General features: G+C 36.7%; 4 protein-coding genes across 4 annotated transcripts in view; 2 read left to right on the top strand and 2 right to left on the bottom strand.

Annotated features, from left to right (window-relative positions):
• LOC124370337 (uncharacterized protein DKFZp434B061-like) overlaps window positions 1-10,299 on the top strand; it is a gene marked incomplete at its 5' end in the record, with an annotated part of 25,839 nt that extends 15,540 nt beyond the window's left edge. The window contains 3 exons of the mRNA XM_046828627.1: window positions 5,080-5,238; window positions 6,213-6,385; window positions 9,891-10,299. Coding sequence (XP_046684583.1) covers window positions 5,080-5,238; window positions 6,213-6,385; window positions 9,891-10,299 — 741 coding nt within the window. The remainder of the gene's footprint in view (window positions 1-5,079; window positions 5,239-6,212; window positions 6,386-9,890) is intronic.
• Window positions 10,300-10,411: 112 nt separating this feature from the next.
• On the bottom strand, window positions 10,412-13,508 carry LOC124370339. The gene is made up of 2 exons (XM_046828630.1): window positions 12,618-13,508; window positions 10,412-11,646 (listed from the first exon to the last, which is right to left on the bottom strand). The coding sequence occupies exons 1-2, from the start codon at window positions 13,041-13,043 to the stop codon at window positions 11,518-11,520; spliced, it is 555 nt and encodes a 184-aa protein (XP_046684586.1). The 5' UTR covers window positions 13,044-13,508; the 3' UTR covers window positions 10,412-11,517.
• A 17,674-nt stretch (window positions 13,509-31,182) lies between these two features.
• LOC124370338 lies at window positions 31,183-33,296 on the bottom strand. The gene is made up of 2 exons (XM_046828628.1): window positions 32,392-33,296; window positions 31,183-32,113 (listed from the first exon to the last, which is right to left on the bottom strand). The coding sequence occupies exons 1-2, from the start codon at window positions 32,424-32,426 to the stop codon at window positions 31,519-31,521; spliced, it is 630 nt and encodes a 209-aa protein (XP_046684584.1). The 5' UTR covers window positions 32,427-33,296; the 3' UTR covers window positions 31,183-31,518.
• A 12,597-nt stretch (window positions 33,297-45,893) lies between these two features.
• Window positions 45,894-67,772, top strand: LOC124370336. The gene is made up of 7 exons (XM_046828626.1): window positions 45,894-46,172; window positions 46,422-46,639; window positions 46,814-46,987; window positions 51,559-51,702; window positions 60,795-60,908; window positions 65,713-65,842; window positions 66,764-67,772. The coding sequence occupies exons 1-7, from the start codon at window positions 46,130-46,132 to the stop codon at window positions 67,081-67,083; spliced, it is 1,143 nt and encodes a 380-aa protein (XP_046684582.1). The 5' UTR covers window positions 45,894-46,129; the 3' UTR covers window positions 67,084-67,772.
• The last annotated feature ends 4,317 nt before the right edge of the window (window positions 67,773-72,089 follow it).

Here is a 72,089-nt window from a genome sequence, read left to right as displayed (position 1 = left end):
TTGCAACATTTTCTTTTAAGAACCATGGATAGAATATGTTTGTTATGTACTCACAGAACAGCTCCCCTGTCATCCACACCCGCTGTCTGATTTTCCCTACTGCCCAGTCTGAAGGCACACTTTCTGCGATGTCTGTAGGGATTTATTTCATAACTAAATACAATCATGGGGGGGGGGGGTGCAATAGCTCCACTGGCACTGCAATTTATTAATACAGTAAGACACCCCTTCTCATCGGTATTAACTACTTGATAAACGTTCTTTGATCCCAGAGGCACCAAAACTTTATTGCTTTTGGGGGTTAAGAAAAATGCTGCTTCATCAGCGTTAAAGATTCTAGAAGGGTCTTCCAAAAATGTTGTCATTGCCTTCTTCTTTGAGACGATTATGATATAATATAATGATGTTTTTACTTTTAAAACCCGGTTACAATAGTTCATGTAAATTTTTCAGTGAAAAACTTTTATCAAATACTCTGCCCTCATAATTTAAAACACCTTAACTCCATTTTTCTGAAATTGAGTTTTTTTACATTTTTAAATCAAGAAACTTATATTACACAATATTTAAACCACATATTTGCAAAAAAATATATTTTTATTTATGCAAATTTAAAAAAATAACTAATACAAATTGCCTTAACTCCACTAAAAGTTATACAAACCTTAAAGCGAAAAAACCTTAACTACCAATAATAATACAAAAAACCTCAACTACAGTGGAGTTAAGGCTTTCTATTTTAGTATTTGGAGATAAGGCATTTGCTTTTATTACTCTATGGAACAGCTTGAGTTGAGGTATTTGTTGCTGAAGTTGAGGTATTTTGTTTTAGTACAGTGGATAACCTGTAATCTGATGTTAGAAATAAGGAAAACAGTTTTTAGGTTACTGTAATGGTTGTTTTACTTCTGCTACCAGTAAATAGGAAAGATGTTCTGAATATTTATTGTTGAACAGTGAAAAGAATTATTTAACATACAATTTTCTTATATTGTGTAATGTAGTGTATAACTGTGGTTACTAACATGTCAATTTTAAATAATAAACACAAGAGCAGGAAAAACTACTTCAGTTGGGCCTGGACCAAATTGCAACTTCCTCAGGACAATGTGAGCATAGTATAATAACTGTATTAATGTAAACAAATGAAAATTAATTTATTTAAGGAAATTTCATCTGAAACAAATTCTGAGCCAGTGGTAATTGGTGTTCCATCAAGTGAATCTTTAAACAGATCTGACTTAAAAGTTCTATCTCAGAATTGTAACAAGACTATATTTACTCCAACTTGTCTCTTCGATGCAGATTCTGTGCACTTGGATTTAGATTTGTCTCCTGAAGATATAGATTTTGTACACGAAATTTTAAATGAGGGTACGGATAGTGTAGGCCTCGACACTGAAAGTCAAGTTGAACCACTAGTTATGAGTTCTTACAAGCAGGATTGTCTTGACAGTAGCAGTTCTACTAATATTCAACAAGAAATGAATTTTCATAATACTGAAGATTTTGGTACTTGTGGTGAAATCAATAAGTTCATTACTCAAAAATAATCAAGACACAAATAGACATAACAGCCTGCACTCACTTTCAACAAAATTTCTGATGAAGAATTTATTTATGAAGATGACATTACTGAAAACACCGATCCCAATAATCAAGATGTAACTAATTGTCAACTCACAGAAAATTCAGGCCTTACAAAACAGGGATTTCCTCGCAAAAGAAAGCCTAAATTCTTCACACCAGAAAAAAGGAAAACAATTAAAAATTGAAATAACAAAAAAATAAGCATAACCTTAAGTCACCTTGTTCCTAACTTGTAGAAAAAAAGTGTACAGCTAAAATAAATGAAAATCAAAGGCAAAACATTAATGAGCAGCTTTGGTCTCTTGACTCAAATCAACGTAGATTGTTTATTTTGTCGTGTACAAATAAAGAAGTGGTGAAAGCGCCACAGGGGATTTGATGATGACAAAAGAAAAAATGACATTTTATTACACTTTACCCGATGAAAACGGTAAGAAGCATGCAGTGTGTAAAACATTTTTGCTTACAACTCTAGGTTTCACAAAACACAATGATACTGTTTTGCACAATATTATAAAGAACACGGATTTAAAAAGTATTTCTCTCCCCAAGATAAGCGAGGTTTGAAATCATCTGTCCGGATTGATAAAAAATCTATAATCGATCATATTGAATCTTTTAATCCATGTGTGGCGCATTATCGACGAGAACACGCCCCCTTGAGACGATATTTGTCAGGAGACATAACAATGCAATTAATGCATAAAGACTTTTTAGAAAAACATCCTGGTGTTATATGCTCTTACGATACGTACAGAAATGTTCTCCATTTTATGAAAATAACTATAACTACACTAGGCCACGAGGAGTGTGAAGATTGTGTCATCTACAAGGAAGAAGACCCAGCACATTACAGTAATTCTGAAAGGGACATAGACTGTGAAAAGTGTGTCAAGTACGTTAACCACATTAATAGGGCAAAAGATGCCCGAGACGAATATAAACTGGATGCTAATTCACAATCAAATGATAATACTATGTATGTGTTATGCTGATCTGCAAAAGGTAATTATGTTACCAAGAATGGATACTATGGAAAACAGCAATGTTCACCAGAAGAAATAATTTGCATTTAAAGAAAGCTTTGTTCCACTAGGAAAAAACAAAACCTTCAGAAAACGCCATAGCTGTTGTTTGGCGATGAAGGTGTCGCTGGGCGTAAAAAAGAGCAACTAGTCAGTGCTTTTGATTCATTTTTACATTTGCAGAGAGGACAAAGATAAGATTGTTTATATGGCTGGACAATTGTTCAGGCCAAAATCAAAATTGGACCCTCTTTAGTTTTTTAGTTTACATAGTAAATACTGACCAGATAGCTTCTAGTGAAAAAGTATCTAGAGCCTGGGCATACATTTTATGTCTGCTGATTCGTTTCATCATCAAGTGGAACTGGCAATGAAACGAACAAAGCATATTTATGACTTTGGAGATTTTGAGGAAAACCGTTGCCTCAGCGAATTCTAAACATGTTACACTAAAATCTATGCTGGTATCAGATTTTACCGTGTGGCAGGATTTATCATCTGCTTACAAATTAAATAAACAAAATCCTCGCCCTTATTTAAGTAATATGGTGTACGTGAAAGCTAAAAGAGGTGAGTATAATCTGACATATAAAGTGTCTTTTTCAAAAGAAGAAAATGAAAAAGTTTTGGATTTTCTCAAAAAACCAGATAAAAAAAATGGGTTTTCCTGATTTTCAAAAAACAATCTGTTGCAAGGAGGTATAAATAAAGAAAAAGAAAACTGACATTATTTCAAAACTGGTGCCACTTATGCCAAACAATAGGCGTGACTTTTGGAATGAAACTGCAAGCGAATCTCAAGAATCAGATCTAACTATTGTAGATAAGATTTTTAGGAATAACAAAGATTGTGCTCAAAAAATCTTCTGATTCAATACATGTGTATCCTTCATGTGATTTTAAAACTGTATTCAGTAATAGCTTTAAGTAATAATTGTTTTGCAGCTCGAAAATTTTTTTAAATAAAATAGTCATGCTTTATTGTACTGGTTAGTTAATTCACTACCTTATGTTTAAAAGTAAAATAAGTCCAAGGCCTAGACATGTGAAATTTTCTGTTTTGGAGCCCTATTTTATATAAAACAAGTTTGCCATTTAAAAAAAAACAAGTTTAAAGTTAAGGAAGCATATCTGACTCGTAACAATTTATTTTTAAAACAAATGATTTTGAGTTGTGGGTATCTTGGTTAGTTAAAATCATTTACAGGTAGGCTTATAACTTAATATTGTTAAATAGGTTGTTTTAAGCTAATAAACTAACTTTGTAAAAACAATAAAATTGTTGTCTGATTTAAAACTACCTTTGTCAATAACTGAAATAAGAAATACTAGGCCCTAACCCAAATACGGAATAACCCAAATATGAAATACGATAACCCAACTTGTGTTCAAAATTCATTACAATATGTAATTATTTATGCAGTTATGAGCGTTTTATCACAAAATAAACATAACAGGTTTTAAACTAGGCCTTGTAACTTACACTTTCTTTATGTGTCTCATGGGAATTTGTTATGAAACATTTAAAAAATTATGCTTACAAAACACATGAAATAGAGTTATACATTTACGAGTACCATATGTGTAAAACTATATAATATACTGTAATGTATGTATGTAATAAACATACAATTATTATGCTACATGTGAGATTTAACAGGTTACTCCTTTGAAATGTAAATAATTAAAGTGTCAAATTTTAACATGTGTTATTTGGAGTTGAGGTATTTTGCTATGTTCTTGAGATATTGCTTACTGTGTAATAATAAGCTAAAAAAAAGCCTCAACTCCGTATTTTTCAACAAAACACATGTTAAAGAGGTATGTTCTTTGTTTTTGTATCCTCAAAAGATTTCTGTAATGCATACTGATCATATAAAAACCTTTTCTACCAGTAAAACAATTGTTTTGATGTTAATATAACAGTCAAAACAAAAATATCATTTTGTGTAAAATTGCCTTCTGAGGAGTTAAGGTCTTTCAAATTATGATGGCAGTACTGGTGTATAAAAAATAAGTACCTATTAAAAATAATCATTTCAGTTGTCGACCTAATATCATGGTTGATTATAGTATTATTAGCAATATTTTTTATTTATTTCACTAATACTTGTTTCTTTTTTTTTAGGCATTTATAAGAGAAAAACGGAAAGAAAACCATGCACTCCAGAAATGCTAGAATCAGCCAAACAAATGCTCGAGGCTGGACAGTCAAAACGTACTATAGCTCGTGATTTGGGAATAACGGAAGGAGCATGAGAAAGAGACTAAAAAAATGGTTAAAGCCATATCACGTTTTAGTCTATGTTAACTGCTAATTAAGTATTTTAACGCTTAAAAAAGGAATCACTTAACTAGCTACTATTAGGGCAATAAAGGTCCTGAATTTTGCTGTTAACTTGATTTTGTTTTCAATTATTTTTTTTGTACTGAACAAATTTTAAGGTCTCGTGTGATGTTTCAGGGAGCTGGAGTTACCAAGCTCGGGCGGTTTGTCTCAGTATTCAGAAGTGAAGAAGAAACACAACTGAAAGAACACGTCATCGATTTGGACTCCCATTTTTATGGTTTGACATTCAAGGATTTTCGAAAATTAGCTTTTGAATTTGCAGAAACTAATCAAGTTAGTAATCCCTTCGATAAAGACACTAAAATGGCTGGAAAAGAGTGGGCCTTAAGTTTTTTTTAAAAAAAAAAACACAAGTTATCTCTTCGTGAACCTACAAAAACAAGTCTTGCACGAATCATGGGCTTCAACAAACCTCAAGTTGACTTATTCTTTCAAAATCTAGAAGAATTGATGACAAAACATAAGTTCCCCCCTTCAAGAATGTTTCAACATAAACGAGTCGCGAATTTCTACTGTGCCAAACAGAGCCCCAAGGGTGGTATCAGTTCAAGGTAAAAAAGCTGTCGGAAAAGTTTCATCGGCAGAAAGGGGTCAGTTGACAACAGTAATTTGTGCAATGAGTATGAGTGGTAATTTCATTCCACCTGCTATCGTTTTTGCCAGGAAAAGACTGAAACAAGAGCAGTCATGTTTTGTTCAGATTCAGGCTATGGCAACTCAGAAATATTCCTAGAATGGCTGCACTTTCAAACACACATTCATTCTTCTAAGGACAACCCGGTGCTCTTGGTAATGGATAACCATAGATCTCACATCAGCATTAACGCTGTAAACTTTTGCAGGGACCATGAAATTTACTTATTAACAATTCCCCCACATAATAGCCACAAGCTACAACCTCTGGACAATTGTTTTATCAAACCTTTAAAGGACTTCTTTGCTCGAATGTGCGACCAATCGGATGGTGGTTGTTGACCAATTGGTGGTGTTGTGTGACCAATCGATTGTTCACCTGGATGGTGAACAATCCAGGTCGTGTTATAACTCAATTTCAAATGTCAGAACTGTTGGGTGAAGCATACCCAAAAGCTGCTACAATGGGTAGAGGAATCAATGGCTTTAAAGAATGCGGGATTTATCCGATCAATAAATACATATTCAGTGAAGAGGACTTCCTTCCAAGCTCAGTAACCGATCTAGGTTTTCCAGTTGAACCAATTATAGAAGACAATATGCAAACTCTTCAGACACCAGCACAAAACGGAGGTGATACACCCACAAAATCAATGCCGAACACACCGTCTTCGTCAGCTCAATCAACAGGAAAAATTATTCAGACACCAGCACAAGACGGAGGTGAGGCACCCACAAAACCAATGCCGAACACACCATCTTCGTCAGCTCAATCAACAGGAAAAACGTGGGTTTCTCCAGCAGACATTAAGCCGCTCCCTGAGAGAGCCTATAAGCAAAAGAGACAAAACAAAAGTCCGAGATATTAACGAGCTCACCATTTAACTTGAAGCTTGAAGAAAAGGAAAATGAAAAGAAGAAGAAAAGGAAAATGAAAAGAAAGAAGCTGAAGAGAAACTCTTGAAAAAAAATAGATAATAAGAATAATCCAGCAAAAAAGCTGTTCCCTTTTGTCTCCGCTACCAAATCAAAAGTAAATAGGCCTACTGGATCATCACAGAATAAGGACCAAGCAGGCTCATCAAAAGAGAAAATGATTTGTCCAGCCTGTGAGGAAGAATATACTGACCCACCAGAAGAAGACTGGCTCCAGTGTTCTTTGTGTAAAGAATGGTGGCATGAAGATTGCTCAAACTATGGAGGTGTAGGAGGTTTTGTGTGCGATTATTGTTGACTTCCATTGTGAAACTTTACCATTCTAAGTATCATTTTGTCAAATGGTTTGTTTGTAGATTGATAAAAAATAAAAATTTTCATCCAAAAAAGTGCGAACTTCTACCCCTGTGAACCTGTGAACTTTTGCCCCACCTATGGGGCAAAAGTTCGTTTTTGGGATGATTTGTAATTTGATGCTTATTGCAAAAAATATATTTTAAAAGTAAATTTTATTTATGTTGATCAAAAACTATGTAAAAGTAGCTATTATTTTCATTTTTTATTTTTTTTTAAGAATGCCTTTTAAAGCTAAGCTTTGCTTGAAGCTTAGGTGCGCACTCTTGCCCCACGCTACTCTATAAAATATCGTAATAACACACACGAGCACACACGTCAACGAAACACAAACACACGCAAACACGTCAACGGAAAGAAGCTGTATACAGTAGTACTGTAGCCAGAGCGCAAGTAGGCAAGCAACTGACGAGTGACTAGTGGCGGCGCGGCGGGCCGGTGAGTCATCCGTGCTTGCAGTGACATGAACCGAAGGGCATTGACCCGACCCGTCATTGCTCGCACAGTGTCGGATTACTGGACGTGCCGTATTAGCGCACGGCCGGATTATAGAGACTGCACTGTATACGGTAGTTTAGGTATTTCTAACAAAAAATTTGATACTCTAAGATTCGATTGTGGTGTTGCCCGCTTGAAAGTTCACACGGTGTACTATAACCAATAATCTGGTTTAGTGATACTGTAAACTAGTAATATCAAGGAAGCTTACATCTGCAGTATAATAAGCGGCCCCCACACCAATTTTAGATATTTCTGGTACAGTATTTCTAAGCAATAATTTTATATCCTGAATTCTATTGCGGTGTCGGCCACCTACCACACTGCAGATCAACTTACTCATAAATTAACCAGCACTTACAGCAACTAACAATGTCAATAAAATGATCTACTTCTGCATTCAATAGCAACCAATACAAACCCCATTATCACAATCACTGAATAACAAACTATAATTATAACTATAACAGGCCACCATAATTAGTTGTTTCAGTATAAAGGTGTGTAATAATCACACGCTGACAAACTTCTAATCCATATCTAGAAGGCTAGCTCATAAATAAATAATAGGCCTATATAGCTTTAAATAGATACATTGACAGAACTAGTAATTTCAAACATGTGTCAATCAATTTAATAGCTGAAAGAGCCAATATTAAACAAAAATACATTAAGGATAACTAAATAGAAATAGTCAACACTGCCCACACTACATCATAACGTGGCAGGGTGGACACCTTCAACCAGCAATAGCAATGCAGCTAACGCGTGCAGTGAAGTAAGCGGTCACCACCACATTATTCGATAGTCTAGATGTTTCTAGCCGACAATTTGATACCCTAAGAATTGATTTTGGTGCTGCCGATTTTAGTTCACACAGGTACACTAACCATTGATCTGGCTGAGTGAGCACCCGTAAATAGCAATATCAATAAAGCTTACATCTGCAGTATAATAAGCGGCCACCTCTACAGTACTCGATATATCAGGTACAGTATTTCTAACCAATAATTAATACTTTGAGTTCAATGATGTCGGCCCCACCACAACACAGACCAACGTACACATAAATTAACTAAAATGGAATTTGGTTTCGCAATGAGCATGCGATGGGAAGCAAACCATACCCCATCCTAACAGCTATAGGATAATGGTTTGAGACTTTCATTATCCCAACTACGATGATTCTTTCGCATGTACTGAGAAATCATAATTTTTAATACACGATTGGTTCGCTCGGTTGGGTTACTCTGCGGACTATAGGGTGCGGTTGTTTTGTGAATTATTCCCCAATCACTGGTAAGTTTTTGGAATATTTTGGAGAGGTACTGCGTTCCGTTATCTGTCAGTACTGCTTTTGGAGCACCATATCGCATTAATATAAGGTCTTCGAACTTTTCTGCCACCTTCTTAGCAGTTGCTGATGGTATTGCTACAATTTATACCCATTTGATAGATCACCATTAAAACGAATTTAGATTTGCTTTTAATACATTTTGTAGCGAATCAACAAAATTTACTCCGGCCATGCTCAATTTCGGCAGAGAACTTAAAAATCCAAACTGTATTTATGGTCAGGTATTAGAGAATACCACTCAAGGTGCTGTTACACCTAGCGAAACCGATATACATGAATTTCGCACGAACTTCATGTTAAAATTAAAGGAAAAATGTAAGGTAAATATGGAAAGAGCACACAGTCGCCAAGTTCATTACTATAACCTAAGAAGATGAGATAAAAGTTTGGTTATAGGTCAACGGGTTTTGAGGCGCAGCCATAGACTACACTTTCCTCAGCGGCTGAGAATATAGCAGGAAAATTGGCACCAAAGTTTGAAGGACCATTCATCCTACATAGAAAGATAGGATGGAATATATTCCAACTTCGAGATCTCCACGGAAAAGACGTAGGCCATACGAAGGATCTGAAGGCATACTCTTCCTTGGAGGCACACTAGATTTTTGTGTTGCCCTGTAGTGTGCCCACAGTTTCCCTCCCACTAACCTATTTTCCTGAATGATTTCTTGGCTGCACGATGCTTTTTGTTTTGACAGATTGGAAGATGACACCCACTATTCTGGTGGCAGAAGTATTGATGGAGTGTCTGAAGGCTCAATGACACTGTCATCGAGGGGTATCTCCGCCTCATTGAGAGACGAAATCAAGAAGGCTTGCATGGGTTCCCGACCTTCCTAGGCTTAGATACATTTTACATGAAGGACCTCGAGAATGGGCATTTTAATAGGGCAGTTAGAAGGTTTAGGAAGGGCAAAAGGTTTGACATAGAACTTATACTAATTCCCCTACACCTTCCGACCGGTATAGGGCATTGGGTCCTTATCGCTGTTCACCCCCACGCCAAACGGATCTCGACTTTCGATTCGCTGGGTGGCACTCACGTATCAGCAACGGAAAGAGTGCTCCACGACATAGGGAGGTACGCCCAATCTCATGATTTAGAGTAATCCCCTCAATCATGGCTCCTTTATGACACGTCTTCCAGTTGCCCTAGACAACAAAACAATGTGGACTGTGGGGTGTCTCTCACGTGGTTCGCGGAGCGACTCTCCCGATTGCAACCAATCGAAACGAGGCAACTCAACACACTAGTGTGGCGAGTCCACACAGAGGAAGTTTTGAGAACGAGCCGATTGGGGGCATTCGACGGACACCTAGCCGAATGTGAGAAACTCCTCGATCCCGATTTTCTCAACGCCGAGGCTTGGGATATCCTAGAATGCGGCGTGGAAGACGACACATATCGTCCCCGTACGGAAGTGCCCTCCAGGTTGGAACTGGAGTATGACGCTTTATGGCGGAACTCAATGAGGCTTGCGAGGAGTACACTAAGGAAGTTCCCGCCAACACAATATCCGGTATCTCCGTCGACGACCGGAACTTCAGTTTGCTAATTTTCGACGACGATAACTGGTTAGACATCTTGCGACTACCAACCCTATACCGACCGTAACTCTAAAGCCCCCCACAGACTGACGAGCATGTTCGCGAGCATGCTCGTGACGGTGTTGGCGGCGAACATGCTCGCCCGTGTGTGGGGTCGACGAGCATTCCAACCGGCGAGCATGTTGGGCTCGGCCGTCTGTGGTGACGACCAACATGTTCGCGAGCATGCTCGCCGGTCACCCTCAGCTGGAAGTCTCGGTGTAATGTGGTCAGTGGGAATTGTTGGTGGGAATTGTTGTTATTTCGGTTGGCAACACTGATGTTTGTCAGTCGGAGCGTCGGAGGGCGGGAGAAAGAGGTCAGTGTGCTGTAGGCTATTGTTCTTGTTGAGGAAGTGGTGGCGAAGTGTAGCTTGTGCGGTTATAGTGCAGTATTGGTGATTTTTTATTTGTCTAGTTGACAATATGTCGTTCAGCGATAACAAACCATTTTGGACTGAATTTATAGAACTGTATAGGGAACAGCGGTGTTTGTGGGACGTGAAAAGTCCAAATTATTGTAACAAACATTTACGAAAGGAAAGTTTTGACGTGTTAATAGATAAATGTAAGGAAGTATTTGTGAAAGCTGATGAGAAGTTCGTCAAAGCGAAAATTGACTCTTTGCGTGCGTCGTTTCGACGAGAACTAAAAAAATTAAATGCCTCGAAAAGCACAGGGAAGGGACTTGACGAAGTGTATGAACCATCATTGTGGTATTTCGAGTTACTTATGTTTACAACAGATGTGGAAACGGCGAGGAAAGGTTTATCTTCGCTGCAAAAGATAGTTGCCCCGCCCGAAGATTCAGAAGATAACACTGAGATGACGGACGAAAACGTAAGTTGTAGTTTAGTTTAGTTTAAGTTGTAGTGTAGGGCAATTAAATTCATAAAGTAACATTTGAACTACTTTATTATTTTATTAACAATGTCAGATTTGACTCAAATAATTTTACAAACAAAAACTGAAACATATACTTACCAAGAAAGTACAACCAACTGTAGTAAAATGTGCATATATTTATAGTTAAACACATATTAAAAGCAAAGCACATCGTCATTATTTTCCATTTCAATTATTTACAGTGGACCATTAAAGAGGTAATGCATTGGGTTACCCTTGGCTACAACATATACATTACGCCCATCTGTTGTTTATTTTAGAATGTATAACATTAGCGGCGATTTAACCACTTCCAGGAGGTTGAAGGATGGCAATATGCTTTCCATCAAGAGCCCCCACGCAGTTTTCTACTTGCCAGTATTTTTTAAAATCTGTAGCAATATTCATCCAGTCGCTTTCATTCTCAGGCAACTGAAAAAGAAAAAATATATACTACTATGTTTTGAAGATGTGTCGTTATAAGTGTACTATTTCCATTGTTCTTTCACAGGAGGCCGAGAACTCGCCCAGTATCCTGGCCAGTCCAGACGGAGGTTCATCCACCCCTGCTACGCCTACTAGTTCGCTCTCACAAACACCTGCTCAGAACATCAGATCACAAACATCAGACTCCGCGAGCAATGTACAACGGCGCCAGCGTAAAAGAAAAAATGTCTCGGAGTATGATCGAAAGAAAGAATCATTTTTGGACGTAGCAACCAACGCTTTGAATCAACATGTTAATGAAAATCAAGCATTTGGGAACAGTATCGCCTTCCAGCTGGAAGACATGGATAGACGCCAAAAGATATTTGCACAAAAACTTATTTCAGATGCACTTTTTCATGGTAAATTAGGACATTTAAATGAAAACTCAGTCATTCACTTAAACAACATACAGAACCCTGACAATTACGGACCAAATTGTTCACGTGGATTCGCTAATGTACAACCTACCACTTATCAATTCCAGGAATACAATTACGGGCAACAGAACTACCCTTTTCCCCAGCGATACTTACCACCACAACCACAACAACAACAGGCCGCAAACAATGCAATGTTTGTCAATGAATCTACTGCCGCCAAGGGGTCTACTACCACTGAAGTAGATGAAGAAAATTTAGGACAGTTCTTAAAATTCAACTAAAGTTCACAACCAATTACTTATTGAACGTTAATTTTAATGTTATAGTTCATATTGAGTAATACTATTTCTTTTTTTAAGTTGTTTCAATAAGTTTCAATAAATTTGCTTATTAAACTTTGTTTTAAGTCATTTTACTTGCACCCGTTTCACCGTTTTACTCAACTGATCACTTCGATAGTTATTAGGACTTGTATTATTAGCTGCATTTCAATTCGTATACGGTATAAGATTTAAAAACAAATGTTAAACTTACGTGCAGGTATTCCTCACGTAGAGCATTATAAATTGCAGTGCAGGTTTCTGGTATGATTTTTCCCAGCGACTGAGGCGAAATGGCGCAGCTAAACTTTAGGTTTTCATAGGTTCTGCCACTTGCTAAAAACTGAAGTGTCGCTGCAAGGCGCTCTTTACAGCTGATCGGCTCCCTCAAAATACTATTCTGTTTCACAATATCTGGAGAAATACGTCTAAGAATGTCTTCGAAACAATCTTCAGTCATCCTCAGGTAATTTTTATAATCATTTGGTTCATTTGATGCTAATTCTTGCAACAGTGACATGTGGCTAAACTGGTTCCTATTTTTAAGCCAATTCTTGCACCATATTTTACGTACCTTGCGTTTTTTCTCCTCCAAACAAACGAAACCCCCACAAAGGGCCACCACAGCGTTTGCATCCATTTCGCACCCGCACTGCAAAACTTGACTATCACACCGTAGAGAAGCAACAGTACTGAGCGGCGACGGCGAGCATGTTCGCGAGCATGTCCGGTCGTGTGTGGGCAACGCCGAGCATGTTCGCGAGCATGTACGCCAGCATGCTCGCGAACATGCTCGTCAGTCTGTGGGGGGCTTAACGACTATTGATCCGATTCCGAAATCTCCGACCACCTATCCGGACGAAATCCGTAATCCAGTCCCTAACGAACCGATCGGGTGTTCACCTTGCCCCTCCCCTTGCCTATCCCTCATCGCGGACGAGGACTGGCTTAAGGAGCAACTAGGGGAGAACCAGCCGAGCTCTCAAGTAACCGACCTCTGGAATTAAACCAACCTCATTACTTCCACTTAAAACCTCGCTCCTACTACTTCCTGTCCAAACTCCTTGACATCATCGAATGATGCTTCACACGGTCCCGAACCTCGTCAACGCCTGAAGCGGAAGAGAGAGCGGATGAAGACGATCATATTTCTAGAGGGCGGCGGGCGCTAGAATAAAAATCCCAAAACGATATCTGCGGATGTAAGGCTCGCGACAAACGTCAAAGAGAAACTGTTTTTACCATGAATTACTTTGGTAGTATTCCTACGACAAATCACCTTTCTCTCCCAAATTATTCCCGTTAATACTGCCTGCCATTCCCATGTACCCGGCGTGTCTAATATCCTTCCCTTAGAGATTTTATATTTTCGAGTTCGGTTTTTGTTTATTTTTATTAGTAAAGCGATATCTGATTTTGTTTTCTAGTAAATATATTTATTGTGAATGACTGTGTCCGTAATTGAAGAGGTCATTTCCAAAATATAAATCCAAAGTTAAACAAGACAACCTAGTATTAAAATACATGGTGCCTGTTGGACCTAAACGTCACAGGCCTAGGGTGTCAAACCCACGACCTAAACTTTTAACAAAATATTTTATCAGAAAGAAAAATGACAATTTAGTCTGTGTTGTGCTATGTCATTCTCATCCTTGACTCATTTTGGCAGATATAGATTGAATGGCATAAGCAAAAGTTTCAATATGACTGGTGAGCCAAGAACTGAAAAGAGGAGGTTGTAGGTTAAACCCAAGACATTGAAATACAATGTTCAATTATTGAACACATAAAAAGCATTAAATGCAGAGAAAGCCACTATAGGCGTGCCAAAAGTGTTCGAATGTATGAGTCCTGAACTTAGCGTGAAAAAACTTTGAAGACTATGGAAAACACAAAGAGTGGAATGTTCAATGCCTACTGCTTCATATGGTAAGTACTTCAAAATTTTCCAAAATCGTTTCAACATAGGATTTGGAAGCACAAAAAATGTATGCAGTTTTGTGAACAATGTAAAATTAAAAACTCTAAGTCACCAGGTGAAAATGTCGAGTTAATGGGTAAGTATAGGCTGCATAAACTAAGGGCCAAACGGTTCTATGAAATGTTGAAAGAAAAGCCTGTAGGAAGTATATAACTGTCGCTTTTGATATGCAACAAAAACAAACCACTACCAATGTTGCGCATATCCGAAACCTTTTATGCTAGACAAATTTGGTTATACAACCTATTTTTTGTGATTCATGAAGATGCTCAAAATTCTGAGAACACTGTTATGTATACATGGACAGAAAATCAAGCAGCCAGAGGGTCCAACAAAGTGGTTTCTGCTTTGCATAACTTTCTCCGTGTTTTGGAAGAAAAGGTTCGCTCCAAAGCAAGTGCTGAAAACTTAGTTTTGCCATTAAAACTAAACCTTTATTCAGACGCTGCATCCAGCCAAAACAAAAACTCTACAATGATAGGGTATTTGCTGAACTATGTCCAAGGAAGCACTGTTTTCAAGGAAGTTAAACATATTTTCCCAATAAGAGGACAGTTTTATCCCACCGAATCGCATATTTGGTCAAGTAGAGAGGGAATACAGGCAAATGCAACAAATTATTTCACCCAGCGAGTATCACAGTATACTAAGAAAACATGGCACTTTAAATATAATGGGTGAGGACGGCAAGTTTTGAACTTCAAGAAATGTTCAGAAAGAGTCATAGTAAAAAAGTTACCTTTCTTGATGAGGGAACGACGTGCGTTTGATTATAGAAAGGGTATGTCAAGGGTTTTCGTAAAAAATACTTATTTAGGTAGCCTAAATGCACACAAAATTCTCAAGATTAATGTAACAAATACGTGGCAAAATATTTATCAGTTTGTGAACATTGTAAATGAAATAAACAAAATCAGTGAATTAAAAAAAAGACGTGGAAGGTTTGTTAACTCATTGCCTGCCATGATCCCCATTTGGTTCTAAGCTGTTTAGGTTGGCAGTATTGCCTGTTTTGCGCCAAACGAGTACTGATTGTCATTCTTAGCGTTGTTCTGTTCAAGCAGATGTGGGTTCTAATATTTTGATGTTATTTATTATTTCACCATATGAGATCTAACCAATGTCAGGTAAAGTGAAAACCTCTTGTATTCTTAGTTATAAAGTGGTTGTAACGCAGTTATATTTTGGTTCTGGGTGTTTATACTTGTAACACTCACTGTATGTAGGTTATGGAACACTAACCACATATTGTTTTGTTTGTTGTGTAAGAGTTTGGTTAGTTTTATTAGGTGCGTAAACGTAGATCCCCACTTGGGGATCGTGGCATATACTACATGTATACATCTCGCGGTCAAGTTTTATGATTTTTTAAAAATTTTCTTTACAGATATGTCTGGAAGGCAGGTTTTAAAATTAAATGAAATAGAAGAACTAGTAAATGATCCAGAATTTATTGATTATATTGACCTTGAGAGTCATATTGATATTGTTCAGTTACCTCCAGACACTGTAGACGACGTATCAGACTTAGAGGAAATTGATTACAGCATTTTAGATGATACACTTCCAACAGACGTTCCAGGAAAAGTTGAACTTCACTACTATACCTTTCAAACAAATCCAGATGAAACTGTAGCTGATCATGACTTAACCCCTATTTTACCTACATTGTCCAATGATAATAACCTACAAACAGACTCAGCACGATCACAACAGGCACTCTCACCCACAATAGGCATGTATGATGGTTTTGGGAATAGTACAAATAGGCCCTCTTTGTTTCCTAGCCTAATCACTGAAGAACAAACACCTGTTCCTAAAAACCCAACTGTGTATAAAAATAAAATCAGCGACGGACCGTTCTACTTTACCTTCACCAGGTCCCTCTACAAGTACCTTGAGCACGATTGTGAATCGACAGAAAACTGAAATCAAGTCTAAAAATAAACCTTAAGTAAAACCAAAAAAAATTACTCTAATGTGATTTGGAAAAAGTGTGATCCAGAGTTTGGTTTATGTTTTCCTACGAATGATTCTGAAACTGATAAAAGAGAGAGTAAAGATGATGATATTTCTATTGATTGCGTAAATGTTTTACCAAAAACAGGTACATTGAAATAAAGCGCAATATACATTTGAACAATAACGCTGATATTGTAAATGAAAGTTCATCTAAAAATTTTAAAACCTCTCCACTTTATGTTTTGTATAGTTTTTTTTATTAAGTGCATGTTTATAGAGTTAGTGAAGTTGACAAACAACATGTAGGTTGTGATTCCTGACTTAGGCGTGCCACAACGCTTTGGTAAGAATTGTTTGTGTAATTATGTATTAGGTTAGTCCTTTACCTGAAGAAGAGATCAGATTGCAGATCTCGAAACGTAGTGTTACTGATTTCTTGTTTCACTGAGGGTTTAATTGTTAGGTTTATGGTGTACTCGGGTAAGATGGACGATTTGGGAGGGAAAGGACATGCAGGAAATGTTGTTCTGCACTTGATGAGAAACTTTTTGAACAAAGGCCATGCACTTTACATGGACAAATTTTATAACAGCGTGACATTAGCAAGCAAAATCCTTCCCAACAAAACGTATTGCACGGGCACCCTTCGAGTTGATCGGAAGTTCAACCCACGAACTGTCGTAGCAGCAAAATTGAAAAAAGGCCAAACCACCTACCAATACGGAAATGGCATTCTTGTGGGGAAATGGAGGGATGAACGTGATGTTCTGTACATCTCAACCCAATTTGAAAATGAAATTGTGACTATGGAAAATAGAAGAGGCATTGAAAAACTGAAACCTAAACCTGTAGTCCACTACAATGCTCATATGAAGGGGGTGGACAGAGCAGACCACCTGATGTCGTACTACCCAATAGAACGGAAGACCATTAGATGGTATAAAAACATATTTGTTCTTCCTTCAAATGGCTATGGTAAATTGCATGTTCTTTGAGAACATGAATTCCGGTACAAAAAGATGCCATTTTTGGAATTCAGAAATAAACTAGTAGATTCTCTTTTGCCCCCAAAGCCAGCACAACCTCCCCGAACTCTTCCGAGGAACCCTCTGCACCGCCTCGTTCAAAATACCTGAAGGGAGACAGGAAACGAAAAAGGTGCAGAGTCGTATGTGCAAAAGAGGGATTGAATAAGCACACCTCCTGCAGAGGGATTGAATCTCTGCAGTGGGTGGCCAGGGCAGCCTGCATTTTTCCCAATTCGTTGCTTTGACGAATTTCACAAGAATGAAGAAACCATCAGTTTTTAAATCATTTAGAGGTTATGTAAAGTACATTGGAATGAGCAAGAGCTTAACTACTGTGACAGTGATGTGAACTAGTGTTGTGCTCCTGGGGTGTGGCACGGAGCCGTGCCGCCAACTGTGACGTCACTATACGGAGCTATTTCTGACCGGAAACCAGTTTTGACAACATTGATGATCCAAAGGAGTCATATGGGTAAATTTTTGCTCACTTTAATTATTAGCCATTTCTATTGTCAATTATATTTTTTTCAGCAATGAATGTGTTAAGTAATTTAATTACTCTAACATGGAGTAACAATGTGTACTTCAATGTCAGGTCGTCACTTCCAGGGCACCTATTTCTTCTTTTAAAATTAGGATAAGAATACTTATTAAATAATATTTAGTAGGAAATGCCAATGTTTCCAGATAAAAATTAATTATTAAATCTTTGTAACACAAAAGCACTCTTTGAAACAAAAGTGTCATCTTTGAAAAAAATAATATTTTGGGTTTAAATAATGGCTGTTATTGATAAATATTGATGTTTTAAAATGAATTTGAAATATCACAAGTTAGAAGCTATTCCAGTGTGTTATTTAATATCTTTACGTTACGTTAGTATACTTATACCTTACTGTGTAAGTTGATATTGTCAATTGATTAGACATTGATAATCTACTGATTAGTTGTATATCATGTATATGGATTACTAATCACTAACATCGATCGATGATGATTGCTTGATTAGATAGATTATCGATTATTGATTGGTTATTGGAACATTCATTTTTATTAGAACAAATTTCGGGATTTTGAAGAACAAATAGTATTATGCTATAATAAGTGATAAATTCAGTCGTATAGTCTCAATTGAACTCCGTAGAATTTTGTAGAGTTTCCTGAATTAAATCTTAGGTTACTACGATTAGTATATTAGATGTCACATAAGCAGCACGTTCCAAAATGAACAATCATGAGTTATACAGTAACATTCGTTGAGTTCCAAGAAGCTTTTGACGCCATTTCAACTAAAGTCAGGTCTCTTCAGGACTGCCTGGACGAAACTATCGCGGGCAATTCTATGCTAAACAGGACAGAGATATCACCATCCGCTATGGGTATGCCAATTGGAGCGGCAAGTACACCATCATTCGACCTAGTCTTGTCTAGCATTACTTCCTACGATGGAGTTTTTGACGTTTTTAGTTGTGCGAACAACTAATCTTATTCTCAGAATGTTGAGAGGCAGAGGCCAATACCCGCCACGTGGCGGACGAGGTGGGCGCACCACCGATCATACCGCTGGAGACCCGCGGAACTATGACCGGGATGGACGACGTGCCTACCAACACCAGCTCGACAAATACGAGCGGAGTGGGGACTTAGACTGGAGCAACGCCCCAATCTACGAGAGAGGGGCTCCCAGCGACAAGAGACGCGAGAGAGACCGACAAAGAATGAAAGAGTATAAGAAGAACAGAAAGACAAGGCTGGACCAAGGACACCTCCACCAGCCCCCAAAGTGGAAACAGCGCAAACCGAGGATGCACCCAGTGACCACTTTACGATACTACTCCATTCATGTCTGGCGTTCCTCTCAATCAGGAATATGCCCAAAATTTTGATCTTGGTGGCTTCCCCACATTATGCCAAGAGACTTATGCGGCGCTACAGGGCCTAAATCCCAGGCTAACGAGGGACATGCTGTTCCCTGGGTTTTTTTACTCATTGAATGTGATCTTGCAGACTGCTGTCGCAGACGCAGTGTTTGAAGATGGGCAACACCCTATCCCTAGACAAGATGCACATGCTCAAGACATACTCCCTCCAGAATACGTTGTACCGGGACCGATTTACGAATATTGTAGTAATATCTCTACTATTCTAACCTCAGGAAACAATATGGTGGCTAGCTCAGAGATGGGTCGGGGTCGGTGGTCCTAGAGGGTCTAGCACTTATACTGGAATGGTCTTTAGGGCGCCACCTCATTTGCAAGATACACAGGGGGAGAATGAGGAAACTATCCCTGACGCCGGAAGAAGATGAAATGTCCTTAGGGTTAGAGAAGTAAAGGAATATTATTCTCGCTCCGCTGTTGGGTCGGGAGGGTAAGGCCGGCTTTTACACCGTATCACTAAGATCAGGTCTAGGTCGACCCCATGGAATCTACCTACTGTATAACTTATAATCAATACTAAAGTTAAACTACCCAGTACACAACTAGTTTCAGCTCTTCATTAACTTTGACAGATTATTAATAATATCGATTGCTTGGATTAAAATGATCGAATGTTAATATCTACAATCTGTGGTGCAAGTCAACACAATTCTGGTAACTGAATGAGCAGAGAGGATTACTCAATGAGGCACCTGTTTCGATAATTTGAGCTTAATGTAATGCCAAGGCAATAGAAAGTAAAAGCCACTCAATAAATACACACACAAGAAATCACATGCATCAGGGGTTCATGCCCTAATAAACATAAACCTTGCTAAAATAACCCTAGAAGTGGCTCGCGCCGTATATACGGCGCATTAGGCCGTCCGTCAACGCCAATGCCGTATATACGGCGCATTAACAACATGCTTTCCATATTACGTAAACGTTTGAAGTCGTAAATATTATCCGATCGTGATAAAACTTATATGGTTTGCACAGAGGAAGAACCAAACTTCTCTAAATATCGAGTTTTTTTTAAGATTGTATTGCCCTTTTATTTTTCCTCTATGTGATTTTTTTTTTTTATTTTTTCCTCTATGTTTTTTTTTTTTTTTTTGTTTTTTTTTATTTTTTTTTTGTGAAATACTGACAGCTGGAATGAAGACAGCTGGTGGCTGGTTGCTATGTTGACGTCGTGTCGTGTCTTTTGTGCAGTCACTAGCGTTTTGTTTACTTGTGTTATTTAGGTTCACAGTAGTGATAATAATTATATTATTTCAGTGTATTTAGTAACCTACCTTTTTTTTTCCGTATTATGAAAAATATGTCTTCCCACGACACTATAGAAGATCGTTCAAGTGATTTGAGGGAGTTAGTGGGTGAGCCTATGTCACAATTGAATGATGAAGGACAGGATTCTGATTTCGACATTACAAGGGAAGGTAACTTTAGTGATAGCTTATCTGATAGCTCATCAGACGATGATTATGTGCCCAATGCTGATGAAATTGATGAGTGGAACCTTGAACAACATTTGGAAAAATGTGCCGCAAGCTCCATGTAAGGCCTAACCTCAACTCGTAGGCCTAGGCCTGAATCTCCTCTCCAACCTGTTTGACATTTCTGGGCCTAGTTCCAGACCTGATCCCCAAGTGTACTGATCCTGTTTGACTCTGTATGGGTGTCTGTCTTCCCCCCTGAACCTGTAAAAAGAAATACCCCCTTTATATTTTTATTTTGGTAGGTAATCTAATACTGACCTAGAAATTGTCCTGCAAGAAACTCACCACCAATAATGTGTACCTGTATCTATTCTTCACGCAAACAATCTGGAGACTGATATCTCGAGAAACAAATATTTATGCTCAAAATTCTATTGATAAGGCTAGGATGAAGGCAAATTGAAAACGCATAGTGAGGTTAAATAAATGGGGTACCTGTAACTGTGAGTGAAATAAAAAAATACATTTCTGTAGTGATCAATATGGGGTTATCATTCCGTAACAATATTCGTTCATTACTGGGATAACCAACTCAAGCCAACATTTACCATTTTTATTCCAAAAAAGTAATGTCTCTTAGAATCAGACGATTTCAAATGATAAATGCAATGCTTCATCTCAATTCTACAGAAAATCCTCAAAAACGGACAACCCGGTCATGACCCATGGCTCAAAGTCAGACCTTACATGACGAACTTAACCATAATTTCAAAAAGTACTTGTACCTTCCCAAAACATTTGTATAGACGAAAGTCTAATAGGCGCATGAAAAACAGAACTGGTTTATTTACAATAATATGCCAAACAAAAGGCACTGCAGATTTTGGTTTTGTAAAAATATTTTGAGGTATGTGATAGCAAGGACTAGCTACATGATTCATTCTGGAATTGTATTGTGGGCCATGAATTTTTATCAGACGGCACTGATCCATTGGCACAGAGGGTAGTTATCTACCTTTTAGAACAATCTGAGATCTACTGGACAAAGGATACCCACTTATTTATACGGATAACTGGTACACTAAAATCTCACTAGCAGAAAAACTCTTTGAAAGAAATACATACCATCACAGAATGAACGATTAGGAAAAATTCTAAAGGACTGTCAAAATCTTTAATCAACAAAAATTTACAACCAAAAGAAATTGTTTATTTTTTAGGAAAAATGTTTGCCTACTTGTAGCTTTAGAGAAAAAAAATCTAGTAAGCCAGTCTATTGTTTGTCTACCGCTGTAAACATGCAGAGAATGCAGTTGTGAGGAGTTAAAAGAGGTACCTGAAGTGGAGAAACCTGTTCTAATTGCCAATATACAATTCCTTTATGGAGGTGTTGACGTAAAGGATAAAAGTATCTACCATGCCACCGTGCAGTAGACCAACTAGAAGGTATTGGAAGAATACTTTTCTCAAACTTCCTTGATATGTCTTTGCATAAATGCATATAAACAGTACAAAAGTAATAGTGATCAGCCCCATGTCCTCGAAGAGATTTTATAGTCAGCATTAATAAGGAATTGAGTGCAGCTCCTAATGAAACTCAAGGACAGTTACCAATCCCAGGAGCGGGTGGTGATGTAAGTCGGTCCCAGTGCAGCGAACTCCCTTTACTCCCCAACAAAATAATCGGGTTTTTGTGTGCTAGTGTGTAATGAAAAACACAAAATAAAGAAAAGGACCAGCTATTTTTTGTCCAGGCTGCAACTGCGGGTCCATCAGAATTGTTACCCCACCTTCTAGGAACACTTTCTATAGACCAACCGTAGTTTTGGTAAGAAGAGGAAGGCAACGAACAACAGCGATTCAGAATAAAACTGTTGGACTACACTTGTAAATATTGTAAATACTGGTAAGTTGTAATACAATATTTTTTTATTTTTGTAATCTGAGAAACGTTAAATTTCTAGACTTGTAGAAATTATTAGATGTAGTTTTCATGGTCTTGAATACATACAGATTTATCTATTTTTTTTGCCACTTTCTTCTCTGGACACAAAAAACTGAATTTTTTACAATTTTATGAATTTTCGTAAAAATATGTAAAATATATCACGTTTAAGCCATATAAACTATATATTTACTGAAATATCCGCATAAAATTCTCGAGTCAAATGGGTATTTTGAAATCTTTGTTTTATAAACTCAATAATTAGGTACAAAACGGAATTTGGAGTAAAAAAAATTTACAAACCAAAAACTTTCACATACTTTTTGAAAAAAAAAAAAAAAAATAATGTTAAATAAAATAAAATTACCAAAAGATGGTTTCTCTGTTCTTTTGTGAGAAAAATGATGTATAATATGTTACATTTAGGGACCATACTGTTGCAGTAAAACCAAGCTTTTAGAAAAATACCTTGACCCGGTTTACCCCTAAAACACTGTGCCACTACAGTACGTTTGCGCGCCACTTCTAGGGTTAATGAGAAAAGTTAGCTCAAGCAAAACAGAGCTATACCCTAATAATGCAGCTATAAATAACTATACTTTTCAAACAAATAGGCTCTAACTATGCTAAATGATAGGATGTACTAGTTTGCTCGAGCAAAATAAATCTAGCCAATACATAGATAATTAGCGGTGGCCACCGAGAAAATAATAAATAGGACACATATATCTTAACAGAGAATAAATAGAACAATTAATACATGTTTAAAATGACAATATTATAGAACAATATACTATTCAGCTTAGTTCAGATAACTTCACTCTTAAAGTGGCAAATACTGAGTCTGTTTGTGTCCCACACAAAGGAATAGAGGTCACCGATACGGTCGAAAGTTGTAATTAAGAGTTAGACTTATCGGTTGAAGTCTGATAAGGTCCGTCCTGGGGTGATAGTGGCGTGTCAAGGTCATCCAGGTGTGAAGAGACGATGCCGGCCGACCGGGATGCAAGGGAACACGTCACAGCCAAACTTGTGTCGTCGACCAGAACCCTCAGAGTCCAAGAAAATCCTCGAAATAATTACAAGACGACGAGAAGACCTGAGGGTGGCAAACGATTATCCTCGAACTTCAACTTTTCTTCACAACGTCGTCCTTGCTCGTTAACGTCTGTTGAGTACATCACGGCTGATAATAGCGCCATCTACGTCAAGCTTGGCTACTGGGTCAATCTACGGATTTTTAGATTCGCCGGTAAGTGGAGAGCGGCAATATCCGACCATTTTCGCTAATCATTACATTTCGGTGTCGGACAATTACGGGCGCGCACCGCAACTGATTAATTCTAAACGGGGTGATCAGTCCCGTTTCCGAGTGCAGATAAGGCCTATGATTGCGAAACGTTACAATAGAGCCGATCTACTCATGACATTCTTCGACAGGATTCAAGGCATAGGACAACTGAGCAACTGGAACGAAACACAAACATTTCAAGTATTGAGATTAAAGTTAGTCTTTTTAATCATACACTCAAAACATAACATTATTGCTTATTGCCTTGCCAAAATTGAATAGGATCACGCAAAATCACTGATGCACCTGGTTGTCGGGTCTTCCTCTTTGTACCTGTTGCTGAGCTACACGTGCGTTGTCACCAGGTATTACCTAAATGTCTTTTAAATCCTTCTTTGTCAAATATTGTGTTTTGAAGAACACACACAGCCTTAATTATGTGATCGGCAGTTTCATGTTTAGACTCAATACTCTTTAAGAGCATTCTCCATTTGGAATACAGAATTCCAAATGTGCACTAGAAATGTAGAGTTTCTCTTCCCTGTGAGTGCCTATAATGGTATGCAATTTTTCCATTGTTAGATTGTCGCATGGGTAGGGTAGATTGTCGCTTAGATAAAGAGATAGAGGATAAGCCTCGTTACCAAGAAAAATCATAGGCACTTTAACTTAAATAATTTTATTATTTTGTCCCTTCAAATCCTTTTTGATTTGAGGCGCAAAAGTCTTAACTCCGTCATAAAATGTTGGGGTTTTCACATAAAAAGATGTAAATCCATTATAATATTTAAAAGTAAGCGTTTTTTAACTACATGGTAGGGTATAAATATATTACAAGTACTTGAATTTAGTAAATTTGTTTATTATTTTTATAGTAGTGGCTTAAAATTCAGTTTGTTTAGCTCTCCTGTAAAGCAATGCATTTTGGAGTTATGACATTTGCACATTAGACCATCGATATGTGTGCCTGGTCCACAATATTGACAACGGGAACTGTAACTGTAGGTAAAATATAAATGTCTTGATTAATGATCTAACTTTGTACGTTTCCCATAGTATTAAAAGTCCGGAGCCATGATAACGAGTGATGTGATTATTCCTATTAGTTCTTTATTCATAGCTCAGAAAATGTTCTTTAACTGAAAAAAGATAAAGAAAATCTAATATGTTTTACAAGAAAATATACCCATTTTGATTTAGATTCCTTTTTTACCTTTCTTTTAGGAATATGTATATACATTGCGTTTTTGTGATTTCAGCTATTACTTCCCTTAAATGTAACTTATTTACAGCAGCACAAATAAAATTAGGTATGAAAAACTTCTTATAGTAGCACTTTAACGTCGAGTTCTTTAGATATATCTTTTCGTAGAAATGTTATGACGGCCTATGCTATGTTACGGATTAATGGTCACATCCCTTATCAATGTTTTAATTCCTTATATTATCACTTTCACCAGTATTGTACATTCATTCATTATCTTGTTTTGTAAGACCAGTGTCCACATGAATTACTTGTACCTCCAATAAACTATTTTTCTGCTCAATTTAGTCAAGTGTAGGTTGCCATGGAGTTCACTACTCGAGAATACGCTGATATGCACTTTATTTACAGGTTTTGAGATGGAAATGCGCGTGCTGCCCAAAGAGAGTATCAAGCTCGCTACCCCGATCGCCGCTTCTCAGTCATTCTGTGTTCTCAAGACTCCATCAACCTCTTGTGGAGGGAGGTATAGTTCACAAAAGACCTAACGAAGTAGGACTCATTGTTCATGATGTAGGATTAGATGAAGTAGTTCTAAATTCAGTTCGGAATGATCCAGAAGTTAGTGGTAGACAATGTTTTGGACATTTTGCATAAGAATAGGTTCCATCCATAACATTTACGACTGTTCAAGGCCTGAAAGCGACTGATTATGCTCCTAGAGTACAAATCTGTCGTTGGTTGCTAAACAGAGACATAGAGCAGCGTCATGTTTTTCGAAAAATCCTTTGGACTGATGAGTCATTGTTTACAAGATCATGAATTTTCAATTGTCATAATATGCACCACTGGGATCAACAAAACCCACACCGGACAAAGGAACAATCCTTTCAAACGCGTTTTTTGCAACAGTACGTCAATGGCTGACTGAAAACTATACCGAGTGGATTGGACGTGGGGGAACTGTCGCATGGCCTGCCCGATCTCCCAACCTATGGACTTTTTTGTGTGGGGTTTTTTTAGCAGGAAGTTTATTCCACCCCAGTAAACTCAGAAGAAGAATACGAGGCAGAATTGGTCTGTCTGGTCAAAGACTTCAGGAAAAACTGTCTTTTAAAATGACCGTAGGAGCAAAGAGAAAGCGAGAAAGAACTTGTGTAAGAAAAGAAGGTCGCCATTTTGAGAATGAACTGAAATGATTTTACTTTTAATGTTTTGTGTTCATGAGGTATTTTAATTTTCATTTACCTTATCGATAATTGATTAAAGTTCCATTATTAAATGATGGGTGGTCCATCCATAATGCACGATGATAATTGTTAGTCACACCTTAACTTCAAGTATTTTGCCCAACTTAATTTGACATTTTTTGTTTCAGTGTTCGACAAATTCAACCATACAGAGGTGTACCATTGAGCAGCACGTTAAGATTGTTGAAGCGTTTTACGAAAATGGACGTTCAAATTAAAATGCATTTCGTGCCATTCTTGATTTTTTTGGTCACCATAATCGACCAAATGTGTCCACAATCGGGAGAATTGTGCGCAAATTTCAGCAAACCAGATCTGTGGGAAATATAAAAACACCTGTGCGAGCTCGCCCAGTTCGTTGGTGTTGTTCGCGATAGTGTGGCAGAAGAGCCGTCAACCTCGACTCGTCGTCGTGCGCAACTATGGAACATCTCACGAACATCACTGATGCGAATATTGCATAAATATTTGAATTTACACGCTTACAAGGTTCAATTAACTCAAGATCTGAAGCTTACTGACCATTTCAAGCGTCGTCAATATGCCGAATGGTTGGTTGAACAGACAGAAGTCAATGGTGATTTTTCAAAGTAAATTATCTTCAGCGACGAGGCACACTTTCACCTCAGTGGATTCGTAAACAAGCAGAATTGCCGCATTTGGGCAAATGAGAATCCATGATGATTATTGATAAGCCGATGTATCCAGAAAGAGTGACTGTTAGTGACTGTTTGGTGCGGTTTATGGGCTGGCGGCGTCATCGGGCCGTACTTCTTTGAAAATGAGGTCGGCCAAGCAGTTACCGTGAATGGTGTTCGCTATCGTGAGATGATAACGGACTTCTTGTGGCCAGAAATTGAGGATAGGGACTAGGACGATATGTGGTTCCAACAGGATGGTGCCACTTGCCACACATCCAACGAAACAATGGCTCTTTTGCACGAGAAATTCAATGGCCGTGTTATCTCACGTCGTAGCGATGTTAATTGGCCGCAACGATCATGTGATTTGACACCGTTGGACTTCTTTCTTTGGGGATATTTAAAAGAAAAAGTGTACGTCAATAAGCCAAGAACAATTCAAGAGATAGAGGATGAGATAATTAGGCATATTAACGACATTGAGCCTCAATTATGTCTCAGAGTCATTCAAAATATGGAGCATCGGATAGAGGTATGCCACCGAAGCCGGGGCGAACATTTGGCCGATATTTTGTTTCACATATAATTAATTGTCATAGATCCTTATATCATAATAAAATATATTAAGATAATTCTCTGAAAAGTCTTTGTTTTATTTACAATTTACCTCGTGCATTTTGGTTGGACCACCCTTTATCTTTACTAATGCTCAAAAATTATGTTTATTATACCGGCCTATGACTACTCAGTGTTAACTTTTAACCTATACTGATTTTTTTAACGGCAAAACACCTAAATAGTTGGTCATATGGCCGATGGTCATATGGCATACCATTTTAAAGCCTATTAAATGGCAAAGTGTTTAATATCACTTGACACATTCTTGTGTACAGGGTGTGGTAAAAAGATGGGGTTCAATGATATTTAAGTTTTTCTTAAACTTAGCAACTTTGCCATTTGAATCGACCTGAAGCTTAATTTTCTTTTCTTAACGTTTGAAACGATAACTTTTTCAAATTGAAAATGTAACAGAGAATCTAAAAATGATGTAGTTTGCTCACATATGTTGCTGAGAAATATCAGATTTACGTACAAAAACACGGGTTTTTTAGGAAAACTTAAAATAATTCATTTTAGACCTAATTTTAGGAGTTAGACTTTTTTATAACCGCCATTGTATGACATTTAAATTGCATTATAATCCAAAAATGTTTGTCACACCAAGAGCCACTCACTCTGTATATTGTAGATTAACTTCATCATTAGAGTGTGCGGGGTTTCCAGGATTTGAAAGGGATACATTACATACATTAAATTAAATTAAGTGTTTGCATTCCTTGTAAAAGGATGTTCGTTAAACTATTTTCAAATTTTAAGGTTCTCTGATATTTTATGTGGTTAGATACGCAGCATTGAATACACTTTCACCTTTAGTCTTTATCAAACAATAGTAGTTAAAATAATTTAAATTTACAGTATCGTTTTCTTCCATGAGTTTAAATAATGTGTAAAAAATTAAAATAAACAAAAATAATGTGTATTAGGTTTATTTTATAAAAAGTGTTAAATATACCTATAGAGGAGACTGTTGTACCTTGTGACAGTGTACCTCGGATAAATTCAATTTCTGACAAGTGCTGCTGCACATGAGACAGTAGCTGCACTAGGTACTGCATTAGTGCCATACATCAATTCTAGCGTGTGGAAATTATTTTATCACGTTTTGTTTTACAGCGAATAGAAGATATATTTTTTCAGTGTCAAAAGAAACTGTTTTAGAAAATTCGGTTTTTATTTTAGTGAACAACTTATGATTAATGTTTTATGTGATAGACCAACTATTGGTGAGTAATCCTATATTGCGTACTTCTTGCTTAGAGCTAGCCTCAAAGTTGATTTTTCTAGAAATGGTACCCTCATTTACAACGGATCGAAACTACATCGTGTACCTTTGATCACTGGCCACTGGTACATGATGTTATATAAAGAGTCATATTGTCTTTCAGGAAGCAATTCCACGGAGCAAAACAAGAGTTGAAAGGGATCCTGTCAATCCGGAACTTGCTACAGGGCTTTCGATTTTTTTCAGCATTTGTGACATGGTCTGCACATAATTAACATTTAAGAGTTTCCAGTTTTACATCGGAATCTTTCTTGGCTTTAATTTTAGCTTTTTCGGTTTCTTTTGCCATCAGTTCATATCTACGCAAACATTTCAGGTACGTCTGTTTCAGGAGTCTCTAAAGCCTTAGCTAGGGGGAGGTCAGGGGAGTCGTTTTCCCAGGGCAAAAAAGTTGTACGGGCGGCAACGTTATATACGTTAAATCAATGAGTCAAAACTGATTACGCGTAGTTTAGCCAGACTCCTCGAATCGCTTTAGTCTAGTTTTATAACCTGTTGTCTTGCAGTTAGTTCGCCATTTGAATGTAGTTAGACAATCACTCGTAATGCATTGCATTATACTACTATTTTATTCAGCTAAAAGTTGGTAAAAGTATTTTGTAGCTTGTTATTCGTGTTACCGTTACTATCTAGAAAACAATTCTATGAAGGGAGAATCCAACATCTAAAAGAAGGTATGATACCGCACTTATAGTAAGAATCTAAAACATAATTCAAACAAACTTAGGATACCATCAAACAAATATCCGATTTAAACGTTAACGATAACAAAATAACGTTATTATATCTCAACGAAACCAATAACAGTTATTTTAATACTTTGAACCTTGCTTATAATAAAAATAAGGCGATATATTTATATTTGTTATTTTAACATTCTTTGTAAACGTTGCCTCTTTATCCTGTAAGATGAACCGAGTTTAAAAGGTTATCTTTATGTCTTCAAATCCATAATGTAAAATTGTAGCACATAATTGTAGACGTGGTATATGCGTTTAATACATATTTATTTCCACACGTTTATTTCCACAAAATCGCGGGTTTTATGAGTATTTTAGTAAAATACTAAATTTTTTGTTAATAATATAGTGTATTTAAAATAACAAATGCTAAAAAAATATATTACTCTTTGTTGCTACGTAGCTGTTGCCATCACGCCATTTCTACTCCACAGCTGTATTTGCTTACAAAGAAGCGGTTTGATGCGTGCGGTCTAATGTTACGTATATTGTCTTTGTGCGTGAGAATTGAGTTAAATGTTGTAATTGAGGACTGTTTTTAGTCACTTTTTCTTCAGTTTTAATCTTACAGTAATAATGAGTTCTGTGACAATGAGTGACAACATTGTACATCATCCGAGTAAATTGGACAGACAACTGGACAACCTATCAGATGACGATTGGTCTGACGTCTCATCAATTCTCGAAATAACGCCGCTGCTAGGCCTACTCCGGACAACGACCAACCGACCTCAGTTAAGGCCATTTCACACCGCATGTAGCGTGCGTGGCTGGATGTACGCGATGCCGGCTATGCTAGCGATGCGCCAATTCACACCGCCGCGAGGGTTGCGATGCTATGCTGGTGGCTACGTTTACGTCAGTATTCAGGAAGATATCTGCTCCGACAGTCTCATGGTGCGAGTCTGGGTTTTCTTGCGGATTACCCTGGTTCGATGACAGCAGCAGCAGTAGTGATGATGATGAGTTGATTTTGTTATATAGTGTATCATCGAGAAACGAGTGGGTACATCGCATCAATAGAAAAAGAAAGAGTTTTGGTGAATATCACCACTTGATGAGTGATCTTGAGGCTGATGATGAAAAATTTAGGACTTATTTTAGGTTAAGTCGTGAACAGTTCGACGAAGTCCTGGCAATGGTTGATGGTGACATAAGGAAAAATAATACAAACTACAGGGAAGCAATTTCTAGCCGGGAGCGGCTGGCAATTTGCTTGAGGTAAGAAAAAAGTCTCTTATTTTGACAACATTATTTTAATAAGAATAATAGACAGACTACATTACTTTAAATACAAACAATTTAAAATTACAATAACATTAAAATAAGAAAATTTTGTAAAAGTGATTTTCAGCTATTTTCTGTGTTAACTTAATAATCATAATACAAGAAAAACTGAGTTGCCAAAAATAAAGTATTTAATGATTTCAATATACTGTAAAGGTAAATATTAAGAATGAAAAAGCCCTGTTGTTGGTGTGTCCGTTCCCTCTGAGTCACAACCGATGACTGCCGGCACGCCACCCACCTAAACCACAGGCTGAGCGCCTGCGGGAAAGGGAGTACTGTGCCGACAGGCACCGAGCTGTTTTAAACTGTGAGGAAAATACGGCACACGAGGTGGTGGCCCCCAGAAGGAGGTGCCACCCCTCAATATTTAATTATATAAATCAAGTACAAAATAATAAAGAACTTGAGACTACAAAAATGGACTCATCTCTCAGGATGAAAGAAAAGAGACGGTGCCTGTAATAAAGGACTTACTAAAAAAAGACCTCATAAAGGATTTACTAAATATTTTATATATTAATTATAACAAATGTCATCATTGAGTGAAGATAAAATATATCCAGTCTGGGAAAGAGATGTCTCATTGTTTCCTGGGATCGGAGCAGTTGACTGTCGAGACTGAAGTGTAGGTGAAGGCGAAGCTGATGAAAATGGTTGTGATTGTATACTTGTGGAGGGGGATGGAGTGGCAACAAACAACTGCTGTGAAGTAGACCCACAAGCAGAGGTACAGTTCCATTCATGTTGCTCTTCCGCTCTACAAATGCTACTTAACAAATCCATTTTTATTTTGTTTTGTAATTGGCGGGGTAATTTCCGAACCGATTGGGCAGCACTAGCAAAAAATAAGTTTATATCATCAGGAATGCTTTTAGCTCGAGTTTTTTTATTGCATTCTTTATTTTGCATATAAGCCAACACTTTGTCAACGCCTCTTAGTGATCGGTTTCTTCGTTCTTTTACCGTGGAAGTAATTTGACTTGCGTTTTCAGCATCATCGGCCATACTTTCCCCGTCAATGTCATCTTGTTGCTCGGATAAATTTCTCTGCTGTTCCCAATGATTCGAATGTTCCTCGATTTCATCCGGCATGGGAATGTTAGAGTCGCTCCTGAAAATAAATAAAATACAATAGTAGTCGGTCCTATTTTAGAAATTATTAGTTTGCGACTAAAATCCAACAGCCTTGTCATGAAGAAAAACACGATGTTTATATCGACACAGGTCATATGAAAAAGTTAGAATTTTCTTCTCAAAAGGAATGTAAAACATCTTTAGTCCATGCCGACCTAACTAACACCTAAGACTAACAAACACGTACAGTGTGTATGGGATAGAGCCTCACAATATGAGAGAACATTAAGCACTCAATTAAACACTTATACTTACGGTCTATGCGTGCTAGTTTTAAGCACAAATGACATTTGATCTTCGTATTTCCATTTTTTAATCTTTTTTGCTGCCTGCCCAGTTGTTGTTTTTCGGCGAAGTACAGCTTGGCGGTGACAGTCCTTTAGTTTTTTCCACTCACGTCTCAAAGAGTTTTCTGAATTTTTTTTTTTCAGATTCCTGGCAACTGGAGATACATATACAACAATCAGTTTCAGCTACAGAATTGGGATAAGCACAGTTGCTAATATCGTAGAAGAAGTGAGTGATGCATTATGGCTACGCTTGCAACCAGAGTTCATGCCAACACCAAATGAAGCTCTGTGGCGACAAATTGAGAAAGGATTCAAAGAAAGATGGAACTTCCCTCACTGCATAGGCGCAATTGACGGGAAACATGTTGCAATCCAAGCACCCCCTCACTCTGGTTCTAGCTTTTATAATTATAATCATTATTATTCAATTGTACTACTTGGACTTGTCGATTCTGACTATAAATTCATAGCGATAGATTCTGGTGCGTATGGTAAAGAGTGTGATAACAGTATTTTTATGGATAGTGCTCTTGGACAAAGGATCTGCAGTTACAGTATTGCAATGCCGCCTGATGAGCCAATTGTTGAGCTGGGTATCAATCTACCATATGTTATAGTGGGAGATGAGGCATTTCCTCTTAAGCGATTTTTACTTCGCCCTTTTCCACGTGACAAAAGACTCACACCTGAAATGCGTGTATATAATTATCGCCTTTGCCGTTGCAGGAGAGTTGTGGAAAATGCGTTCGGTATATTAGCACAAAGATGGCGGGTGTACTTTCGGCCATTGACTTGCAAGGTTGATACAGTAAACAAAGTCATAAAAGCTACAACGGTTCTGCATAACTACCTCCGTTGCAGAGGTGACACGTTGTCCGTACTCTCTGCTGAAGAGATCGCAGAGGGCTACAAGAAATGCTGGAAGCCTGTGCCTCGTTTCGGATCGCAAGCCTCTAATGAAGGAAAACACATTCGCAATGAGTTTGTTGTTTATTTTAATTCAGATGAGGATACAGTGCCATGGCAAGATTAACAAATGTAACAATATTAATAAAAAATTGCTACTGTAAGCCTACTTTCATTCATGCGTTTATGGTGTGGTGTTTCAATGTGCACTGTATATTTTTTAAACAGTAGTAAAAAATAAACTTTATTTCTTCTGATTATACTGTAAATAAAATTAAATGGCAGAGTACTATAAATTTACTTACTGTCTTTTAATGTCACTTGAGCAATTTCGTCCCAGGCTTTGTCCTTCATTCCAATATCTCTGTACACCTCTAATGTAGAGTCCCAAATCACTGGACGTGCACGTACTTCTTCGATCAGCTGTTCCATTTTTCATTAAGATAACCAAATTAACAATATCCAAAGATAAAAATAAGAACCACACAATGGGGAACGCTGCAGTGCACGTGTAGTTGAGGCTGCAACGTGGTCTTAACTGCGTTCTGCGCATGCGTGGGCTAAAACATAGCCGCTATGTTTCAAAAAGATCGCTCACCGAGCGAACGCTGGCTACGCGTAGCGGGCATAGCGGGCGTGGCGCGTGGACGTGGCCCTGCAGTATGAACGGACTCATTTGATAAGCTGGGGAGCGATCTTTTGAAACATGGCTAGCGTACATTCAGCCACGCACGCTACATGCGGTGTGAAATGGCCTTATTAGATCGCGGTTGCAAATCCGGTTCAGTAGGGCAGTCTTCAGTGACTCTTCTGAATCAGTGGGAGGCATCAATGAAGTTGAAAATCAAAACTTTGATCCTCCCTTTCAATTTTGGTAAAATACCTGGCCACACATATTCCATCAACCGCTACAAAGCCCATAGATTTTTCAATTTGTTTTTTACTGATATATTGCTGAACATGTTTGCACTGGAGACCAACAGGTATGCAAATCAAACAATTACTTCAATGATCACCAATATTTGACCGAACAGTTTTATGCGTAACTGGTTACCTGTTTCTCTCATTGAGATCAAAGCCTACTTAGTTGTGATTGTGAACATGGGATTGATCAGAAAAGCTTCCATCAAATTATACTGGTCTAAAAGTACCTCACAAGAAACACCTTGGTTTGGAAAAATGTTTCAACGAAATCGTTTTGATGCCATCCAGATTTTTTTTACATGGTGAATAATGCAAATCTACCTAAAGCAGGTGAGCCTAACTATGATGCTGCTCAAAAATTTGAACCACTACTTCAACATTAAAATAAGTTATTTAAACACCGGCCATCAGCAGCTTTCTGTTGATGAATCTATCACTGGAACAAAGAGTTAATTATAACTGATGCAATACATGCCAAATAAACCTTATCACCTTTGGGGCATAAAGTTTTGGGTTCTTTGTGACTCCTTTTCCAACTACTGTCTTAGTTTATGTTGCGAAAAGGCAAAAATAATGCCCAAAACAGATATGAAATAAAGGAAAATGGTCTTGGCTATTCAGTTGTAAAAAATCTGCTAATGGCTTGCAATTATGTACAAAAAGGTTATCATGTTTCCACAGATAATGTTTTTAGTGTTAGGTTAGTGAAGGATTTATATACCTAAAGAACATTTTTCACTGGAACACTAAGACAAAACAGAAAATTGCTTCCAGACTATACTTTCAAATAAACTGAAAGTAGGCCAAAAGAAATTCTGGAAACAAGGCAATACTGAAATATTATCCTTCAGGGAGAAACAAAGTCAAAAGAGGTGGATTCCAAAAAGAGCTAAGTCAATTTTTTCTCAATTTATGATTTTAGTTGTTCCAGAATACTGAATTACAGTTGTATACAGTGTTGTTATTGATACTAGTCAATGGGAGCTAAGTCTAATGTAAATGAAAGGTGAAATATGACATTTCTTCCAAAGAGTGCTAAGTCACTGGGAGTTTCATTCCAAACCACTCTAAGTCTGTGAGCATGCGCAAAATAGCAGCTGATCTGTCATAAAAATCCCTAACCTGGAATACCAGTCACAAGTGTTCTTTTGGTGGTTTTGTATTGTGTTGGTTTATTATTTGAAGTAAATAATGTGTGATAATAGTTTGCTTGAAGAATATAATAAACAAGTTGATTTGTCAGATAGAGGAAGAAAGAGAACTAGAAATGAAGAAAACTGGGACAAAAACCGGCGAAAATATGCTAGGAACTGTTCATCATCTAAAAGTAAGCCTACTATTGATTGTAAACATAACCTTAAAAAGGGCTGTTTAGCTGACTCTTTAACAGAAGAAGACGTTATTGATTTTTTCAATAAGATACATAAGCATAAATCTCAAGCAACTCAAGATAATTTTTTAATGAAATACATTCATACTTCTCAGCCTAAAACAACAAGACCTAGAAAGGAAAACCCTAGATGCCGTAGTGTTGCATCATATTTCATACGTAAAGCTAATGGGCCTATTGTTCAAGTCTGTGCCAAGACATTTTGCTCTATAACACAAGTTGGGCGAAAAAGACTGAGCAATGTAAGTAAATATTTCAGAGAACACGGCGAGTCTAGGCCAGAAAATAGAGGGGATAGAAGAGTCACTGAAAATGACAAAAGTATTACCATGTCAATAATAAACTTTATTATAAGATTGAAGTGAGTAGTAATAAAGTGTAGGTTCTGGGACAGAACCTGTGACCCCTGTTATCTCTCTGCGGGAGGTCCTTATCAGTGATAACCTTTGACATTTCCGCATATTTTAAGATAAGCACGTGCCAGATAACCTTGACCTTAATTAAAAAGCAATTGACCCCAATTAAATAACAATTAGATAAGTCTTATCTGACCCGCGAGGTCGCTACTATTGTTTACGTTTCGTTATTGGCACGCGCCGGTTCGTATCGCGCATTCTTGACCTCTAGGTCATGGAAGTTGATATTATTGTTTACTTTCAGCCCACTTTGGCGGAGAAAAACATTAAAATGTCAGAAGAACAAAGAAAAGCTTACAATTTAAGAGTTTTGAGAAATAGGTATCAAATATTCTATGAGAGACGTGAAGGTGAACGAATTCAGAGCTCTTTCGTTTCATCTTCGACTTGGACGTGGGGTGATTCAAAATGTTACAAAGCACAGGTTTCACGTCCAACGGATACAAACAACTGCGTACAAGACTCTCAAGTTTCAAGTAGCAGCTAGCTCTAAGGATGAAGATTTGAGACCGGTTACAACTTTTCATAAACTTATAATTGAGAGTAATAAAAAGATTGTGGAAGATTTACTAGTAAAAAAATAATTGTATAATTTTGTGTGAAAATACTCGTATAAATGTAACTTTTAATAAGTTAATAATTTTTTTTATTTTGTGTTAATGCCTTAATAAAGTTAGAAGAGCAGAAATAATCAACAGTTCAGAAGATGATTGGTACAATTCATTATACTAATGCTTTGATATCAATTGACCTGACCTCTGATAAATGTTTTATCTAACAACCAATTTAATTTTAAAGGAAGCGGTATTGTTTGATCCACCGCTAACAGTGATTATGCACCAAAACATGCTTGCAACTTCTGCTCTCCTGATAATATCACATTTTATTTGTCCTTTATTTACCCTTGTTTACTTAGATTTACGCTGAGAATAACAAAGCGCATAGTTCAGATTGATAAATTTTTAATTATTTTCAAACACGTGGTGACCTTTAACTGTAAACGTCAGTTCTGGATGGGTATATAGCGTTCTTCTCTTCAGAGAGTTAATCAAGTCCAAGTTTTGACTTCCAAACGTCTGCTTCTCACTTAAAAAGTAAGTAGTAATCTTTCACTTTATAGTCAGTGTGATAGAAAATGGAAACCTTGCGGTGTTAACAGAAGTTTTCTATTGCACTTTAAAGAATTACAAACATACTTAGTGCTGTTGAGCAGAGAACGGAAACCTTGCGGTGTTAACGTAAGTTCTCTGTTTTAACAGTTGTTTTATGTTAAAATATTAACAAAAATTCACTTTATAGTCAGTGTGATAGAAAATGGAAACCTTGCGGTGTTAACACAAGTTTTCTATTGCACTTTAAAAAAATTATAAGTCTATAAGCACTTAGTTTTTTGAGGGCAGAGAATGGAAACCTTGCGGTGTTAACGTAAGTTCTCTGTTTAGCTAGACATACATAATTTATACAAGACATACAAGCCCATCATGTCGTGGAAACCGTGGATTCTGACAATGAATCCATGAGATCTGATGCCGTGGTTGACCAACCAAAGAAAAGCACTTCTTCTTCAAAAGTAGAGGGTGCGTTGATCAGTTTGATAATTTTAATTCAAAATTTGTATACGATTGGGTTAAATTCTTTGGATATGTGGGAGAAGGCAGTCAACGGACTAAAAAAATGCTAAACTTTGAAAAACAACTTTGAGGCTATGGCCCTAGTGTTTGACTTAACACACCTTATGAACGTTTTTTATTCCAATGTACAGATTAACCCGGTAGATCTTAGTCAAGAAAAGGTCCCGTTGCTCACTGCAGAAGTTAAAACATACGATGAAGTAATGTCTATTTTTAAACCAATTATTAGTAAAAAACCGTTGAAAGGGAAAAAATACACACCTGAAATAGTTAATGCTGTAATTCAATGTTTAAATTATATTCTTTCGGGGTCATCTAAAAATGAAGAAGAAGAAAAAAAGAGTAGCAAGAGAGGTAGATCAAAACAGTTAAAACAAAAATCTGTCAAAAAACTTATAAATCTCGATCAGCCTCAACCTCCTTGTCTTCTTCTTCATCTTCTTCTAGTTCATCGTCTTCACCAGACTCATCTTCTTGCAGTGAAGACACGGAATCTGAATCAGACTGATAGTCTTTTTAGAAGTAGGAAAGGGAAGGGACCAATAGTCTTAAGTCAACAATTTCAATGTTTAAAAAATAAGAAAAGATTAAGGTTTACTTCTCCAGGAGAACAGGGTACGCATTTAATAAAATTTGAAATTACTAAAACAAAAGACCTAAAGTATTGCAGTTCAAGTAGCATGTATTGGCAGATGGTATCAAAAAAAGGCTTGTTTTTGATTGATTCCACTAAAGGTGATGAAAAGGAAGCTCTAAAAAATCTATCTTCTATTTTAACTATTTTTGGTAAGAAGGTTAAAAACATTGAAAATACAAAATTAACGGTGATTGATCAGAAAGTAAAGAAGTAAACATATTATGTAAATAGGGTTAGTTAAGTGATATTTCTTTCTTCTATCTTAACCACTTTTTAGAAAAAGTAAGGAAAACATAAATAATAGGAAAGTGCCCAAATTCGGACCACCATTTTGTTTTGTATATTTTTAAATATATAAATTATTGAAAAAAAACCTGTTTTTAAAACTATGTAATTATTTACTTTACTATGTCGTGTTATATTTGTAATTTATTTATGCCAAAAAAATCTATATAAGTTACAGGAAAGTAAATACAAAAATTTGTAAACCTTACATTCAGTTGAATCTTCAAAAAGGATTGCCTAAAACTGGACTGGGTAAAATGACAAAAAAAACTTAATTTACTGAACTAGGAAAGGGAATAAAAAACTGAAAAATCATTGCAACGGTCTTTGACAGAAAAATGATTTTTTATTTGAACATTTTTATTTAAGTGAAAATTGAAAATTTGATGAAAATTCTATGGTTGGGAAAATGTACATTGGGTTTCACGTGAATAGGTTTTGTAGATTATTAAAGGCAAAAATCACAGGATATTAAATGTCTTATCAGTCCTGCGCAATCTACATGGGCCCACATATAACACTATGATTAAACAATTACCAGAGTTCTCCTTTATTGTTCCTCCTGAAAATCTTTTCTGTCGCAAAACATACAAGCCGCGTCTTCTTCTTTGGCTGGAATTACACAGGATGGTACCTCGAGTTCTGAATTCGGATGAGAATCTATCTGCTTTCACTGCGATACTTTTTCATCCCGTTCATCAAAAGAAAGACGTTTAACCAGTTGTTTTCCTTTCTTTCCAGGTTCCCCGACATCCTCCAGTAATACGGTTCTTTGCCTTTTGCTGTGCTTATCCTTTCTCTTCTTTAGCTTTTTGGCTCTCTAATTGGTTTTATAAGGAGTAGAAGGTAATGACTGTAGACTTGCAGGCTTTTTCGTCCTCTATTTGGTCGTTCTTTTCTTGACTTGTGGAAGTGGGGTTATGTCAAATGGGCTGATCTGCCAAGATGTGGCAGGGCTCATCTCGAGTTCATTCATTCCGGCAAAGGAGATAACCAATCTTACTGAACTTGTTGATGCTTGGGATGGCTATTTAAATCGATCTCTTGAAAACCACCTTGTTCATTCTGAGTACTTTGGATTTTCTGATTTATTGGTGGGCTTAGGTTTGTGCCTTTAGGTTTATTTTTCTTCAATACAGCTTCATTAAAAAGAGGAATCCTTTGTTTGTTAGCTTCTTCTATGTATTCAAGCGTCGAGAATAGAATTTTGTTTTGTTCAATGGCATATTCCCAGTTACTTTAAAAAACACGTGATCGCTTCTTCAGCTCTCTGCATTGATGTAAAGCTTTACAAATAACTCAATCACATCAATACGCGGGGTGACAGGACGTATGGTTAATTCTGTGCCACTGTCTTATTTCATCACTGTAATGGATTTTCAGAGGACCCTATGAAGGTCTTGTCCAAACGGCTGGAGTTTTTGAGAGCGTGCTGACAGTGGGTGCTGAAGAGATGTTAGGAAGGAAGGCAGAGAGAAGAGAAGGGAAGGTTAGGGAAGAATGGAGGGCAGCAAGGCGTAAGGAGGAAACTTAAAAGTGTCAAGAGGGAGCAGAAAAGAAGGTAAAAAAAAAGAACGGTAAAAGGCCAGAGAAGAATGGGGGGGGAGGCTCGAGGAAAGTAAAAGGGCGTAAAGGAGGAGGCCAGCAAGGCAACATGGAAGGATAACTCAAGTCCGAGAGAGCAAGGTGGAAGGGGTATGGGGAAAGACAGAGGAAGGTGTATAGCCTAGGCCAGAGAGATAAGAGAATGAGAGAAAGCGAGAGGCCACGTGATAGTAGGGGAGGCAGAGAATTCAGCAAAGGCAGGAAGGGGAGGCAAAATAGAAAAGGCAAGGCAGAGACAAAAGGGCAAGAGAAAAAGCAGGAGAGTAGGCGAAGAGGGAGGCAGGAAATAATAAAGCAGGAGGCAGACGCACAGACGGCAGAGAAAGTATGTCACATGATTTTCTTTTGCCAGCGTCATTTAAATCTATGGTTTTGGGTGTGGCTCTAAAGTGCCCATCCCGCAACAAGAGCACAGGTTTTTATTTGGTCGGGATTGGAGAACTTAATGAAATGTCGAAACCACTCTGTGAAAAGGAATTGGTCTGAATCCATCCTGAAGGATGTGTGGAAAAGATAGTTCCAGACTGGAGCTCCTTTTTGTAAGGTGTTCACTCATGTTTTTTTCTAGGGAAAACTACCAACGGGGGCACAAAAGAACCAACTAGCATATGCAAGCTACAACAGTGATTAGGGCTCCACGCTCTCCTGAAGTCAAGGAAGCAACCTGTTTATGCCCCCTTGACCTACAACCTTTGCTACTTTTGATTGAACAACGGTTATTCCGGCTCTCGTCAACATTATAAATTCTATCAGGAGTAATATTTTGTCCTTCATCTAAACTTCTCCAAAATGGCCAAAAAACATCTCAAACTTTTCCTTTGCTAAACCCAAGAAGCCCCTGCTATAGAAGTCCCAGTTGGGCTTCTTTCTTTCTGATAAACTTAGACTTGTGCCTTTGTAGAAAAGACGTACCCATTTTTTTCCCTGCAATTTCATTTTGACTAGGGTGTGCGATTGATTCTTTCTGCCAATTGGACAGGGCGATTCTTCGGTGATCAGCAGAGTAAGACCAAAAAATGATGCTCCATCGCAAGGACAGTAAGTAACTTGCTCCTCTTCAATATCTTTACTTCTCAAAACAGTTGGGCATACCCTCTTTACTTTTTAGCTGCCTCTTCAGATGTGCAGATATACTCTAACATTAGGATAATTTATTAAGAGTAGTTTTGGGCCATTGAAGTGTTTACTAGCCTTTTTCCATCCCATATTTTTTTTACGAACATGCGTCTATTGCTTTTTTTTCATGTCAGATTCATTCCATTTTCGCTGGGCTATTTTTCCCATTCTTCTTTTTAATCTGAAAAACAATACAATAAGGAATATATCTGGAAAATATAACTAGGCCTATTTTTAAATAAAAAATATCACACGTTATGCAGGGGGGTCCAGTTTAGGCACTGTTGGGGGTCCGTTTTTGGCACCTCATTTCTGAAATTTTTAAATCGCCTTATTTAATTAAAAAATATCCCATAGAAATAATTACATGGTTACGTGATTCTTCAACATTACCATTTAAGAATATATTAGGGTGTGTAAGGGCTTACCTGTCACCTTATCGCGTCTCAACTAAAAAAAAACTGTGCACTCACAAAAATTTTAGTATTGCAAAAACACGTTAATGGCCGACTGTCAAGAAAGCAACTGGAGGAGGTGACGCTAGCGGCTCTTCTACTTTGTGGTGGAACCTTGCATAGTATTTAAACTGTTGTTGCTAGGTGTCAGCACTCATCAGAGACTATAACCATGGGGGTCCTCATTAAGGCGGGGTCCGTATTTGGGTACTTTCCTCTAATATTAAAAAAAAAAAAAATTCAGATTAGTTTACATTCAAATTTCACAATAGCTAAGAGATCACACTCCAGTTTAGCCGGTGATGAACAGGCTATGGAATAGGGTGGGCTGAAAAAAAAATTATTTTTTTTTTCAAGTGCTATACCGCGGAAATCTTGCATATATACTTCATAAATAAAATGCAACTGGGAAAAAAAATTATTTTTTCAATATCACGGTAGCGCAATGCAATTAAAAATAGTTCGTTTTTTGAAAAAAACTTGGATTTTTATAATTTTTTCTCCGGTGTAAAAACTTTAAATAATCAATCGCTATAGTGAAAAAACTGTATAATTTGACTTAGAAAACAGAAATACACAATGAACCAGTTAAAAAAAACAATGTTTACGGTAGCGCAAACAGCTTTAAATAACGGATAATTACGCTAAAAGGCGCAGTTTACAACACTGCCGTCCCGCGCGGAATGATTCGTTTTGTATGTGACTGTACCGTGTCCCCCACCACTCGTACCCAACCCACAATTCCTTGCGTTGTGTACGCTTGCTTCGCCATTTTGTGAGCTCGCGTCAGTGACTCGGCAGCTTTTGTCAGTGTCAAAGCTTCTTTTGTGTTACTTAGTTGAGTGTGTGTTGAGTGTCATGGCTTTGTCCAGAAAATTACGCGTAGTGAGTTTTATTGTCCGATATTCGGTTACCAAAGGAACTGCCTGTAAGTAAACTGCCTTCCTATGAAGACGTTTTTAAAAGTGCTTCTTTCTTGAACATTACAATTTAGCTGTGGAAACCAACAACAAATTGTTGAAACAACAACAGTTTTTCACAAATTTCTAATATTGTTGCACCGAAAGTTAAGCAATTATTTGATAAATCCTCAATACCAACAGTCTCCCTTTACAGAATTGTTCAAATGATCAATGCCTACAATAACAGTTACAGAGGTCTTATGAAGTCCTACAAACGAGATAAGGAAAAAAGACTCGTTCAAAAAAAAAGTTGAAGAATTCAAGCAAAAAGTCTTTGCGACTGTTTGATATCTCCGCATGCAAATGCACAGTAACATTAGATTGCAATTGCCGAAAGGCCGTTGACTTGTGTGAGTGTCCGGTATCGATTGTTTGTACATGTGAGAAGTCAAAAAAAGTACCAGTCATTGAACTTAAGTTTTTGTACCTTCAAAGAAAACATAGTTTAGGCAAAATTGGTAACGTAGATGTGAAGGAGTAAAAAAAAATTATTCAAAGACCAAAAAAGAAAAAACACTGAGTAAGCAGATGTCAGTCGAACGTTGACTCATTGTCACAGCCATCGTGCTCAAAAACTATGGAACCTACACAAATAGAAGACTTTGACTCAACTGAAATAAATAGAAATGAGGATAGTAGCGATGAAGAGTTTCAACCTGTTGTAAAGACACCATGGCAGATGCGAGTTAAATTGACTAATACTGCGCTAACAAGTGATCGTTTTGGAGTTTCTGATAGAGCAACAGCTGCTATTGCTTCTAGCCTTTTGCAAGATTTTGGTATTATAACTGAAACTGAACATTCTAATGTTATTGATAAAAATAAAATCCGAAGGGGGAAAAAGGTTTATCCGCACAGAACTGCAGGTGCAGAATCAGGCTGAGCTCAACACATTTCAAGGATTGTATTTTGATGGAAGGAAAGATGACACTATTGTGATTGAAAAGGTAAATTCAAAGCATTTTCGGAGAGTGATTAAGGAGAAGAACATTATTCTATCATTCAAGAACCTGGATCTGTATATGTTGGTCATGTGACACCTTGTTCTGGATTCTGCTCAAAACATTGCCGACAGTATAAATTTCTTATTTAAAAAAAACTGGACTTTCCTTGATGATTTAGACGTCATTGGATGTGACGGCACCGTTACAAATACAGGGTGGAAAGGGGGCCGTAATTCGAACAATGAAGAAAAAGTGAAAAGGCCAATGCAGTGGGCAGTTTGTCTCTTGCACTTCAACGAATTACCACTCCGACACTTGTTCCAGTTTTTGGATGGAGACACTACAGGGCCTACAACATTTAAAGGACCTATCGGAACAGAGCTCAATAACTGCGAAAAACTCCCCTTGGTGAAATTTGCTAGTGTGGAGTGTGAAATTTCCAGATATTGACCGAAGCATATTGAGCAAGGGACCAACAGTATTTACTGGACATAAGTTCTGCTGTACAATCAGGAATCTGTCCTATAGATTTATCTCACCGTGAACCTGGCCCACTCTCTCACGCAAGATGGCTAACAATGGCTAACAGGATTCTAAGATTGTATGTGAGTGTTGAATATCCATCAGACGAACATAAAATCGTAGTTCATTTTTATTCTGAAGTCATACCATGCCTGTTTGGTTCAATATCAAAAAAAGCAAGTACTTAATACTGATGGACCAGAACACATATTTCAAACTGTAAAAATCCTCAAGATTCCTGCCTGAAAATCTGCTTCAAGTAATTGACCCCCGTTATTGAAAGGAACGCTTACTTTGCCCACCCAGAAAACTTGATGTTGAGTATGATAGTAGATAAAAGAACTCACATAAGAGAATTGGGTTTGAGACGAATCATAAAGGCCAGGACATCAGCACCCAAAAGAAAGTCAATTAGAGCTTTCCATCCACCCAAATTAAATTTTCAAGCCACAGAGTACAGTGAACTGATTTGACTGGACTGCCACCACATTGTCACCACCACCATTACTAAGAAGAATCAGCAACGAAGAAATTCGTGCAAAAATCTTGACTGGGGACACCGCAGCTGAATGGAGATTCGACAAATTTTCCTTGTCATACGCAAGCGGTTGAACGATGCATCAAACTTGTAACCATCGCTTCACAAAAAGTAGTTGGTTTTGAAGCAAGAGATGGGCTCATCCGAACTACACTACAGTCAAGAGCAGCTATGCCATGCTTTGAAAGCAAATCAGCCTTCAAACTTCCTAAACAAGAATGATTATGGACTTGTGATGAAAATATATCCTACAAATCAAAATTCCTTTTTGAATTTTCAATAACAATTTTCATGAAAAATGTGTAATGCTATGATTAAGTTGATGCTAATAAACTATGTTAAAAAGGAATTTGAATTATTAATTTGCAGTCCCCACACTTTAAACAACAAATAAATTAAAACAAAACTTTTTATTAAAAGGCATTGTGAGTAAACTGTCGCAGGACGGCAGTGTTGTAAAACTGCGCCTTTTAGCGTAATTATCCGTTATTTAAAGCTGTTTGCGCTACCGTAAACATTGTTTTTTTAACTGGTTCATTGTGTATTTCTGTTTTCTAAGTCAAATTATACAGTTTTTTCACTATAGCGATTGATTATTTAAAGTTTTTACACCGGAGAAAAAATTATAAAAATCCAAGTTTTTTTTCAAAAAAACGAAACTATTTTAATTGCATTGCGCTACCGTGATATTGAAAAAATAATTTTTTTCCCAGTTGCATTTTATTTATGAAGTATATATGCAAGTTTTCCGCGGTATAGCACTTGAAAAAAAAAAAAATTTTTTTTCAGCCCACCCTACTTATGGAAGTTGATGCTCTACCTACAAGATTGACTAAGCGGAGACGTCTTGAAGTTGTTACTCGTGTTGATGAGTTTATCGAGATAAAAACTGCTTTCAAGGGAATACTTAAAACTTTTTTCCTTAAAAACAGTGATTTGAATTTATTAAATATTTGTGATTTTCTCCAACAACATGAGGATAAACTCGAACGTTTAATTAACAGGGTCATAGCTGAAAGTGATGCGATTAAGTTTAATATTGTGCTTGAGTGTACTTATCCTCCTGAGAGTGTACTTATCCTCCTGAGACCCAGGGATTTTTGTTGTTTTTTCTAATTAACTCCTAAGTTGACTAATACTAGGCCATTAACTACAACTCAGTTGAGTCCTGAGCGTAAACTGATGTATACTTAAACAAATTCCTGAGTGCCTAGTATTAGTCACTTAACTTCAAAATTCTCTCCATGGCTTGCTGGTTATCAGACTGCCCCATAGGGGGTAGCACTGTACAGGTTAGAATGTTCCTTGTTGATGTAGTTCCTCAACTCACCGCTAGGGTGCGTCAGTGTGACACAGCATTGAAACAAACAAGATGGCAACACCACCCAGAAAATCATCCTCTACAAATCAACGATGTAAGTAGATAAAACCATTGTTTTACTTTATAAGTTATATTTATATGTCATAAACACATCACAAGGTTATTATGTAGTGTATTAAATGCAACAATAATCAGTTTCTTTATAGGACAAATTGTTGTGCAATCTAAAGTGACTAATATTAGGCACACAGGGCTAAAGACCAAAAGGCAGTATTTTACTAATACCTAATACTAGTAACTTCGGTCTTTATTATGTTGAATTTCAGTATAAACTTTTTTACAGTGACACCAAGAAAAATCAATGCTTGTCTGTTTGGGACTGATGATTCTGAGATCGAGGATTTCAATGATGAAGAAAATGAAGATAATGTCCTCAGTGCCAGCACAAGAGAGCAATCTTTATTTCAAGCGAATTGGAGTGACAATACTGACAGCGACCCTGACTATCATCCCTCAACTAGTGACAGCGATAACGAACCCACAACATCAACAGCAGTAAAGGTAACTTGATCATCAAATTTCTTTATCCTAACCTAAACCTAATGTAATCTAACTTATACAAACAAAATACATGTAATTACTATGGTTACACATTCTACTTAAAAATTCTGTTGAAAATTATTAAATACTTTTAACTGAGTACATGATTTATTTTATTTTATTGATTGTTTTCAGAAAAATCAACTAGCCAAAAGGAAGAAAAATACTAAACTGCAACCACCAATCAAGAGAACAAAGAACATACCTACTGCCGAACCATGGAGAAAAGGCATTTTTTCTCCTGATCCTGTGACTCTTCACGAACCTTCGTATATACCACTGGACTGTACGAATTGGAGTAATGAGGAAGTTTGTTGAACTATATTTATGATGATGATATTCTTTTACAATTTGTGGAGAAAAGCAACCAGACTTATGTACTTAAGACAGGTAAAAGTTTGAACTTATCTTTGAGAGAATTCAAAGTTTGGTTGGGAGTAAATTTTGTAATGTCATCCCTACAGTTGCCCCAAATACGTATGTATTGGGACAAGGAATGGAGAGTTGCTGTAGTTGCTGATCATATGTCTAGGGACAGGTTTTTTCAAATAAGAAATTCACTAAAAATTGTCTTTGATGATGACATTAATGAAGAGCAAAGGAAAGCCGATAGGCTATGGAAAATAAGACCACTGATTGACCGTGTTTTGTTAGGATGCTTAAAACAAACCAGAAATCAACACATCTGTATAGATGAGATGATGATACCCTTCAGTGGCACAAGTGACTTAAAACAGTACATTCCCAACAAGCCCAACCCCTTAGGAATTAAGGTATTTGTTTTGGCTAATCCTACTGGGATTATATGTGACTTTGTGGTTTTACCAGAATCAGACCACCTTTACTCAAGATATTGCTGGAAGCTTTTGGCAATGTGAGTCTGCCGTTCTTTATCTAACTCGGTCTTTAGTTCCTGGTCATGTCATTTACATCGACAGATATTTTAATACTGTACGATTAGCTGAAGAACTTCTTAATCGTGGAATTAGATGCTCAGGGACTTTAAGGAAGGATAGGCTTTCCCAGGATAATGATCTTCCTGACGACAAGATTTTTAAGAAAAGCCAAAGTAGGGGTTCAGCCACTGTCAGTGTTCGCGCCGATGGTGCGATAGCATTAACAAAGTGGCTGGATAACAAATCCGTAACTATGATCTCAACTAATGAGTCCGTTGAGCCCATGTGTGAGGTTAAAAGGTGGTCAAAGTGCATGAGAAGAGGTATATTCAAGTGTCCCAACCAAGTGTGGTGAAGTCATACAACAAAAATATGGGAGGGGTGGATTTGATAGACAGAATACTATCTTATTGCCCTTCGAGATCTAGAACTAAAAAATGGACAGTTAGATGTTTATTGCACTTTTTTTGATGTAGCCCTAGGAAATGCATGGCTTCAGATGAGGGAGATTAAGAAATCGTCAGGAGTATCTCCCAAGGACATTGTTCAATTCAGGCATTTCAAGTTGGAATTAGGTAAATCCATGATTGAGAAGAATAGTGTTCGTCTGGATGTTGATGAAAATGGGAATGAAGATCAAGGACACCAAGAAGAAGGATTTTTTGGATCGTAGGAAGAGTGCGGGCCCATGTTTAGAGAAAAAGACTGCAAGGCGCGCCACCCACTTACCGGAGGTGACAAAGAAAATCCAAAAGAGGTGTGCTCTTCCAAAGTGTTTAAAAAAATCTACTGTTTTTTGTACACAGTGCAAAGTTTATCTTTGCCTTGTAGATGGAAGGAAACTGTTTTGCTAAATACTACACAAAGTAATTTGAGGGTCATGATTTTAAAAATCCTAATTAACTTAGTATTTTTAATTAACTCAAAAATCAACAGAAACCATGGAAGTCTGATTACGATAGCTCAGTGCAGTATTTTTAATTCTTTTGTACTCATGTTAATTGACACACATCAATAAAATATATGGTTTTAACTGGATGTACTATGTTTTTATACCATTTCTACCCATTTCAGTCCGAAGTGCCTATTATTAGGACAATCAAAAAGGGTAGAATAAGGCACAACAGAATTTTTTAAATATTTTTTTTGGCTCTTTTCATTTGTTTATAGACAAGTTATTATCATGTCATATGATATTTTAAAGAAAAAAATTCTCGGGACTCAAGGCCAATTTTTTAGAGTGCCTAATAAAAGGCACTTCGGTCATAGTTGCTAAATCTTATTGAAATCCTCAGGTCTCAAGTACTATCAAGACAAGTGCCTAGTATTAGCCACTCTGGACTCAGGAGGTTATGTAAAACCTCTTAGCCAAGAGGTAACACCTCGCGCATTCAAAACCAGAAACAAGAAGGTTTTGGAAGAAACTTCCATTTCCAGAGTTGTACAAAAAATGTTTAGAAAAATTTGTAGAGAAGAGAGTGAACAGTTAAGCAAAGGGAGTGGGTGGACTCTTCTACATATTGATGGTATTTTAGTACGATTCAGCAGGTACAAACCGCTTAGAGGTAGTACTTTCATACCTTTACCATCAGCAATAGCGCTTAAAAAAGCAGTAATCAATCCAATGAACTTACTTACTTGACGAGTGCTTTAAGTGGGCAATTTTATGTCATTATGTTAAAGGTGTGCACAGGGAGCGCGTAAACAACAGATACTTTGATCTGCAAAATAAATTTAATTTTAACGGTATTCAGTTTCCAACACCTCTAAATCAAGTCAGTAAATTTGAAAAAAACAATCCAACTGTTAGTATAAACGTATATGGACTTAACAAGAATAATGAGGTGTATCCTCTGAAAGTGGTTAAGACTGAGAAGAAAGATCACATAGATTTGTTGTTATTTTCTAACAATGTAGGAGTAAGCCACTATTGTTATATTAATAATTTTTCTAGATTAGTACGTGTACAAATGACAAAACATGAAGTAAAGGCAGCTTTTTGTAAAAGTTGTTTAAAACATTTTTAAGGCTTACGTGCTAAAAAAACTGTTAAAAAAACATAGAAAAGACTGTATTCCTAACAAACTCGTAAAGGTTGTTATGCCTCATCTTACAGATGATGAGGATGATCCTACTTATTTATCTTTTAATAACTTTCATTTTAAGTATAAAGTACCTATAGTGTGTTATTGTGATTTTGAGTCTATTCTAAAAAAACTTAGCTCTGAAGAATGTAACAAGCAATCTCAACATGTAACAGTAAAAGAAATACATGAACCAATGACCTTCTGTGCATATTTTGCTATCAACGAAAATATGTTACCACTAGAAATTGTAAACAGTTTGCCTAATGAGGCCTATCTCTATCGAGGTCCCAATGCTGGTTTAAAATTTGTAGAGTACATGAAGTCTATAGCAAATCTGATTGGTGATTTGTTAAATGTAAACGTACCCATGTTACCTCTTACTAGGGAAGAAAGTGATAGATTTAAGTCAGCCACCCACTGTGAATGTTGTAACACAGAATTTAGTGAGGCTTTTAATGCTCCTTGTAGAGACCATTGTCACGTAACTGGTAAATTCAGAGCAGTGTTATGTGGTTCTTGTAATTTAAAAAGACAAGATCAAAAATCTCTTCCCGTTATAATTCACGGTAGTTCTAATTATGATACCCATTTTATTATTAAACATTTAGGACTTGATCAAAATAAAGTTGATGTCGTTCCTAACACCAAAGAGAAATACGTTTCTTATGTAAAACACACAGATAGCGGTATTAAATTAAGGTTCATAGATAGCTTTAGGTTTATGGCAAGTAGTCTAAGTTCTTTGGTTAAAAATTTTAAAAATGATCAATTTATTCACACAAAAATGTTTTTTCGTGATGAAGACTTGTGTCTTGTAACAAGAAAAGGAGTGTATCCATATGAGTTTACCGATAGTTGGGAGAAACTTGATGTAACTCAACTCCCTGCTAAAGAGCAATTTTATAATAGTATGGGTTTAAGCGAAATACCGGACACGGACTATGAACATGCTGAAAAAGTATGGAATACATTTAACTGTCAAACCCTCGGTGATTATACCGATCTGTATCTGAAAACCGATGTGTTGTTACTCTGTGATGTATTTGGAAACTTTAGATTAGTTTGTCTAAATAATTATGAATTAGATCCAGCACATTATTTTACCTTACCTAGTCTTACCTTTGATGCTATGCTAAAGTTGAACTTGAGCTGATTCATGATTATGATATGTATATGTTTATCGAAAAGGGAATAAGAGGAGGAATTACCCAATGTGTTAAACGCTATGCAAAAGGTAACAATATTTATTTAGGATCATCTTTTGATCCTGGTAAAGACGTTAGTTTTCTTACTTAAATTGATGCAAATAATTTGTATGGTTTCTCAATGTCTAAACCAATACCGAAAGAAAACTTTAGATGGTTAACCCGTGAGGGGTCCCCTTGTTAGATGCCATCTAACAAAATAGTAGCTCTGAAGAAATTTTTTTTATTTTCTAATTTAGCCTCCTGAATCTTAGCAAGTGCCTCATAGGCTATATAACACGTGTTTTCACTGTGGTTGTGATATGATTCATGCGTAGGCAGTGGAGGGGGGAGGGGGTGGAAGCGCGCGCCGCATACTCTGTTAGTTGCCATCTCGACACGGGACCATTCACGTTGGCGCATTAGTTAGGCGACATCTATACACGGGACTGATCGCGTTAGCGTTTTGTATGCTTAGTTCGCGTTTCTTATGAACAAAGTTTTTAGTCTTTTATTGTTATTTGAGTGTCTAAGTGAAACATTTTAGCGTAGAAATTAATTTCAAGTGTCACTTAGTGTGGTGTTATGCAGTTTAGCATTGGAAAACTTCAAGATGTCTAAGATTCAAGATCATCTTATTCTTAGTTGGATTGAAGAGGATGAAGAGACTTTTCCTAATCTTGGTAGTGATAGTGAACAAGATGCTCCTTCAGAGCATTCACTCCACGATTCGAACACTGAAACAGTCTGGTGAAAGTGACGGGGATCTAGAGGATGCAAATGTAAGCTTTACAAATCTGGATGCTCCATCAACGTCTGCTATGGACATAGCGGTGCACGAACCTGTAGCTCAGCCAGTAAGGGAGCCTGGACCTATCTAAGTGCAGAGTAGGAGACAACATCCCGGTCCAGTGTATGTAGGTAAGGATACTTTCACAAAATGGTACATTCATAAATCTGATGCTAGAAGAACGAAAACTTCTCAACAGAATATTATAAAAAAATTGCCAGGTGTAAAAGGCGCTGCTAAGAACAGTAGAACTATCTTTGATTCATGGAAACTTTTCTTCCCAGATCAAATGATTCAGGAACATTGTCAACTTTACAAATGACGAGTTGGATGATATCTCCTCAAACTATGCTCGTGACAAACAAGATTGTATTAATACTAATGTTGATGAATTGCTATCATTTTTTGGGGTTCTTTATATGTTAGGAGTAAAAAAAGGAAACCACCTAAACACTAGTGAAATGTGGGGTCAATGATGGAACTGCCCTGACTTTTTCAAAGCAGTCATGTCTCAAAAAAGATTCCATCAGCTTGTAAGAGCAATCAGATTTGATGACAATAGAACCAGGGAGGTGAACGTTAAAAAAAATTGACAACTTGGCTGCATTTAGGGATGTATTCGAAACTTTTGTCAGTTTGTGTAAGGAACACTACACTCCAGGAGAGTACGTTACTATTGATGAGATGCTGGAGGCATTTCGGGGAAGATGTAAGTTCAGACAATACCTGAGCAATAAACCAGACAAGTATGGTATAAAAAAATTTATGCAATGTCGGACGCTCGAACATTCTATGTGTTGAACATGGAAATTTATCCGGGCAAACAGCCCCCGGGCCCTTATGCGTATGACAACTCAGCAAGTAGCGTGGTTTTGAGACTAATGGAACCTATCGACAGAACAGGAAGGAACATTACGATGGATAATTACTATACCTCTGTTCCCCTTGCCAATGAGTTGTTCATGCATCATAGAACCACTATAGTAGGGGACTATAAAAAAAATAAGCGAGAGATCCCAGATTCATTTAAAGATGTCAACGGTAGACCAGTAGGCAGCAGCATGTTTGCTTTTGGCTGTGACCCGAATAGAGCCACATTAGTCTCTTATGTCCCGAAAAAAGGGAAAAATGTTTTGATGTTGTCGACATTTTCATGATGATGACTCTATTGATCCCGATTCTGAGGCTAACAAAACCAGAGGTCATTACTTTTTATAACATGACCAAAGGTGGGATCGATGTTGTAGACAGAAAGAAAAAGGACTACTCTGTAAAACGTATTAGTAACAGGTGGCCTTTGACGATTTTTTGTGGACTCCTGAATCTGGCAACTATAAATGGTCAGATTATCTACAACCTGAATACAAAAGACACCATGCAGAGGAGGACTTTCATAACGAGCCTAGCGAGGGACCTAGTAAAGCCGCATATTCTACATAGAGCTTTCTATTCAGGACCCTCTCACTCCCGTTGAGGACCAGCATCAGGGCTGTCGCCGGTGTAGAACTTCCTGAGCAAAACCCCCCACCAGGTAGGGATTGATCTTTTTTACCAGTAACTAAAACTGTATACATTTAATATTTTACCGATAAAAACACCTTGGGTCTTACAAAAAAACTCTAATACTTCTTGATTGTGAACACAATAAATTCTTTGATCCGATCCTACATATAAAAATATATATATATATGTATATATATCTGTTTGTATTTTTTTCAGTTGTCGAGGGGACGAAAACCAAGGTGTCACTACTGCCCTGTCAGGAAAAAACAGGTTTACTCCATTACAAATGCTCAGCTTGTGAAAGATCCGTATGCAAGGAGCACACTGCCAAAACAAGCTATTGGTGCCACAACTGTGCAGCAGAAGGGAACTAGATCTAAGTTTTTTGTTTCTTGTATTAGTTTCCACTTCACATGCATTATTTTTACATTATCAATTTAATTTAGGAATGTCTTAAGTAATAAAAACATTTCCTTAGTAACTGAAAAAAAATTATTTCAACCTTCTGCATGTGTAAGTAAATGGGGATAAATTAATAAAATTAAAAAAATCCAATAGTTAGTAATTATTTTTGTTATTAATTTTTTTAAATTGCCTGACACTTGTAAAATACAAATTAACTTATCAGGAAACAGGTACAAATTGCATTATAAGTGCAAGTTAAGATTTAAAAGCAATAGAGAGCAAATAGCAATAAAAAACGCAATGTTAGATGGCAGCTATACAGGTGACCTACTACGTAAGTGGAATATACGGGACTCCTCACGGGTTAAAAAAGGGAGCGATAAAACATTTTGATGTTATGACAAAGCCTGATGAAGGAGAAAATGGTTACATTCTAGAGTGTGATCTATCTTATCCACAACATCTTCATGAGGAACATAATGATTTACCTTTTCTCCCTGAAAACAAACGTTCTCCAGGATCAAAACAGATCAAGCTGTTAACAACATTAACGGATAAAAAAAATATGTTTGTCATTATTTAAACTTAAAACAAGCTTTGCAAAACGGTCTTGTGTTGAAAAAGATTTATAGAATTCTAAAGTTTTCCCAGAGATGTTGGTTAAAACCTTACATAGATTTTAATACTAAAAAACGAAAAGAATCAAAAAACGATTTTGAAAAAGAATTTTACAAATAACTAAACAATGCAATGTTTGGAAAAAACAATTGAAAACATTAGGAAAAGAATTGATTTAGAACTAGTTACTAATAGCAAAAGAGTAGATAAGCTAGTTTCAAAGCCTAATTTTAAGACTAGAATAATATATGATGATAATATTGCAGCTATTGAGCTATCCAAAGATAAGATTTGTTTTAACAAACCAATTTATGTAGGATTCACTGTCTTGGAGTTGTCCAAACTTCACATGTATAACTTTCACTACAACATTGTAAAACCTTTTTATGGTAACAAACAAATCAAAATTTTATATCTTGATACAGATTCTTTTTTTTATGAAGTAATTACTGAGGACTTGTATGAAGACTTTGAGAATCCTATTCTAAAGCAACACCTTGACTTATCTAACTATCCCTTTGATCATAAGTGTTTTGATGCATCTAACAAAAAAGCATTAGGTAAATTTAAAGACGAATGTACAGGGATTCCAATTGTAGAGTTTGTAGGTTTACGACCTAAACTTTATACCTACCGCACAACAAATGATGATTATTTACAGGAATCCAATAAACTAAGATTGAAAAAAGCTAAAGGAATTTCAAAGGCTGTCGTGGATAAAACTATAGTTTTTCAAAACTATTTAGATTGTAAATGAAAATATGAGAAGAGATGTAAGAACTTTTCAATCAAAGAAGCACAATGTAAAAACTGTAGTAATTAACAAGTTAGCTTTAAGTAATAAGGATGATAAGAGATATGTTTGTCGAAACAACATCAACACCCTGGCATATGGTCATTATAGCTTGTAAGTTCTTGACTTGTCATTTGTGCTTGTTATTGTGAGAATAAACAGCTTTTTAATCAAAAACTTTGTTTTTAATTCCTAACCTTCATATATGACATACGCTTGTATGTTTCTTTCAAGGTGATTAGAGTAATTAAAATATTCTAATGAAAAAAAGGAAAGAAGAAAAAAATCGAAATAGAGTAACATGTTCCTTTATTGATAAATACAGAAATCTACATAATTTTTTTAACAATACCAGGCAATGGTAAATATTGAATTAAGGCATCATGAATGATCAAACAATAAGCTGCTGTATTAGCAGGTATTGCAGCAGAAGTTTGAATTTCCAGTCGTATATCCAGTGATCCTGATTTTAACATTTCCACTTGCTTAGAACAGTCAATAACAAATAAAGGAGTTTTAGCTAAATATGTTGTTTTATCGAGGTAAGGTTGGTCATCACATCCTGAATAATAAGAAGATTGGAATCTTGTATACAAGTCATACATTAATGATTTGTTACCGTTCAAGTTATCATATGGATAGTACTTGCTGTTGAGGTACAGTTTCACATTTTCTAGATGACAAAAATCAAAATGAGATGCATTTTTAGCAGCGTTATCTTTACGATTTGTTTGAAAACCTAGTATGACGTAGCGTGGCTTTTCCATAACTGAACTAGTTTTAACTGTCCATGTTTGAAACTGCGAGGCTGGTAAAGATGGATATTCGTTTAATTGCCATCTTCTAAAAGGAATAGAAATGGGTTGATCTTTATCTACAACTTTTAAAAGAGATAATTTTATATTGTCTTCAACTTGTACGTAAGGTACTTTCCAAATAACTTTTGTCAAATTTATTTTAAAATCATGTAAAGCAGCTCCACTCTGAATGATGGCATTCTTATCACTTGATGGCCTCAAAAGTACTAATTCCTGTTTAACATTTAATAAAATATGATTATAATCTTCTACAAATCCAAGAAGCAATTTAAGTGGTACACAAAAAGAAAAGTTAGTTTTATCACTTAAATTTTCTACTGATGTAATTTTCCATCCAGTTGGCATCACTTGGACGAGATGTAAGTATATTTTTCATTGTAGTCGTAATACCAACATTTTTAACTCTATCAATTTCTGTACCACACAGTTCGTATCGTATTTCATCAAACAAACATGACATAGCATTATTTACCAACTCCGTAGTTATATAATCAGAATTATTGTCTGCAGCCTTTATAATTTTTCCCTCAATCAGAAGGAAACTTCGACTTGGTAATGTGTATACATCTTGATGTTGAACTGGTATTCTAATTTCATCACTATTCTTTAATGAATTCGAAGAGTATGGATTGTGAGAATGCCATTCAATTTTAATTACTGAATCTTCAAAATTTACATTTTCACCAATATCCAGTATCCCGTTCATGATGAAGGAGTTTTAAATATTCCTAGTGAGTTAAGAAATATGCGGTTCCTCAAATTTAACGGCTTCACTGTTCGAGGAATACTGACATTTGGTGTAGTATGAAAGGTTTTAACTAACTTTTTAGAAGATGTAGAGGTTGAGTTATTTTCCTGCTTTCTCTCTAATTTGAACGCGTAAATTAATGTTTTCACCTCTGAAATTAATTATATCTCCGTTCTGATCTTCTAGTTTTATGTTAAATTCTGATAAATTATTTTGTTTGTAAATTGGAAGTTATTGTACCGATTCAGGTCTTTCAACAATTTTAAATCCAGGTCCAACCACTGGATAAAATTAATGTAATACGTGTCCTTCGATTCCGTCTCTATATGAACCTCCTACAATATTACAAGTGATTCGTATGATATCAACTTTGTTAATGGCCACTTGACTTGATGATACATGCTATTTATTTACATCCAATATCTTGATATCTTTATCTATAAACCCAAGTAACGAACCTAAATTAAGGTTTCGAAAGGTCTATTTTCTTAGAACACTATATTTCACTTTTAAGTGTATTGTTGTTTGCTTTTAACTTGAATGTTGTAGTTGGATCTATTTCTTTCAATTTATTGTTAATATACTTATGAATGTCTTCTATTTCATAAGATCCTGTTGGAAGAGATATTGTATTGGAGCCGATGTAAAGTACGTTATTGATATTTTCTTCAATATTGGGAATTGAATTGTAAGTCATTAAATCCAAAAAACCCATTTCCCAGTCATTAGATCTTGATAAATCTAAAGGAGGAAATAACGTACACTTGAGATCAGACGATCTTCCTGTAACACAAATCATTTCTTCACGAATAAAAAGTCTAAACACAAATGACCGCAGTTAAAAGTATTTTCCTTCTGCCTCGGAAAGTAATTGTATTTGATTGTAACGTGATGGGGTCCACTGTTAAAATAATCCTAACTCAGTCGGTACAATCTCTATCCAATTAGAGAAAGATATATGATATACTAGGTTATTTAGGTTATCATCCTGTCAAAAATGACGGTATTTCTAATTTTTTAATGTTTTATAATCAATGGATTATTAAAACTTATGATGTTATGACTTTTTACTGTTTGTATTTCTTGGTCATATTAGTTTCAAACTTAGTAAAATTTAAATCAATCATTCAATCACCTGGTAATTGGTAAACGTAAACACTAATGTTAAATTTGGCAAAACACCTGGTAAATGTTAACACCAATGATGAATCTTTTGTTTACATTTACATGTTTTGATTGTCAAAGATTATGTACAAACATTTCAATTAGGGCTAACTACAAGACTAGGATCACATTACATACTTTCAATTAATTATTGTACTTTTTAGGACGATAAAATAAGACTACTTCTTTTTACTTTTTACATTTATTCAGTGACATATAAATGATTTAAGAAGCTCCAACATTATCTTAATGTTAATTTTATGCTAAACATGAAACATAGACATTTTAATTGAGGGTTTTAATTCCTACTCCCACTCCCTGACAAAGCCCCTATGGCTCTTTGTTTCTAGGAACCGTCTAGCTAACCTTTTTACATCTAAAGACCGAGCTCTCTCATGTTCAATACTAATTACACTAAGGTCACACAGTCTAGTATTGGACATAGAATTTCTTAAGTAGTTCTTAATTATTTTTAGTTTGGAAAAAGACCTTTCACTACTTGCCACAGTCACGGGTAATGTAAGAAACATTATGAATGCAGTACATATGTTTGGCACACTTGATGAAATAAACTTATTTTCAATCAATAGATAATCAGCCAGCTGGCTGATTTTGCTTATTTTATTACTTCTGATGTCGTCTTTGACTATATTTCTAAAGCAAATGACTTCGTTAACTAAAGCATGAGTCACATCAGATTCATATTTTTTACAAAAGTCAGAGGCTGACTGTACGAGTTGTTCGTCAGAAAACCGTAACAAATTATCTGGGTTTAAAAAACTGAACGTGTCAGTTATACATAACATAGATTTAAACCTTTCGTTTAACTGTGAAATTAAAATATCAACAGCTCTCACAAATACCCTAACTTTAAAGCAATGCACAGGATCACTAAACTCATAGTCACTAGAAAGTTCGTCAAAAAAAGTCTTTACTTTTCTTTTACGTTTGGAGGTCATTGACGAATCAATATTCCACTTAGCAGCTAACCTCCTGGCTTGATCTAGGACATCGTCGAATTCTCCTCGCAGTTGGCTCACAGTATTTAAACACTTCTGAAGGAGATTCTTTGCATCGTCTAGATTAACGTCGGACCTCTGTAGGGTTTTCGACGTGATCTGGATTCTTTCTAAAATTCGACTTTGAAACACTAACATCAAAACAAACTCAAAAGAAGACATTTCCTTTATAAGACCAGTTGCTTCTGCGACTTCATTGTTCTTGCTTGAAGTCAAAATTATTTTCGATAGACACTTCAGCACAGCGACAAAATTTACATTGATTGATAGTAAAGCGTCGTACCTTGACGACCACCTAGTAGGACAGAGTTTTTTCAAGGTTAACTTGATAACACAGGAGTCGGTCAACTCTTTTAAACATTGCCATCTTGGTAGGCTTTGGCCGAAAAATACATAAATACTGTTTATTGTATCATAGAATGATGAAATCTCTGAAATCGATTTCACACTGTCGTTTAAAACTAAATTTAAATTGTGACTAGCACAATGGACATACTCAGCGTTAGGAGACTTTGATTTTATTCTGGTCTGCAGTCCTGTGTAAATTCCATTCATGACAGAAGCGCCATCATATCCTTGACTTCGGCACTTATCAAAAGATATTTTCTTTTCTTCTATAAATTTAACTACAAGATCCTCTAGTCCTTCGGCTGACTGGTCTAGTACTTGCACAAAGCCTAAAAAGGATTCCATTATCTCAAGCTGATTTAGGTCTGGTTTGTATAAAACATATCTTAAGATTATTGATAACTGATCAATTTTCGAAATGTCTTGTGTAGTATCTAAAATGAGAGAAAAAAATGGAGACTGTTGAACATCAGTCAATATTTCACTCAAAATCTGATGAGATGTCAAATGAATAAGCTCGTTTTGAATTGAAGGGCTTAAGTATTTTACCCTACTATCTTCGTTTTCCAGGTGATTCTTTAAAATAGGGTCGTATCTAGAAAGGAGATCAATAATATTCAGAAAATTTCCTGACTCACTCTTAACATTTTGTATGCTCTCAGATCGATGACCTCTAAGAGCTAGATTACAGGTTGACATTGTTATGATAACATCCAAAATTCTCTTTATTACTTCAACCAGTTTATCTTCTTTGTCATAGAAAAGAGTTTTGATATCTCTATTATTTTTTCTTATTCCAAATGCGATACATGCATTAATATGGCACTTACTCAATTCGTGGTCTTTAATTTTTGTTGACAGATTTCTCCAATCATTAATTTTCCCAGTAGACCATGCATTGTTAAAGTTTTTATCAAGTCTGTTAGCAAACAGCCAACATGGTTCACAATACACGCCATTTAAAGACGGAGAGTAACAAAGCCAAAAGCGTCAATTTTTTGACCAGTTTTCGTTTCGGAAAAATAATAATCTTTCGAAAAGGATCTATTTGTTTTAATGTCTTTAGGGAATGGCCCTTGAGGTCTACACGGTTCGGAGTTCAAAATCCGAGATTTCAATTCATCATTGTTAATATCTTCTGAGAAAAGAGCTATGTCTGTACTCTCTACTCCACCATCATTGCAGATTATACCAAAGACATCAGTATTTTCTTGTACTGAAATACTTCCGCCAGTTGCTGATGTAGAAGGAGCAGTATATGTAATATTTAAATCAGCAGACTTACTCACATTTTGGTGGACTTCTGAAGTTTGGTTATCGGCAAGAACATTCAATTCGACGATATCTTCTGACGTGGATATTTTACCCCCAAGCCCACATTCATTCTCACCAACACCATCGTCACCTAATTGACTTTGAGAGGTATCAGCAAAATCCCGTTTTTAAAAAACGTGTCAATCTTTGGTAGTTTCTTCACTTTTTCTTCTTCTTGTTTTTTCCTTTTTCGGAACTCGGTACCACTAGGTCTTTTGTTTCCGTCCATTTCGTTCAATCACAAACAATCATAACGAAATCCATTAAAAACGCACAAATTTATACGGCAAAAAACGGTCCACTGATTTAAATTGTATAACAAATACACAGACAAAATCGTTTTGTAATAAAACTCACACTACCGAACCGCACAATCGTACTAACAAGGACCGACTGACAGGACAGGGTGACTAATCTGTGAGTGCGCAGCGGCCACCCCTCCCCCGCCGAGACTTGGACTCGCCCAGGCACCCGGCACACGAGAGGGGAGGGGCGGCGGCCTACTACATGCCGCATGACCTTGAGATGCGCAGCAGTTACGGAGTAAGGCGCCCCGCATATTGAGACGCAGTCTGAGCAGCGCAGCGCAGCACAGGGCGGGGCAGTTTTTGTAAAGCACGTGTTCGCTAGAGAGCGCGCATATTGTGGCGCAGGGCAAGGCAGGGCAGTGTAGTCCCGCACGTCGACTGTCCGCACTTGTGGTCGAGACACAGAAACTGCTTCACATTGTTGACCTGCGCCGTCTTACGCCACTGTTTTGCAATGGAATGTCAAGAGGAAAAGTTAATTGAAATGGTGCGTGTTTATCCAGTTTTGTATGATACCAGTGATGGAAAATGTATGAAGACTAAATACAAGCAAGAAATCTGGGGGAAATCGCAAAAGAACTCAACATTGCAGATGGTAAAGGACTTGTTATTAGTTAACCCTAACAAAATCTATGTATCTTATTATTTTCAGGTTATCTACACCGAATTTCTGTTTTATATATCACATAAATAACTTTTCTGTACTACAGTGATATTATTAATATTTTGGGATAGGGATAAATACATTTACATAAATATTATTTAGAAATAAATACACGATTCTTGTAAAATGTTGTAAAAATTAGTTATTTTGAGATATAAAATGTCAGGAACAGAAATTATTTTACTACATTAAATTTTTTACCACAAAAATTTAGTTTTATTGTAAACATTTGTATGAAAGAATTATAATTCTGTGTACAAAAAAGGCTTTATATAAAATAAAAACTAAAACAATGGAGGATAGGCCTACTTTGTGTAGGATGTCAATTTTTTAAATGAGCCATATAACATGCCAATGACTTATATTTCTAACAGTATGGACAATCAGAAGATACAACCTCCAGTGGGTTAACTCCAGTCGTAGACCAACTACAAACATGAATTTAATATTGTCCTTCAGAGACTCGTTCATCCTGCCACTTCACACTTCCTACTGAGTTAAAGTATGCAGTGTACTTCTGTCTTACTGCAAAAGCTGCTTGTACACTTCTTGCTCGATTCCTTGATACTGGAACCAGTTGCTCTTTTGGTAATTGTGCAGTTGAAACATCTTCACTATCCACATTTACTGCAGCATTTCTGCGCAGATAATTATGTAGCAAACAAGCTGCTTTTACGACACTGACAACGCTAGAAACTTTAATCTCGAATGGTTTTTGGAATACGCGGAATCGCGATGCTAGAATTCCAAAAGCACACTCAACAGTTTGTCTGGCCCGTGAAAGCCTGTAGTTGAACACCTTATTTTCATGGTTGTCCGTAACTTGCTTCTTTGGGTAGGGTCTCATCAAGTTGCACATTAGCGGGAAGGCCTCATCCCCTACAAACACGTATGGCATACTATGTTGAAAGGAGGGAAGTTCAGAAGGGGAGGGCAGTTTAAGACTTCCTCTTACCATTTTTTTTTCCAATTCGCAACTTGAAAAAATATTACCGTCACTGAATCTCCCCATGGATCCTACATCGATGAAAGTGAATTTTGATGTAGCGTCAACAGCTGCCATTAGGACGATGGAGAAAGTGTGTTTGTAATTGTAGTATGATGATCCAGATTTGTTTGGTTTCTTTATAACAATGTGCTTCCCATCAATCGCCCCCACACAGTGAGGAAAATTCCATCTTGAATTAAAATCAGACGCAATCGATAGCCACGTCTCTGATGTAGGTTGTGGCAAATAATCCGGCTGCATAGTTGTCCATATTGCGACGGAGACCTCATTCACAATGTTAGCTACTGTTTTATCTCCCATCCGGTAACTGTAGCCGATGCTTTTGTAGCTGTCACCAGAAGCCAGATACCTACAACAAAAAAGTATATATGCTACTTTCATGCAATAGATAACTTAATAGTTGCAGTAGATAGTTCTGGTTTAGCCTAGCGGAACAAACGTATGCAACAAAATTGTTTTTGGTAAATGGTCATTTTCCAGTGTGGAATCCCCTTACCTGTTTATCGTTATAAATAAAATAAGTATTAAGTTTTCTCTCTCTTTTTCAGTTGAAGAGGTAAAATCTATGTGGAAGAAATTAAGGAACAACCATAGAGATGCTCTACGCCGGCAAAAGCGTATGATGAAAAGTGGTGCAGCAGCAACAGATATTAAACCATGGAGGTTTCAAGCTCAAATGGAATTTTTGTTGCAATACATGGTTAATGAAAATCGAGAAACAAGTTTTACCAATGATGACCCCAACCTGAACCACAACTACGAGGACAACCAGAAACACAGCAGGCAGAAGAGAACCAGGACGTCGAAAATAACATTACCGGGATAGTTGATGAAGAGTCTCAGCCAGACACAGCCGACGTTGAAAGAGTTAACTCAGTTGATTTGTCTGTAAAGGAACCTACAGATAATCTATCGCCACCACCATCAAGACCACAAAAGAAATTTAAAAAACATGAAGTTGACACCGTAATAGTAAAAGCTATTGAACAGCGTGAGCAGAGGGCAACAGAGCGGGCTAAAGAAAGAAAAAAACTGGATGAAAAAATAGCTCCTTCAGATGATTTACATCTATTTTTCATGTCGATGTATGAGCTAACAAAAAAAATGCCTCCTTCATCCCAGCATATTGTGAGAAGGAATGTCTTTCTGTCAGTAACCGACGAGGAAGCACGTTTGCTGAACATTCAACAACCTACCCATTCCCCACAACAGCCCCGGCATCAAGTTCATCAGCCTATGTATGAGGATCGTCAGTTAACGTATGACAACTGGTCACGTTCTCCAAACGTCTTGTCTCCGGAAACTTCTACCTCTTCTTCAGCTCTAGGACATCGTTCAACGTCGACCTCGCCTTACGCCCCTGAAAACCCCAGTTTGCCAACGTCTTCACTAGTCTCTTTTATCAATACCTTTAACACCTAATGTTTTTAGATTATTACAGTAAGGCAATATGATTTTTCCATTTTTTCATTGTACTTACACGTTTTCATATTGGTGTTATACTTATAAATAAAAACTTACCTTAGAAATACTGCTAGTTTTTCTTCACTCCCAATTGGTTTTTGAGCATTACATCCCTCGGAAGAAATAAGAGGTTGGACCAGGCTGTGAACTTCTTGGAATTCCGCTTTGTTGAGACGAAAATAGTTCGTAAACCTTTCACTACACAACTCTTTTGTCAGAACAAATTCACCATGAGAACTTCTTTTTTTCAGGTAGTCACTGTTTCTACGCTTGTTCTTTCTTGTTCTCTGATGAAGTAGTAATAATAAATCTAGGTCGGCATCAGAATCTGAGTCAGAACTCAAATCCAAATATTTTGACAACATGCTCATCATACAAGGTTTTAAACAAGGTAATAAACTAGGTAAACAAGGTAACTGTTATTGTTATGTTAAACTATTATAAACTATATCAACAAACACACAAGACACTGAACTGCTGTATGATAACTGCTTCCCAATATGCGAGGTAAACTGTGCGACGCAGATTTTTCGCCGCTGCTGCCCTGTGCTGTGCTGCGCTGCCCGGGCCGTGCCACGTGTGGCAATATGCGCCCTGGCTAAAACTGAGTTGTGGGGACAGCGCGCGGCTCAGTAGTGTCCCAACATTCAAACTGAACGTATCAGTCCGGCATAGTAACATCGCAGATAACCTAGACTTGAGTGGACTAGTTATCATATTTCATTTCAAATATACTCATCATGAGAATATTTTTAAATAGTGTATTAATAGTTCATACTATTGTACTGTTAGAATAACGAATACAACTCGGTGGTCAAATGTTTTGTTACCCCCAAATTTAGCTTCAATTAAAAAAAAACACTTTTGCGCCCTTCTAGGGCCTGCGCCCCCTGAAGGCCTGCGCCCCAATGCACCGCATTGGTTGCATTGGCGTTAGTTACGCCACCGCTCAGAACCATAGTATCGGAAGTCCAAAAATATCATTTTTCTGATATCAGCTGATCTTTTGTTGAAATTATGTGCTCTATAGAGCCATTCTATCGTATGTCTGCTAAAAAATATATTTACGGATTTAGCTAGAGCTATACAATCGTAAGTCACAACATCTGTTTGAGCCATACTATCGTAAATCTAGATACGATATTTTGGTTCTAAATAGTAAGCTCCAATGAGTGTAACGCAAGTCCAGAGCCGGACTTACGTTAGTCTGGCTCCTGTACTGTATATAGTAGCTAGTAACTCAAATCCAGTTTTTCAATCAGCTGATTTGTAGCTACATGTGTTTATTGTTGCTTTTGCTCTCGAAGTTGGTGTTTGAGGTTAGAAGAAAGATATTCGAGGTTATTGTGGTTAAAGATTGCATACATTGTCTTTCATATGAATAAAAGCTAGAGTTTAATGGTTATTTACAATGACGGATGGACCATACAGTAATGTTTCAAGTAGAGGAAAACTTATGCTTTCATTGGCACAACATCAGAACACATTAGTAAGTCTTGATCATGGCTATGTTGTTACTTCAGAAGATGTAACAAGTTGCCCAGTGTCTCCATTAATAGAGATTCCTAACATTCAGGAACAAGCACCCAGGAACAGCAGCCCTACGGCTTTTCTAACTGAATTACAGGTTAGTTCTAATTTTTATTTTGTAGGTCAGAGGTTATGGGTACCTATCGTAACCATATTAATTCATTGTAATCGTTGTTACAAAGCTATGTAACATTTTAAGCTATGTTAATGAAATAAATTACAGATCTGACAAAATATGAATATGTTAAAATTACAAGCTTTAGTAATAAAATTTAATAACCAGTTTGATAGGCCTAATAGCAAAAAGGTAAGATTTTAATAGTTTTTTTTTAGTATTTTGTAGTATTTTAAAATCATTGTATTAATTTACAGACAGTGCAACCGGATTTGATTCAAGAATCATTCCCTAAACTTTATAGCCTACTAGGACAAAATATCACCAAACATGAAAATCTTATTCAAGATCCAGAAGATGTTGTTGATCCATCAGTGAACGGTTATGGTAAGTGTTTTCTTGCCTACGTTATAGGCATATGTTGTTTTGTTACAATATTATAACCTGAATTTTCACTTAAGGTTATTGTCATTCTTACAAACTGGGCTTTAACAGTATTGATATAAGACCATATTAAGAGCAAAAAGGCTGCAGTTCCATATACGCCCCGTGAAACAAATAATGTACTACCGAATCATATTGATAGTAAATATAGTTTGTTAATATATCGATCTTAGGAAGTATCAAATGAAATTATGAATTATCGGTTTCTGTATGAAAATGTCGTTCTTTATTGGTCAAGAAAATAATGTTGATTTTTTTAAGAACCAAATTAAATATCATAAACAATTAAATGTAACGTTTTGTAATGACAGTACTGAGACAAAAAATGTGGTTGGTTTTTCGTATTATCTGAGAAGTGTGTTTGTAATGTTTTTCGGCAAAAATAAATAGTTACGTAAATATCTCCTGGAAAAGATGGCCTTGTTCCATGGGTAAGGCAATCCACATCACCAAGGCATGAGTGATCCCAAGAGTCCACAGTTATATGCATCTAGAGGCACTATTTTCAATTGTAATAAGTTTGAAATTTTCTAATATATTGTAAATGTGTGTAAAATGATGTTATATTGTAATTAATTATGTGAAACTGTGTTTAAACAAATTTGGGTAAATTTACATAAATAATGTACTTACTCATTTATCTCGAACGAAAGATTGATATTTGATATTAAATCGATTGTTTCGCCGGGCGTATATGGAAGTGCAGCCACAAAAAATTAAGACGTAACGTAATGAAAATATGTATCATGGCCTGTCCGTAACATGTTTGTTTATAAAATGAGTTTATACCTACAAGGGTACTAACCTTAATTATATATACATATTTTATTGGGTAGGCTACTAATAAACCTTTTTTCTTTGCAGAACCAGAAACCGGACATCATCTTCCTGCTGAAATTGTACAAGAGGACTGTTCATCAAACAGCAGTTTATTTTCTGACAATGATCTGGATGATCCCACTTATGTACCCCAGGAGAGTTCAGAAAGTGAAATATCTTTTAGTGATGTCATTGAGATATCACAACCTACAACAGTTGATACAAATACCGTACCTACAGCCGTATCAAATCAATATAAACTTGTTCCCTACAGTGATTCTGATTCAAATGATGACATGATAAATATTCCTGAAAAGGGCAAAAAGAGAGTCAGAAACCCAGTAAACTGGAAAAAAAAACATTAGGAAAAGAAAAGTACTTTCTGGTGAGCAGTACGTAAATTCAAAGGGAAAGGTTGCAGAAGGAAGGCCATTAAAACCTCCATGTCGAGATAATTGTCGATTAAAATGTAACACAAGATTTACAAATGAAGAAAGACTCAATATCCATTCCGAGTTTTGGAAATATGACAGAACCTGGGACTTAAAAAGGCAGTTTGTTGCATCTTGCATCAAATCAAAACCTGTAACTAGGCAGCGGCAAAGAGACGGAACGAGGCAGAATAAAAGTGTGAGCAATGCATATATTTTTAAAAAGAACAGTGTTGAAGAAGTAGTGTGTAAAACCTTTTTTTTAAAATACTCTTTCAATTTCGGATATGTTTACAAGAAGTGTTTTGAGAAAGACAGGTGACATTGGTCTTGTAGCAGGAGACCTTAGAGGACACCACACACCGATTAATAAAATACCTGATGAAGCAATAGGAGTGATCAAAAATCATATTAAGAAATATCCTGCATATGTTAGCCATTACAGTAGGGAGAGGTCACAGCGGAAATACTTGGGCAATCATTTAAATATTACCAAAATGTACGACATGTATGTCGAAGACTGCAATAAAGATGGCATGAAACCAGAAAAGAAATGGTTATTTTCTAAAGTGTTCAATGAACAATTTAATTATTCTTTTCATTTGCCTGATAACGATACTTGTGATACGTGTGATAAAATTGACTGTAACCTAAAAAATGAACAGTGTCAGGAAAAAAATACAAGAACTCAGACAGCAAAAGGAGGATCATTTAGAAGAAGCTTCTCGAAGATATACTTTAAAAAGAGAGGACAAACTCATTGCCAAGGAAAGTGAAGACACTAAAGTCATTACAGCAGACTTACAAAAGTGCTTACCAACACCAGCATTAACAAATTGTCAAAGTTTTTACTTAAGAAAGTTATGGACATTAAACTATACAATATTATGACACAACAGAAAATAAAACTCCTTGTATGATTTGGGATGAGACTGCTGGAGGAAGAGGGGGGAGTGAAATGGCTTCTTGCTTTTTTGCTTGGGGAAGTCAAAAATTAACTGCTAAAACAAAGAACCTTACAGTATGGACAGATAATTGCAGTGGGCAGAACAGAAACCTGAACATAATCTTCATGTACATGTGGCTTATGGAAAAGCTCCCCCATCTTGAAGTAATAAATCATAAATTTCTTCTTGCATGCCATACACACATGGAGGTTGATGGTAAGCATAGTATAATTGAGAGGGCAAAGAAAAAAGTTCAAAGAAACACTATCTTTACAACCAATGACTGGATGAATTTCATTGCGACATGTGATTCAAAAAATCCATTTCAGACTAAAAGAATGGCTTTAGAAAATTTTCTTAATTTCTTACATCTTGTAATGTATGCGGGTCGACACTGTACTCTCTATGGGTCGGGAAGAATAATTAAACTACACATTTAGAGTAACATTGCTCTAGGACCGCTCGTAAAGGAACGGACGGGACGCGGAGGTTACATGACGGTGTCTGGTGGTGGACTCCGGGTGGACTGCTGGCTGGCCAGCTTGGACCGTTGGTTGTAGGGTAGTGGCGTGATGTGACGTCACAGGAGAGCAGCCTATGAGCATTCTTTATTCTTTTAGACCACATCGTATGTTACATCGCCTGACAATACATACTGCCAACATCACTGGTGCAGACATTAAATATCACTATGGATACCTACCAACTTAGTACTTCTCACACTAAATACACTACAATCCTCCCCCTTAAATACATAAGTCCCCTACAATTTTAGAAATTTATCAATTACAATTTGTTTTACAATTCTCCAATTTTAAATCAATTACAATGAATAAGAAAATTGACATTATACTCTTTTATTTTTGTAAGTATAGATTATAGAGAACAAAATACAAACTCAATATAATCATTTAACACAAATCACAAACACTTCAATCAAAACCAATAAATCAGAAGATAGCAATTAATAACACATTGAATGAACACAATTAACAAATCGATAATAATAATGCTTAAACAATATTAATTATATACAAGTCACAATTGGGTTGTATTTACAAGTCCATTTTGACTAAAGGTTTACGATCCCTTAGTGGGTATCGTCTAACAGGTGTCATTTGTTTGGGTGAAACGCTGGAACTGTTATTGTTTACATTTGTACGTGGGCTGGGGCTTTGCCCCTGAGCGTTTCTGTTATTGTTATGGTTTTGCGGAGAGGGGGGCAAGGTCGTTGCTAAAAGTACTGGCGACCTTGCGCTCGCTCTGTCCCGCGACTGTATATCGATCGTTTCCTGCGTGTGCTCTGTTGCCACGCTTGCGTCTGGGAGTCTAGGCATTGTTGTCAACTCAGACATTTCCGGACTACACTGTAAACCTACCAACTGGTCGATATGTCGTTTCCACCTCATGCCCGTATTCAGTTCAACTAAATACGTGACTGGTCCTAATCGTGAAACTACCACACCTGGTATCCACTTATTTCTACCTCTGTAATCTCTGGCTATGATTGGTTGTCCAATAGCTAACTGTCTAGTTTTACTACCCCTATAGTACAATCGTTGTTTTTCTTGATTATCTGACATTATTGCTTTAACATTTGGGCGAATTAAATCTAACCTAGACTTTAGCGATCTGCCCAACATTAATTGAGCTGGCGATAGATTGGTAGTAGAATGCACTGTATTTCTATAAGTGAACAGGAAGTTACTCAAAGCTAATTCTAAATCCTTGGAATTATGAAGAGCTGTTTTCAATTTATTTTTAATAGTTCTGACTGACCGTTCTGCCAAACCATTGGTTTCTGGGTGGTATGGTGGTGAAAACGTGTGTTTGATACCATTTGACATCAAAAATTCTTTAAACTCTTGACTGGTAAAAGGTGGTCCGTTGTCGGACACTATGTGGTCTACAATACCATACCTACTAAATAATTCCCTTAATTTCACAATCGTGTGAACAGCTGCCGTTGAAGCAACGGGCAACACCTCTGGCCACTTAGAGTACGCATCTTTTACCACCAAAAATAACTTGGACTGAAAAGGTCCAAAAAAATCAATATGAATTCGAGACCAAACTCGTTCCGGAACATTCCAATGATGCAGGAAAGCCTTGGGCGGTTTTGCTCGTTCCTCCAAACAGGCTGCACAGCTGTTAGCTAGTTGTTCTATGTCCCGGTCGATATTAGGCCACCATACATATGCACGGGCTAATGCCTTCATGCGAACAATACCTATGTGTGAAGTATGCAATTCGTTCAGAATGTTTATTCTGAACCTTTTAGGTATTACCACCCTGTACCCCCACATTAGGATTCCTTGCTCCAAGGTTAATTCCGACTGTCTAATTTCAAATGGCTTTAGATCTGGTTCAGTTACAATAGGCCAACCTAATTCTACATAGGCTATTACCTTTTTGATTTCACTATCTACCATTGATTCTCTTTTTATGTCTACATAGCTTAATGGTATGTCATTTTCAGCTAAGCACTGCAAATAGGTACCTATGACATTAATATTAAGGTCATCATCCGAGATTTCATCTTTAATCTCACTATTTACAGGTAATCTAGATAAACCATCGGCATTGCCATGGTTTTGGGACTTAACATACACAATCTCATATTGGAAACCACTTAAAAACAAAGCGTATCGTTGTAACCTACTGGCTGCGAAAGCAGGTAACCCTTTCTTTGGTCCAAAAATAGCCACTAAAGGCTTATGATCAGTCTTTAACAAAAACTGTGTACCATATAAATATTGACTAAATTTCTTAACACCAAATACAATGCTTAATGCTTCCTTATCTATTTGTGAATAGTTTTTCTCAGCGCTATTTAACACTCTACTTGCGAATGATATAGGTCTTTCTGTACCGTCGTATTGAATCTGACTCAAAACTGATGCAATGCCATATGGACTAGCATCACTGGCTACCACTAGTGGTAATGCAGGATCATAATGCGCTAAAACTTCAGCAGAGATTAACTTTTGCTTAATCTCTTGTAGTGCCTTCTTACATGCTAAATTAAATACAAAATCGGTATCCTTTCTTAACAACTGATACATTGGGGTTAAAATAGTGGATATCCTAGGAATGAAACGTGAATAGTAATTAACAAGACCAAGGAAGGCTTTAAGCTGTGTCACATTTTGAGGTTCAGGTGCCTTGACAATTGCTTCAACCTTACTAGGTGCGGTATGCAACCCTTGTTTACTGATAACAAAACCTAAATATTCTAAACTGTCACAGAAAAATTTACATTTGTTCTTGCTCACTGTGAACCCATTGTCTTCAAGTCTTTGACACACTAGTCTAAGTCTATGCATGTGTTCCTCATTGTTTTTACCTGTTACTAGAATGTCATCTAAAAATACAGTTACCCCCGGGATACCTTGTAATGTTCGTTCTATTATTCTCTGGAATATTCCCGGTGTTAAACTGATACCAAAACATAGGCGATTGTAAGCATACAATCCTTTGTGTGTGCTAATTGTACAATACGTTTGACTATCTACATCTAGTTTAAGCTGCTGATAAGCTGAAGATAAATCTATTTTAGAGAATTTTTCTCCGTTTTGTAGGCTGGCAAATATTTCTTCAATTTTCGGTAACGGGTGTCGGTCTACCTCCAAGAAAGGATTTACAGTTATTTTATAATCCCCACAAATTCTTATTTTCCCATTAGCCTTAATAATTGGTACAATGGGAGTCCCCCATTCACTGGTATCTACTGGTGAAATAACGTTCTCTTGTTCTAGTCTAGTCAGCTCGGCTTCTACTTTTTCTTTAAGTGTAAAAGGTAACGTCCTAGGTTTAAAGTATTTTGGTACTACATTTTCTTTTAACTTTAATTTAACTGGTGCACCCTTGAAACATCCCAACTTATCCGTAAATACATTTGGAAACTCATTGTACAGTAATTCTACTTGTTTGTTGTTGTTGACAACAGACGGATTGACAGATGTTTGTTTGTTTACCTCTACAGGTGTGTTG

The sequence above is a fragment of the Homalodisca vitripennis genome, unplaced genomic scaffold (assembly GCF_021130785.1).
Source record: "Homalodisca vitripennis isolate AUS2020 unplaced genomic scaffold, UT_GWSS_2.1 ScUCBcl_86;HRSCAF=1036, whole genome shotgun sequence".
Taxonomy (NCBI): Eukaryota; Metazoa; Arthropoda; class Insecta; order Hemiptera; family Cicadellidae; genus Homalodisca; species Homalodisca vitripennis.
This window is presented reverse-complemented; position numbering and strand designations above follow the sequence as displayed.

Excerpts from the sequence above, each read along its gene's own strand:
- LOC124370339 (XM_046828630.1), bottom strand. The coding sequence starts at position 13,043 with ATGGATGCAAACGCTGTGGTGGCCCTTTGTGGGGGTTTCGTTTGTTTG. Across the intron at positions 11,647-12,617 it reads TACGTGAGGAATACCTGCAC|TTGCCTGAGAATGAAAGCGA; the intron begins GTAAGTTTAACA and ends TTTCTTTTTCAG.
- LOC124370338 (XM_046828628.1), bottom strand. The coding sequence starts at position 32,426 with ATGTCATTTGTGCTTAAAACTAGCACGCATAGACC. Across the intron at positions 32,114-32,391 it reads AAAACTAGCACGCATAGACC|GAGCGACTCTAACATTCCCA; the intron begins GTAAGTATAAGT and ends ATTTATTTTCAG.
- LOC124370336 (XM_046828626.1), top strand. The coding sequence starts at position 46,130 with ATGGCAACACCACCCAGAAAATCATCCTCTACAAATCAACGAT. Across the intron at positions 60,909-65,712 it reads AGATGCGCAGCAGTTACGGA|ACAGTGCAACCGGATTTGAT; the intron begins GTAAGGCGCCCC and ends ATTAATTTACAG. Across the intron at positions 65,843-66,763 it reads TCCATCAGTGAACGGTTATG|AACCAGAAACCGGACATCAT; the intron begins GTAAGTGTTTTC and ends TTTTCTTTGCAG.